This window comes from Schistocerca nitens, chromosome 6 (assembly GCF_023898315.1).
Source record: "Schistocerca nitens isolate TAMUIC-IGC-003100 chromosome 6, iqSchNite1.1, whole genome shotgun sequence".
NCBI classification, from domain to species: domain Eukaryota; kingdom Metazoa; phylum Arthropoda; class Insecta; order Orthoptera; family Acrididae; genus Schistocerca; species Schistocerca nitens.
The window spans coordinates 693,810,675-693,882,763 of NC_064619.1; positions in this window are offsets into that span (position 1 = coordinate 693,810,675).

Genomic DNA, 72,089 nt, shown 5'->3' on the forward strand with positions numbered 1-72,089 from the left:
AGGAGTTTGTGGCACAACTTGACTAGAAGAAGGGATCGGTTGGTAGGACATGTTCTGAGGCATCAAGGGATCACTAATTTGGTACTGGAGGGCAGCGTGGAGGGTAAAAATCGTAGAGGGAGACCAAGAGATGAATACACTAAGCAGATTCAGAAGGATGTAGGCTGCAGTAGGTACTGGGAGATGAAGAAGCTTACACAGGATAGAGTAGCATGGAAAGCGGCATCAAACCAGTCTCAGGACTGAAGACCACAACAACAACAATGGATGGGCGCTTATACTCGCAGCGTGACGGACAGTTGCGAGTTTCAAAGTAAATTATATGATAAACTGAGAGGGACAAGAAAGAAAAATTAGTTGTGCGTCTCTATTTCTGTGTGTCGTTACAAGCCTGGCCGCTGAGTCCTTGGTGGCGCTGCCGCCTTCACAGAGACGGAACCCTCGGCGCGCCACGCACTCGGCGCGGCTCACGGCAGAGGCGGCGCGAGCCCCCTTCGCCACCCCAGCCCCTCCCCAACCCCCACCCCTGCCGCTGCCGGCTTTTTATCGACTCGCAGCGTGACGGACAGTTGCGAGTATCGACGCCGCCCCCTCCGCCCCCGCCTCCGCCGCCGCCGCCGCCGCCGCCGCCGCCGCCCCCGCAGCGCCACCACGTGCCTCGCCCTCCCGCCGCACTTGCCCTCCCCTGCTCCTCCACCCCCCCCCGCCCAGCTTCCTGCTGCATCCGCGGTTGCCGACGCGAGCCAGACCACAAATTTGTCACTTCGTATTCTATAAGAAAGACACAATCAATTTGCTACTGTCCCCATCTTCGCGAAGTAAAGATGCATCTTCGACCTCACGAGGGTGGTTTACACTGCGTATTAAGCTGTACTTCCACACTTATTGAAAACTTACGGGACCATACCGTGACCCCCAGCTTTTTCACTCCTGACAAGCTGGTTGCGTAAATAGGCTATTATTGCATGCGAGGTGTGAATTTTTTTGGAAATTTGTGGTAAGTTCCTATGGGGTCAAACTGCTGAGGTCATCGGTCCCTAGGCTTACACACTGCTTAATCTAACTTAGCCTAGCTTACGCTAAGGGCAACACACACACCCATGCCCGAGGGAGGACTCGAACCTCGGTCGGGGAAAGCCGCGCGAACCGCGGCAAGGCGCCCTAGTCCGCGCGGTGAGAAAAGTAATGAGACAGATTTTTATCTACCATAGTTTTTTTTTTCGAACGATACTGCCCCTTCAAAGTAATTCCCTTCGGCAACTATACACCGGTGCAGTCGTTGTTCCCAGTCTTGGCAGCAGCGCTGAAAGGCTTCAACTGGCAGGGCGTTTACATGTTGATCACATTCGTTTGAATTTTCTCCAGAGTCCCAAAACGAAGCCACTGTAAGACATTTTTCAATTTCTGGAAAATAAAGCATTCACAAGGACTCAGATCAGATACATATGGGGGCTGTGGAACAGCAAGAATGCCTTTCGAGGGCAAAAATTTCGTGATGCAAGTGGCTATGAGACATGGGGCGTTGTCACGATGCACTATCCATTTCTCTGCAGTGCCCGATCTCACTCGATTCTGCCTCTTCCTGTGCCTTTCAAGGACATTTTTGTAATACATTTGGTTGACAGTTTGTCCTGGAAAGACAAATTCTTTGTGCACGATATTCCTACTGTCAAGAAAGCAAATCAGCATCGTTTCGATCTTTGATTTGCCCATTCGAGCTTTTTACGGCCACTCCTCAGTTTGCCCCTTTGTCTCAGGGTCGTACTCAGATATCCATGTTATCAAACGGCTGAACCATTCGTGGCCATTGCTAGTACTCTCGAGATGTATAACGCATACGTTCCTTCGATTATCCTTCAGCCCTGAAGCGGAACAGATAGCACACTTACAAAGAATTAAAACTCACATTCAAATAACTTTATGAGTACTAGTACGAGCCAACTCAAGAGAGCATGACCATTCTTTTAACTTTACAGTGACTGAGTGTCAAGCGTGGCACCTAGCCCAAAAACGGTTCCCCTTTCAAACAACAGAGGAGCGGAGAGAGGTCCACTGCCTCTGACCATCTACAGCACGCCAAAATACATACCGGTACATCAAAAAAAAGTTTTGTATCACCCCGGTTCCCAGAACTCCTGAAGGTATGCGTCGACTGTGGATATTTTATCACAGACACAGTCCCTTTGATTTATCAGAGATGTCACTAAACCCGCCCACAGATGTAAACAACCATGTATGAGCAGCACCTATTAGATGGAGGGGGTCCAACAGCTGATCAGTTCCAGTCATTCCACCAGGAAGGAGGTACCGGGCTCGTGTTGTCTGTAGTTCAACCAAGCCTAGACGGTCAATACCGCGGTTTGATCGCGTCCGCATTGTTACTTTGTGGTAGGAAGGGCTCTCAACAAGGGAAGTATCCAGGCATCTCGGAGTGAACCAAACTGATGTTGTTCGGACGTGGAGGAGATACAGATAGACATGAACTGTCGATGACATGCCTCTCTCAGGCTGCCCATGGGCTACTACTGCAGTGGATGACCGCTACCTACGGTTTATACTGCCCCTTCAAAATAATTCCCTTCGGCAACTATACACCGGTGCAGTCGTTGTTCCCAGTCTTGGCAGCAGCGCTGAAAAGCTTCAACAGGTAGGGCGTTTACATGTTGATCACATTCGTTTGAATTTTCTCCAGAGTCCCAAAACGAAGCCACTTTAAGACGTTTTTCAGTTTCACAAGGACTCAGATCAGATACATAGGGGGGCTGTGGAACAGCAAGAATGCCTTTCGAGGGCAAAAAGTTCGTGATGGACGTGGCTATGAGACATGGGGCGTTGTCATGATCCACCATCCACTTCTCTGTAGTGCCCGATCTCACCCGATTCTGCCTCTTCCTGTGCCTTTCAAGAACAATTTTGTAAAACATTTGGTTGACAGTTTGTCCTGGAAAGACAAATTAATTATTGGTGGAATATCATTCGAGAGAAGAAAGATTCACAATACAAGAGAAAAAAGTGATGTGCATTACAAGGCAGTGGCTCATTGTTTGTCAATTTTCTGTAATTTCTCATGTCAAATAAATGCTTCAAAGTGTATACACAAAGGTTACTGTGTTATATGTTAGATCCCATCCTCCATTAATGTGATAAACTTACAACATCATAAAGATGTGCATTTGTTTGTCGAATTTCACCTCACGTTTGCTGCACTATATCAGAAACTGAAAAGAGAAATAAAATTGCGATTACTCATTAACTATCCCTGACAGAAAAAAACGAAAAACAGTTTTCAATTCAGCACTCAAAATACAACTAGGATCACAATATTTTTATCAGAAATAGAAAAAAAGGTATTTCGTAGAACAGTGTTATTTGTGCACGATATTCCTACTGTCAAGAAAGCAAATCAGCATCTTTCCATCTTTGATTTACTCATTCGAGCTTTTTACGGCCGAGTAGATGTGTCAATGGGCCACTCCTCACTTTGACCCTTTGTCTCAGTGTCGTACACAAATATCCAGGATTTATCACCTGTGATCAAACTGCTGAACCAATCGTGGCCATTGCTAGTCCTCTCAAGATGAATAACGCACACGTTCCTTCGATCATCCTACAGCCCAGTTGTGACGCTTTTCGGAATAATTTTCGCACAAAACTCCCGCATGTGCAAAACGTCCGTCAAAATTCGATGTACGGTGAAAGTCTTTAACAGGTCATCGACCCATCGTCCTTATTGTTAAGTGTCAGTCCGATCTCACACTAGCACACACACGTTCGACGTTTTCGTCCGTTTTTGAAGCTGAGGGTCTCCCTGTTCATCTTCAGTACGTTCTTGGTCCTCCAAAAATGACTTGTGCCAGCCAAAAACCGTTTGCTCTTGATAAGAAATGTTCCCCATACGCTTGTTTCAACTTTTGGAAGGTCACATTTGCAGATTTTCCAAGTCTAACACAAAAAGTAATGGCACAACGTTGCTCTAACTTCCGCTCTTGTATTTTCGTGACACATAACAAAATCGGGGCTACACTAATGGCGCTGTTAGAAATAACGTGATGGCTGTACGGAGCTGAAACTCAGACTGAGCGGCCGGATGTGACGAACACTCCGTTCTACACAAGCAGAAGAAAACAGCGTCGCCAGATCGCTCGCAGTGCTGTCAGACTCATTACTTGTCTCACATACTCTTACATCCATGTCAGTATCGAAAACTGGCACAGATGACAATATACATCTACATCCACATCTACATATATACTTCTCAAACCAATGATAAGTGCATAACAGAGGATACTGTTATATCCTAGCCAGTAATGCCAACCGAGCCCGCTGCCAAAATGGTTGGCAGCATCAAAGTCCGGACGCCATCCGCATAAGCAGCGCCAGCGATTCAGGAAATCGCCGCAAGTCTGCGCGCGCCACCGCTGGCTTCTGGCTTCTTAAGCGCTGGAGTCGCGAGCGCTAGGACAGTTCTGGATTCGCCGCTCAGTTGTATACTCGCCACCGAATTGTGTACCTGCTAGTCAGTTGTGTGTTCATCGCAGCAGAGTTGTTGTTTGTCGTCAGCCGACGCTGACCAAGCCGCTCCGACTCGAACTAGACAGATTTCTGTAGACCATGTTCACCACTGTGTTCTGTATCGTCGTTAATAAAGATAAGTACCGACTTTCATTTAATCCGAGTGTTTGGGTTTTCATCTTTCTGTTCACTGTTCCAGCGGACCGGTCGGCCCGCTATTAAAAGTGTGGCGGTGACTTCGTAGGCCGTTTCTACAGCGAAGTGTTGTCGCTACGAAGGCCGTCACAAAACTGGCGACGAGGACTTCCGAACTCGTGTGCAGGGCTGGTTTAACTTGTTTCTTGAGATAGGATTTTGGGGGCTGGTTTAATTTGTGTTCACTATGTCTGCCGAATTACAACAGTTGATCTTGTTACAGAGTCAGCAAATACAAAGTCTGGTGGAAGCAATCGCCAAACAAGCGGCTAATCCACCACCACACAAGGAACACGCACAGGCAGCACCGCCTTTTCGTGCTTTTGAGGCATCACGAGAAGAATGGCAAGAATATTTCGCGCAGTTGCAGGCGCACATGTCAGTCTACAAAATCACAGGTAATGAGCGGCAGCTTTATTTAATTTCCACTGCAGGCGTGGAAGTCTATAGACTACTTTGTAAGTTGTTCCCGGAATCCAAGCCAGAAGCTTTAGACTATGACGTTGTTGTTACCAAGCTTGCTGAGTATTTCGAGTCGCGAGTTCATGTGGCAGCGGCCAGATTCAAGTTCTTCAGATTAAAGAAACTGCCACATCAATCTAATAAACAGTGGTTAACAGATTTACGGGGCCTCACCCGTCAGTGCCGATTTAATTGTGTGTGTGGAGCTTCCTACAGTGATGTCATGTTACGAGACGCTATTACTCAAAACATTGCAGATCCTCGTATTCGTGCTGCTATCTTAAAGTTGCCTGACCCGTCATTAGAGACTGTGATGAACATTATTGAAGCCCAAGATACTTTTGACTATGCTGAGTGTGAGTTAGATCAGCCATGTATTTCTCAAATTGCCTCTGCTAAGCAAGTTATGTCACGCCCGCGGCCCCACCGGCAGAGTCAGACTGTAAACACTAGCCGGCCGCGTCATGTTAAACACATTCGTCAGCCGCGTGTGCAAAATGATAGAGTTAAGTCTTGCCCTAAGTGTGTTCTTGCTCATCCTCGTGAACGTTGCCCGTTACGACACGCGGTTTGTCACTTTTGTCAAAGGAAAGGACACATCCAGACTGTTTGTTTGCGTAAACGCAAGAACGATTCTCGTGCTGCCCAGCCCATGGATATTCATGTTCTTCAAAGCCAGCCCGCCCAGAAGGTCACGTTTAAGGACTCTTTCACGGTTCGTGTGGGTAATAAAATTGTTCGCAATAAGCCACCCACCCAGCCCTCTGCTATGCGACCCAAGCGTAATTCAAACGCTATAAAAAGTACTGTACGGACTGCAAGTGGAGCGGGAGTTGTTGTTCCACCCGCCCAACCCACGAGTTGTCATAAGCAGCGAACACGCGCTAAACGCGCTGATTTTGTGTCTTCCGCCTCCGCTGCACCGATCCAGAGACAGTGTAATAAACTATTTGTGAAGCTACGCATCCAGGATAAGACCTTCAATTTTCAATTAGACACTGGTGCGTCTGTGACTCTCATAAATAGTGCTACGTATGCGGCTATTGGCCGCCCTAAACTTTCAGCGGCAAAACATTCTTTGGCTACTTATAGTGGAGAACAACTTCCTGTGTTAGGTGTCTGTAGCGTGCCAGCCACATTCCGTGGCAATACAAAAACAGTTTCATTCACAGTGCTCCGCGCTACAGACAGTGTAAACATTTTCGGATTAGACTGTTTTGACTTGTTTGGCCTGTCTATCCAAGACAATGTGTTGCAACTTAATTCTGTTGTTGTTCCTCAAGACAGCATAACCGATTTGTGTAAACGATACAGTGACATATTTAAAGACGAACTCGGTTGTGCTGCGAACTTTGCCGCTCATATTACGTTAAAAGATGATGCTCAGCCTCGATTTTTTCGTGCTCGTCCAGTGCCTCACGCCCTTCGGGCACCTGTAGCAGATGAACTTCGTCGTTGGCAAAACAACGGTGTTATTCAACCCGTTTCAGCGAGCCAGTGGGCTTCTCCCTTAGTTATTATAAAGAAACCGTCTGGCAAGTTACGTTTGTGTGCTGATTTTAAGTCGACAGTTAATCCTCAGACGTCATTGATTCTTTTCCTTTGCCTAGACCGGACGAGCTGATGGATAAGTTAGGGGAAGCTCGTTTCTTTTCCAAAATTGATCTCCGTGAAGCATATTTGCAATTGCCCCTCGACGAGCAATCACAACAGTATTTTGTCATAAACACGTCGTTGGGGTTGTTCCGTTTTCTGCGTTTGCCTTTTGGTTGTGCGTCAGCTCCAGCTGTTTTTCAGCGTTTTTTGTCCCAACTTTTGGCTAATGTGCCATCGTGTTGCAACTATTTAGACGATATTGTTGTGTCCGGTCGGACGCCTGCTGAACATTTCCGTAATTTGGAGTGTTTGTTTACAGTGTTGTCTCAGGCAGGCCTACGTTGCAACATCGATAAATGTTCATTTTTCCTTACGGAGTTGGAGTATCTGGGACATGTTATTAATGCTCAAGCACATTCATCCCTCCCAGTCACATTTGGCAGCTATTCGTGATTTGCCCACCCCTCGCAATCTGCATGAATTGCAAGCAGTTCTTAGCAAATTGACATATTATATTAGGTTTATACCTAATGCATCACAGATTGCTGCACCGTTGCATCGTCTCCGCCGTAAGAATGTTCCGTTTGTGTGGTCAGCTGATTGCCAATCAGCCTTTCAGCAGCTAAAAGAGGCTTTATTGAATGATCGTTGTCTGGTCCATTACGACCCTAACAAGCCTCTGGTGTTAGCTTGTGATGCTTCTTCTTTCGGTCTCGGTGCTGTGTTGTCTCACCGAGTCGGTAACACCGAACGTCCTATTGCGTTCGCATCTAAATTGTTAAACAAAGCTCAGTGTAATTATAGCCAATTGGACAAGGAAGCGTTGGCTATTGTGTTCGGTGTCACAAAATTCCATCACTACCTCTATGGTAGACCATTCTATTTAGTCACAGATCACAAGCCCCTGACGTCGCTGTTTCATCCGTCTAAACCAGTTCCTCAGCGGACAGCTCAGAGACTACAACGTTGGGCTCTTTTGTTATCACAATACCAGTATGAGATACTGTATCGCCCTACAGCTCAGCATGCAAACGCTGACGCGCTTTCTCGATTGCCGATTGCTGCGGATGAGGTCTTCGATTCCTCTGACGACTCTTGCCATCAGATTGACGCCGATGAGCATCAATCCCTCCGGGATTTTCCGATTGATTATCGTCAGGTGGCACGTGAGACAGCTACGGATCCTCATCTGAGTTTACTATTACGTTTTGTTCAACGTGGTTGGCCGTCCAAGGCAAAGGACATATCGGATCCCGTGGTTCGTCGCTATTATCCGCAACGTCATCTGTTGTCCGTTTCGCACGGAGTTTTGCTGTTACGCACCGAGAATGACCAGCTTCGTGTAGTGGTTCCCCAAGTGCTCCAATCCAAGGTCCTCGACTTGTTGCATCAAGGTCATTGGGGAGTGGTCCGCACCAAGCAGCTTGCCCGCCGTCATTGTACATGGATCGGCATTGATAAGCAGATTACGCAGATGTCTACAGATTGTTCGACGTGTGCCGAACACCAAGCTGCTCCGCCTCAACGCTATTTTGAGTGGGCACGCCCTGCCGGTCCCTGGCAGCGAGTACATATTGATTTCGCTGGTCCATATTGGCATTCTCGTTGGCTCATCGTGATAGATGCATTTAGTAATTTTCCGTTTGTTGTGCCCATGCAGTCTACAACGTCTGCACAAACTATACAGGCGTTGACTTCAATTTTTTGTATTGAGGGTCTTCCAGAAGTTTTAGTGTCTGACAATGGTCCACAATTTACCTCTGCTGAATTTGAAAGTTTTTGTTCTGCCAATGGCATTCGCCATGTTCTTACTCCGCCGTTCCACCCTCAATCGAATGGTGCAGCGGAACGTTTTGTACGCACATTCAAGGATCATATGGACCGCCTTCGTGCTACGCACTCTCGTCAGCAGGCCCTCATCACGTTCCTGTCGTCGTACCGGACCACGCCACGCGACGGCCCTTCGCCTGCGGAGCTTCTCCACGGCCGTCGTCATCGCACCCTACTACGGTTGTTGCACCCCCCGGATCGACCCGCCGCTTCTGAGCATCGCACGCGTTTTCAGCGCAACGACGCCGTTTTTTTCAGAGTTTATCACGGTCGCCGTCGTTGGGAACGTGGTACCGTGATAAGTGTCCAGGGTCGCGGTTTTTATACTGTTCAAGGTGCTACTGGGCTGCACAGGAGGCATCAGAACCAGTTGCGCCGCGCTGGCCGCCCGGATTCTGCCGCTCGTTCTTTGTCCACAGATTTGGTCCGCGGCGGGTTCCAGCCGCGCCTTCCGACTTCGCTGCCGCCCCCTGGGCAGCAGCAGCAGCCGTCGCCGCTACCACGCCGACAGCCCGTCCCGTTGATGCCTCCCGCGCAGCTTCATGCGGGAGCGCCCCGGGTGGTCGCTCCGGCGCCTGCGGTCCCTCTTCAGTCGCCACCGCCTTCGGAGCTGATGGACGTCGACCCCTCAGCCGGGCCGCCTTCCCAAGCGGTGGCTGTGCAGCCTGTCCTGCAGCCGCTTTCCTTGGGCACCCCCAAGGAGTCTGACACCGCAGCGCCTTGTCCGGCGCCCACTCAGCAGCCGTCGACGCAGCGTCAGGAGACGCTGCCTCTCTTCGTGGGTCCCGACGCCCCGTCGCGTCCAGTACCAGAAGCTGCGCCCATGGTCACAGGCGTGCACCCTGACCTCGGTTTTCAGTCGGTGTTTCCCGAGGCCCCGCGCAGCCAATGCTGGGGTGCGGACCGGGGACTGCCACCGACAACAGTCTCCGCCCCGGTCTCTTCTGCTACGCCTGCGGCCAGACCCCTCCCCCGCCGTCGACGCTCGCCACGTCATTATTCAACGACGGTGCGGCGATTTGGGGGGGAGGAGTGTTATATCCTAGCCAGTAATGCCAACCGAGCCCGCTGCCAAAAAGGTTGGCAGCATCAAAGTCCGGACGCCATCCGCATAAGCAGCGCCAGCGATTCAGGAAATCGCCGCAAGTCTGCGCGCGCCACCGCTGGCTTCTGGCTTCTTAAGCGCTGGAGTCGCGAGCGCTAGGACAGTTCTGGATTCGCCGCTCAGTTGTATACTCGCCACCGAATTGTGTACCTGCTAGTCAGTTGTGTGTTCATCGCAGCAGAGTTGTTGTTTGTCGTCAGCCGACGCTGACCAAGCCGCTCCGACTCGAACTAGACAGATTTCTGTAGACCATGCTCACCACTGTGTTCTGTATCGTCGTTAATAAAGATAAGTACCGACTTTCATTTAATCCGAGTGTTTGGGTTTTCATCTTTCTGTTCACTGTTCCAGCGGACCGGTCGGCCCGCTATTAAAAGTGTGGCGGTGACTTCGTAGGCCGTTTCTACAGCGAAGTGTTGTCGCTACGAAGGCCGTCACAAAAGATACTTCCCATTGTGCCAGTTAGTACGGCTTCTTCCCATTCCATAAATCTCTGGAGCTCGGGAAGAATGCTTGAAAGCTTCGGTGCGGGCAGTAATTAGTCTAAACATCTCGCCGCGATCAGTGCAGGAGCTGTATATTCCTATATTTATGACTTTAAACTGGTTCTTGATTTATACTAAAACGAATCAGCGTCTACTCGTCATCATCGACTTATACCAAATTTATGGAATTGGCAGAGCTTGGCCAGAAGTGAAAGTGACGGAAGTGGGAACTCCAGACAGGCAGGCGTTTAGAAAAGATTGCATTCCTGACACGGTTCGGGCTACGCGTGTGCTATTTATGTTAGCATATTTTCCAGGCAGCGGGTGGAGGTTGCCGCAGCGGGAAGAGTACACAACGGTAATCCGAAGCTCGGGGGCTGAGTCTTTATGCAGAAGACTTCTTTGTTATTTTCAGTTTTTACGGTGCCTACACTACAAATAAACCGAAATAATACTCAGTGAACTGCATTTATTAATATTTTCGTAAAAGGCTCGAACAGAAATTTTTTGATTGATGTGAAGAAGACCTACATGCAGGAAAACGAATATGTTCTGTTAATTTACTCGTGTGAAGTCAAACGGACAACTAAACGACGAGACTTAGCCAGGTGAAGAAACATTGTTCAAATGTGTGTGAATTCCTAAGGGACCAAATTGCTGAGTTCATCGGCCCCTAGACTTACACACACTACTTAAACTAACTTATGCTAAGAACAACACACACATCGAGGGAGGACTCGAACCTCTGGCGGGCGAGGAGGGTGCGGGGAGGGGGTGGGGAGGGGAGGGAGACCAACATGGCAGAAGAAGCATTGCCACCATGATGTACAGATTGAAGTGATTCCACTCAAATCATTCCGATAGCGCAATCTCGTGATTTCTATTTTTACAGCCAGAAAAATAATTCAATCAATTCCTGCTATCCCGTCGTGAGTGAATAAGAAATCACTTCCCGAGAAGACGGCATCGAAATACACTCCTGGAAATTGAAATAAGAACACCGTGAATTCATTGTCCCAGGAAGGGGAAACTTTATTGACACATTCCTGGGGTCAGGTACATCACATGATCACACTGACAGAACCACAGGCACATAGACACAGGCAACAGAGCATGCACAATGTCGGCGCTAGTACAGTGTATATCCACCTTTCGCAGCGATGCAGGCTGCTATTCTCCCATGGAGACGATCGTAGAGATGCTGGATGTAGTCCTGTGGAACGGCTTGCCATGCCATTTCCACCTGGCGCCTCAGTTGGACCAGCGTTCGTGCTGGACGTGCAGACCGCGTGAGACGACGCTTCATCCAGTCCCAAACATGCTCAATGGGGGACAGATCCGGAGATCTTGCTGGCCAGGGTAGTTGACTTACACCTTCTAGAGCACGTTGGGTGGCACGGGATACATGCGGACGTGCATTGTCCTGTTGGAACAGCAAGTTCCCTTGCCGGTCTAGGAATGGTAGAACGATGGGTTCGATGACGAATTGGATGTACCGTGCACTATTCAGTGTCCCCTCGACGATCACCAGTGGTGTACGGCCAGTGTAGGAGATCGCTCCCCACACCATGATGCCGGGTGTTGGCCCTGTGTGCCTCGGTCGTATGCAGTCCTGATTGTGGCGGTCACCTGCACGGCGCCAAACACGCATACGACCATCATTGGCACCAAGGCAGAAGCGACTCTCATCGCTGAAGACGACACGTCTCCATTCGTCCCTCCATTCACGCCTGTCGCGACACCACTGGAGGCGGGCTGCACGATGTTGGGGCGTGAGCGGAAGACGGCCTAACGGTGTGCGGGACCGTAGCCCAGCTTCATGGAGACGGTTGCGGGTTGCCAATGGTCCTCGCCGATACCCCAGGAGCAACAGTGTCCCTAATTTGCTGGGAAGTGGCGGTGCGGTCCCCTACGGCACTGCGTAGGATCCTACGGTCTTGGCGTGCATCCGTGCGTCGCTGCGGTCCGGTCCCAGGTCGACGGGCACGTGCACCTTCCGCCGACCACTGGCGACAACATCGATGTACTGTGGAGACCTCACGCCCCACGTGTTGAGCAATTCGGCGGTACGTCCACCCGGCCTCCCGCATGCCCACTATACGCCCTCGCTCAAAGTCCGTCAACTGCACATACGGTTCACGTCCACGCTGTCGCGGCATGCTACCAGTGTTAAAGACTGCGATGGAGCTCCGTATGCCACGGCAAACTGGCTGACACTGACGGCGGCGGTGCACAAATGCTGCGCAGCTAGCGCCATTCGACGGCCAACACCGCGGTTCCTGGTGTGTCCGCTGTGCCGTGCGTGTGATCATTGCTTGTACAGCCCTCTCGCAGTGTCCGGAGCAAGTATGGTGGGTCTGACACACCGGTGTCAATGTGTTCTTTTTTCCATTTCCAGGAGTGTACATTCCATTGTACATCACAGCTTATCCTCGCCAATATTTGGCGGAATGAACCGTTACGCGGGGCTTACTGCCAAACTGTGCGGTGAGAAAGAACCTTTTATGACTGTAAAAAAAGTTTCTATTTCTATAGAACCTTCAAAAGAACCAAGTAACTGTAAAAATGCCGCGTCTAGAACGTGTGCAAGACGCCGACAAAATTACTCCATTTCCTGTTTTTACGATGAATACAACTCCAGTACGTGTATATAATCAACTATGAAATAATAAAAATTTATTAATTTATATACGAATTTCCCGTTCCTCGACATTTATTTGCAATTCCAAAGTTTCCTGTGCCTTTCCTTTTCATGTCTTTCACGAAGACATTAATACATACAATGTATTGAGCATTGTTTCGGTTTATTTGTAGTGTAAATGATGTAAAAATTTGAAATGAAAGAAAGAAAAATGTATCCGCCGCTACGACCCTCGAATTACCGCTCTGTACACTTTCCGCTGCACCAAGTGCTGTCTGCAAACTACTTCATCACAAATGCCTCATATATCACCCTACTCGTGCCAAATATACTATTTTTTCTAACCCGATAGCCATCTGGAGCTCCCATTTGTGTCACTTTCACTTCTGGCCGAGTCCTTCGTTGTTGTTGTTGTGGTCTTCAGACTGGTTTGATGCAGCTCTCAATGCTACTCTATTGTGTGCGAGCCTCATCATCTCCGAGTAACTATGGCAACCTACATCCTTCTGAATCTGCTTTGTGTATTCATCTCTTGGCTTCCCTGTACGATCCTACCAACCGATCCCTTCTTCTAGTCAAGTTGTGCCCCAAATCCCTTTTCTCCCCAATTCTATTCAGCACCTCCTCATTAGTTACGTGATCTATCCATCTAATCTTCAGCATTCTTCTGTAGCACCACATTTCAAAAGCTTCTATTCTCTTCTTGTCTACACTGTTTATCATCCACGTTTCACTTCCATACATGGCTGCACTCCATACAAATACTTTCAGAAAAGGCTTCCTCACAGTAAAATCTATACTCGATGTTAACAAATTTCTCTTCTTCAGAAATGCTTGCCTTGCCCGTCTACATTTTTATATCCTCTCTACTTAGACAATCATCAGTTCTGCTGCCCAAATGGCAAAGTTCATCTACTACTTTAAGTGTCTCATTTGCTAATCTAATTCGCTCGACATCACCAGATTTAATTCGACTACATTTCATTACTATGTGTATAAGTCATAAATTGTGGATGAAATCGGTGATGGGAGTAGGCTCGGTACCCTTGAAAGTAAGATTTAACAGGACAGTTTGCAGCCGTATTCAAACATCTGCCAATACAGTTCTTTAAGCACCTCCGTGCCGCTCTCCCACGAGTCCAAAAAACGTGTGACCATTTGTGCTGTCCTTTTTATGCACATTAAATAGCCGCTCTTCATAGCCCCACACTCAGACGACGAGATCGAATTGACCGATTCCAACTGTAACTCAGTAATTTGTAGGCATAGAATGCTACGATTTTTCGTTTCGTGAGGTGCACAATTTTATATTTATGAACATGGAAAGTAAGTTTATTTGCACCACTCTGAAATGTTATCAAGATACGACTGGACATGTGTGCAGGTTCTTTTCTTTTCAAACGGTACTTGCTTATAGATAAATGAGGTTACTGCTAATTTTATCTACAAGACCATTCGTATACAACAGATGCGCCACGGGTCCCATCAGACTTCGCTGGAAAATACCTGAAATTATTTCTATGTCTATCGACAACTCTCCATCCAAGATAACGCTGGGTCCCTCCACTAAGAAATACTCATTCCTGTCACAAATTTCGCTTCATACGAGGGTGAGTCAAATGAAAACCTTAAATATTTTTAAATATTATTTACTGTGCAGAAGCGGTACAAAGCTGTATAACCTTTCAACATAATCTCCCCCACGCTCAATGCAAGTCCTCCAGCGCTTACAAAGTTCATAAATTCCTTTAGAAAAAATTTCTTTTGGTAGTCCGCGCAACCACTCATGCACCGCGTGGCGTACCTCTTTATCAGAACGGATCCTCTTTCCTCCCATTGCGTCTTTGAGTGGTCCAAACATATAGAAATCACTTGGAGCAAGGTCTGGTGAGTATGGTGGATGAGGAAGACACTGAAAATGCAGGTCAGTGATTGTTGCAACTGTTGTACGGGCAGTGTGGGGCCTTGCATTGTCACGTTGCAAAAGGACACCTGCTGACAGCAATCCACGTCGCTTTGATTTGATTGCAAGCCTCAGATGATTTTTTAGGAGATCTGTGTATGATGCACTGGCGACAGTGGTCCCTCTAGGCATGTAATGCTCCAAAATGACGCCTTTTTCGTCCCAAAAGAGAGTCAGCATAACCTTCCCTGCTGATGGTTCTGTTCGCAACTTCTTTGATTTTGGTGATGAGGAATGGCGCCATTCTTTGCTCGCTCTCTTCGTTTCCGGTTGGTGGAAGGGAACCTAGGTTTCGTCGCCAGTAACGATTCTTGCAAGGAAGCCATCGCCTTCTCGTCCAAAGCGCCGAAGAAGTTCTTCACAAGCATCAACACGTCGTTCTCTCATTTCGGGGTTCAGCTGCCATGGCACCCGTCTTGCAGACACTTTGTGAAACTGGAGCACATCATGCACAATGTGGTGTGCTGACCCATGACTAATCTGTAAACATGCTGCAATGTCATTCAGTGTCACTCGGCGGTTTTCCTTCACTATGACTTCAACTGCTGCAATGTTCTCTGGAGTCACGACTCGTTGTGCCTGACCTGGACGAGGAGCGTCTTCCACTGAAGTCACACCATTTGCGAACTTCCTACTCCATTCGTAGACCTGCTGCTGTGACAAACATGCATCACCGTAATGAACCTTCATTCGTCGACGAATTTCAATACGTTTCACACCTTCACTACGCAAAAACAGAATAACAGAACTTGTTCATCCCTGATGCAAGTCGCAAGTGGGGCGGCCATCTTTTTACTGATACTGCGACGGTATGTGTGCATCTGCACTATGCTACCACCTTCAGGCCATTCTGCACGGTGTTTGCAGCACGCTTACCAACTGACAGGATAACGGCGCGAAATTTCGATTTGTTATTGCACATTTAACGTTTTCATGACTCACCCTCGTACTCCATCCCATCCCCTTCGTACTTTCGATCAGAAGTGTTTGTGTGGTACTGAATCAAATGCTTTACGGAAGCCGAGAAATATCGAATCTGTCTTATTGCTTTGCTGGAATCCATGCTGATTTAACATGAAACAGTTGCGTATTTCATTGCCAAATGCAAACACTATTATTAAATTTCTAGTTTAGCGTTTATACCTGAGTATTTCTTTCACACTTGGCTTTGAGCAGATACGGTTGTCAGTTGAGAAGAATGCCCGCTGGTGGTTGCTCAGGGAGTGACGAATCAGTCCTTTACCCCGCTCACTTCCACGCCACTTGCTAGCAGTTCAGCGGGGGTGTCCTACCACGCTGCAGTAATACGTTGTTGCACGTCATCGGGTGTAGTTGGTATGTTCTTATAGACAGTGTTTTTCAGCTTTCTTCACGGAAAAAAGTCAACAGGCGTGAAATGCAGGGAACGGGCCGCCCAAGGTACAAGACCTCTGCATCCAATCCAGCGATTTGGAAATAATTCGTGAAGACACGCTGTAGTATTTCGTGCTCAATGGGATGTCGCCTTTGTTATAGGCCGCCCGAAAGATATTACCTCACCAGTAGACTTCATTGCCTGCTTTGTTCTGTTTTATTGGCCGCCGTTTATGGGCTGCCAGTTCCTTTTGTTTGCTATACGCTGAGGTGACGAAAGTCGTGGGGTGCCTCCTAATATCGTGCCGGACCTTCTTTTGCCAGGCGTTGTGCTTCAGTTCGACGTTGGATGGACTCATGAAGTCGTTGAAAGTCCCTTGCGGAAATATTGAACCGTACTGTCTCTATGGCCGTCCGTAACTGCGAAAGTGTTGCCGGTGCTGACCACTCGATTATGTCCTATAAATGGTCGATGGGATTCATGTCGAGCGGTCTTCATCGTTCTTTCGGAACATGAATCCATGAATGGCTGTAAATGGTCTCCAAGTAGCCGAACATAACCAGCCAACCCGGTCCATTCCATGTAAACACGGCCCACACCATCATGAAGCCACCAGCAGCTTGCACAGTGCCCTGTTGACAACTTGGGTCGATGACTTCGTGGCGCCTGCGCCACCCTCGATACCTACCATCAGGTCTTACCAACTGGAATCTGGACTCTTCTGACCAGGCCACGAGCCCAGAAGAGGTGCTGCAGGCGATTGTCGTCTGCTGCCACAGCCCATTAACGCCAAATTTCGCCTCACCTTCCTGCAGTGTTGCTTCTCTATTAGCTCTACACAAAGCCGCTGCTCACGGACCTTAAGTAAGGGCCGTCGGTCACTTTGTTGTCAGTGGTGAGAGGTAATGCTTGAAATTCGGTATTCTTGGCACACTCTTGACACTGTGGATCTCGAGATATTGAATTCCTAATGATTTACGAAATGGACTGTACCGTCCGCCTAGCTCCAACTGGGATTCCGCATTCAGAGTCAGTTAATTCCCGTCGTGAGGCCATAAGCACATCGGAAACCTTTTCGCACAAATCTCCTGAGTGTAAATTACAGCTCCTCCAATGCACTGCACTTTTATACCTTGTGCAAGCGATACTACCGCCATCGTAAATGTGCATATCGCTATCCCATGGTTTTTGTCACCTCAGTGTATGAAGTACCACAGAGAATGACTAACAAGGGAACCTCCCCATCGCACCCCCCTCAGATTTCGTTATAAGTTGGCACAGTGGATAGGCCTTGAAAAACTGAACACAGATCAATCGAGAAAACAGGAAGAAGTTGTGTGGAACTATGAAAAAATAAACAAAATATACCAACTGAGTAGACCATGCGAAGACAGCCAACATCAAGCATGATCTGATCGCAGCAGCGCCGTGGTCCCGTGGTTAGCGTGAGCAACTGCGGAACGAGAGGTCCTTGGTTCAAGTCTCCCTCGAGCGAAAAATTTTTTCTTTATTTTCGCAAAGTTATGATCTGTCCATTCGTTCATTGACGTCTCTGTTCACTGTAATAAGTTTAGTGTCTGTGTTTTTCGACCGCACCGCAAAACCGTGCGATTAGTAGACGAAAGAACGTGACTCTTCAATGAGAACCGAAAACATTTGATCGCAACGTCATAGGTCAACCGATTCCTCCACAGGAAAACACGTCTGATATATTCTATACGACACTGGTGACGGCATGTGCGTCACATGACAGGAATATGTTGTCGACCCACATAACTTGTACACTTGGCGAATGGGTAAAAACATTCTTCTACGTTGCCCGATTTAGGTTTTCTTGTGGATGTGATAATTACTCCCAAAAAAGTTTGTCACATAAACTGCAAAGTTTGTCACATAAACTGCAAAAAATGAATCCAACAGTTTCACAGTCGCTCACTTTTCCTTGTGCTCTGTTAAAACAAATGTTTTTAACGTTTTCAAATTTTTCCGTGTGTAGACCGTCAAATCCTGCATATGTTCAAGCAAATCTGAACATGTCCTAGAATTTTGGAGAGCGAAGTTGATTATGTGTGAGTGCCTGAACTTTGATAATTATCTGAAAATAAAAAATTAAAATTTTCGCTGAAAGGAACTCTCGCTCCGCAGCTGCTTACGCTAACCACGGGACCACGGCGCTGCTGGCTGGAGTCTCTCCCAGATGTTGCTTATAATTCGCATGGATTACTCAGTTTGTATATTTTGCTTAATTTTTCAGAGTTCCACACAACTTCTTCCTGTTTTCTCGATTGATCTGTGTTCAGTTTTTCAAGGCCTATCCACTGTGCCAACTTATAACTAAATCTGAGGGGGGTGCGATGGGGAGGTTCCCTTGTAAGACTGTAGCGTAATGTGTCTGATGACAGCACGCCGTAAGCAAATAGTGAACGAGAGAACCCTCTCACAGGCGACGACTTAATTAGCTTGCATCGTGACGAAAAAATGCAATTCAGTAGTGTGTACACAAATCAGTACCAGTATTAGTAAATTAATGCTATAACAGCTTCAGGCATCACGTACACAATTTGGAGAAATCGGCCGACATTATTTCGGTAATACCAGAGGACTGAAGAAGTGGGACTTTTTATATTTTTACAGATCTCGGACCTTATTAATTAAGTCACAGTTACAGTATAGGCGCATCACAATGCGCAGAATACGCGCCTGATTCGCAGGTACCTTCCTGTCGCGTCCATTCCTCTCAGCTACGAACAGAACTCCTTTCGTTGGTAGAAACAGACGTTATCACATAAAGTCAAAAGTATGTCTCTTGCAGAAAATTTCTTGGAGTTGCTTGACGTTACCAACAACAGTAAATGAACAATACACGGAATAAAAGATTTTAACTGCAGGTATCATGCGTAATAGTGATCTCTGCCCCGCTATTCGTCTCATGAATAAATACCACGTAGACACAAAATGGTAGTTTTGTACTCAAACTCGTCTAACGAAGTACAATTGGTCAAATATGCAAAAACGCGATATTACATGAGTTTTCGTCACGAAAATGTGACAGAAGCAAGCGTGTTGTCTAAGTACAACGTCAGGGTACTAACACTCTCACTGTTGACAGCTCTACATTCACAAAACACATATCACACGCCTAAACAATGACTTTTATTTTCGGTAAACGTAGCGAAAGTTACATTTGTGCATGTAAGAAAATATGGGTATCCACACGTAAAATTTAATATGTGACAACAGTTACTGAAAGCAACTTTTGCACTATCCTCACGACGAACAAGCTGATACAGGCATGCGTATTCAAATACAGAGATATGTAAACAGGCAGAATACAGTGCTGCGGTTGGCAACGCCTATATAAGGCAACAAGTGTCTGGCGCAGTTGTTACATCGGTTACTGCTGCTACAATGGCAGATTGTCAAGATTTAAGTGAGTTTGAACGTGCTGTTATAGTCGGCGCACGAGGGATGGCACACAGCATCTCCGAGGCAGCGATGAAGTGGGAATTTTCCTGTACGACCATTTCACGGAATATCAGGAATCCGTAAAACATCAAATCTCAGATATCACTGCCTCCGGAAAAAGATCCTACAAGAACGGGACCAATGAAGTCTGAAGAGCATCGTTCAATGTGGCAAAAGTGTAGCCCTCCCCAAAATTGATGCAGATTTCAATGCTGGGCCATCAACAAGTGACAGCGTGCGAACCATTCAACGAAACATCATCGATATGGGCTATTGGAGCCGAAGGCCCACTCGTGTACCTTTGATGACTGCGCGACACAAAGCTTTACGCCTCGCCTGGGCCCGTCATTGGACTGTTGATGACTGGAAACAGGTTGGCAGGTCAGACGAGTCTCGTTTCAAATTGTATCGAGCTGATGGACGGGTACGGATATGGAGACAACCTAACGAATCCATGGACCCTGCATGTCAGCAGGGGACTGTTCAGGCTGGTAGAGGCTCTGTAATAGTTTGGGACGTGTGCAGTTGGTGTGACATGGGACTTCTGATACGTCTAGATACGACTCTGACAGGTGACACGTACGTTAGCATCCTGTCTGATCACCTGCATCCATTCACGTCCATTGTGCATTCCGACGGACTCGGGCAATTCCAGCAGGAGAATGCGACGCCCCACACGTCCAGAATTGCTACAGAGTAGCTCCAGGACCACTCTTCTGATTTTAAACACTTCCTCTGTCCACCAAACTCCCGACACATGAAAGTTATTGAGCATGTCTGGGACGCCTTGCAACGTCCTGTTCAGAAGAGATCTCCACCCCCTCGTACTCTTACGGATTTATGGACAGCCCGGGGGGTTCACGATGCAGTTCCCTCCAGCACTACCTAAAACATTAGTCGAGTCCTTGCCACGTCGTGTTGCGGCACGTTTGAATGTCTGCGGGGGCCCTACACGATATTAGGCAGGTGTACCAGTCTCTTTGGCTCTTCAGTGTAGAAGCAAAAACGTTCCATTAAACATTTCCCTTAAACGAGCTGTTTGGAAAGTAAATTAGAGTATGTGTTTGTGGGATACCACTGAATTCAGTATGAAATATTGCTCTAGTTAGTACAAATTAGAGGTCAGAAACGAGCTGTGTGTGCTCACTTGAAACTCACTTGCTTGTCCTATGACGTCATCTCAGAACTCGCCGTCTCTGTATGCCCGAGACTTCCCCCGCCAGCCTCCGCCGCTGCTCATATAACAAAAGACTCATTGCTTGAGTCTGTTTTGGGTACAAGTAGGCAATACCGGTCTAAAAAGGAGAACAAGTACGTGACTTCCCAATTATAATCGACATGACCTAGAACTTGCTCCGCGTACACTGCGGAAATGGGAAGTGCTATTGATGTCCAGTTTTCTCAGAATGGATTGGTACTCAGGGGCTCGTACTGTTGACCAACAAACACGCTGTAATAATGCTTGGAAAATGTATGTTTTGTGCAAACATACACTTTTTAAAATGGAACAGTGCCTATTGACATTAACAAAGTAAAAGTAGGGTAAATTAGAACGTCAGTGGCGTTTGTAGCAAGTCTCCAGCAGGAATCGTTTATGAGATATCGTATTGTAAAAGTTTCCACGCCGATGCTTGTTTGTACCCTTCAAGCTAGGTACAATGTTATGTTTGCTCACAGTGTGTTTGTGTGTTCTTTGAGTGCATTGCGACTTGCTGGTCAGTTAGTGTGTATCAGTCCAAGCAGTAGGTCGTGAGTGGACGATGTGATTTACCAATGCAGAAAAGCCGACATTCTCATGGTATATGAAGACTGTAGGAAGAATGCAGTTTCTTCTTGTACGGTGTATGCGGCAAGATATCCCAACAGACGTCAACCACCTCGGCAATTATTTATCAATCTCTTCAACCAGGTACGTGAAAGTGGTAGCGTAACACCTAGACAAAGTAACAGAAGAAAATAAGTGACGACAGACGAGGGGGAAATTAATGTTCTCGCTGCTATTCCAGTTGATCCGCATGTTAGTCGCGCGCAATCGCATGAGGCAGTGGCACGAGTCAGGCTAGTGTCCTACAAGTTCTCCATCGACGTAGGTTCCACCCCCATCACACCTCTTTCCATCAAGAGCTCCACTGAAACGATTATGAGAACCTTGTTAACTTCTGTGCGTAAGCATTAAGACAGAATATTCCATATGCACAGTATATATTGTTTAGTAATGAAGCCTCCTTTACCAATCATGGCGAAAGCAAAGAGAGCTTCACTCCAAGTTTAAACGCAGCCAAAACCTCTCAGACAAACAGAAGCTAAGCGATGTCAAAGTTAGCGTAAGGAGGGCTATGCGAGAAGCGTTCAGTGAATTCGAAAGTAAAATTCTATGTACCGACTTGACAGAAAATCCTAGGAAGTTCTGGTCTTACGTTAAATCAGTAAGTGGCTCGAAACAGCATATCCAGACACTCCGGGATGATGATGGCATTGAAACAGAGGATGACACGCGTAAAGCTGAAATACTAAACACCTTTTTCCAAAGCAGTTTCACAGAGGAAGACCGCACTGCAGTTCCTTCTCTAAATCCTCGCACAAACGAAAAAATGGCTGACATCGAAATAAGTGTCCAAGGAATAGAAAAGCAACTGGAATCACTCAACAGAGGAAAGTCCACTGGACCTGACGGGATACCAATTCGATTCTACACAGAGTACGCGAAAGAACTTGCCCCCCTTCTAACAGCCGTGTACCGCAAGTCTCTAGAGGAACGGAGGGTTCCAAATGATTGGAAAAGAGCACAGGTAGTCCCAGTCTTCAAGAAGGGTCGTCGAGCAGATGCGCAAAACTATAGACCTATATCTCTGACGTCGATCTGTTGTAGAATTTTAGAACATGTTTTTTGCTCGAGTATCATGTCGTTTTTGGAAACCCAGAATCTACTATGTAGGAATCAACATGGATTCCGGAAACAGCGATCGTGTGAGACCCAACTCGCGTTATTTGTTCATGAGACCCAGAAAATATTAGATACAGGCTCCCAGGTAGATGCTATTTTTCTTGACTTCCGGAAGGCGTTCGATACAGTTCCGCACTCTCGCCTGATAAACAAAGTAAGAGCCTACGGAATATCAGACCAGCTGTGTGGCTGGATTGAAGATTTTTTAGCAAACAGAACACAGCATGTTGTTATCAATGGAGAGACGTCTACAGACGTTAAGGTAACCTCTGGCGTGCCACAGGGGAGTGTTATGGGACCATTGCTTTTCACAATATATATAAATGACCTAGTAGATAGTGTCGGAAGTTCCATGCGGCTTTTCGCGGATGATGCTGTAGTATACAGAGAAGTTGCAGCATTAGAAAATTGTAGCGAAATGCAGGAAGATCTGCAGCGGATAGGCACTTGGTGCAGGGAGTGGCAACTGTCCCTTAAAATAGACAAATGTAATGTATTGCGAATACATAGAAAGAAGGATCCTTTACTGTATGATTATATGATAGCGGAACAAACACTGGTAGCCGTTACTTATGTAAAATATCTGGGAGTATGCGTGCGGAACAATTTGAAGTGGAATGATCATATAAAATTAATTGTTGGTAAGGCGGGTACCAGGTTGAGATTCATTGGGAGAGTGCTTAGAAAATGTAGTCCAGCAACAAAGGAGGTGGCTTACAAAACACTCGTTCGACCTATACTTGAGTATTGCTCATCAGTGTGGGATCCGTACCAGATCGGGTTGACGGAGGAGATAGAGAAGATCCAAAGAAGAGCGGCGCGTTTCGTCACAGGGTTATTTGGTAACCGTGATAGCGTTACGGAGATGTTTAATAAACTCAAGTGGCAGACTCTGCAAGAGAGGCGCTCTGCATCGCGGTGTAGCTTGCTCGCCAGGTTTCGAGAGGATGCGTTTCTGGATGAGGTATCGAGTATATTGCTTCCCCCTACTTATACCTCCCGAGGAGATCACGAATGTAAAATGAGAGAGATTAGAGCGCGCACGGAGGCTTTCAGACAGTCGTTCTTCCCGCGAACCATACGCGACTGGAACAGGAAAGGGAGGTAGTTACAGTGGCACGTAAAGTGCCCTCCGCCACATACCGTTGGGTGGCTTGCGGAGTATGAATGTAGATGTAGATGTAGATAATCCACTGAAACATGCACTATTGGTGCGAGGACAATCTCCATTGGCTTTGTCAGGTGGAACGTCGGCGTCCATGGAGTGTAAACGTGTGGTGTGGGATAGTGAACCATCAGCTCATAGGCCTGTTTTTCGTAGACGGAACACTGAATACTTATAAGTACCGCAGCCTCTTAACAGACCATCTTTCACGGATGCTAGAAGTATTTCCTCTGCAGACTATAAGGAACCCGTGGAACCAGCATGGTGGCTACCATCCCATTGAGCACGAAATACTACAGCGTGTCTTCACGAATTATTTCCAAATCGCTGGATTGGATGCAGAGGTCTTGTACCTTGGGCGGCCCGTTCCCTGCATTTCACGCCTGTTGACTTTTTTCTGCGAGGAAAGCTGAAAAACACGGTCTATAAGAACATACCAACTACACCCGATGACATGCAACAACGTATTACTGCAGCGTGGTACGACATCCCCGCTGAACTGCTAGCAAGTCGTTGCATACCAGTCTGGAAGCGACTATTGCCGCTGCCGATGGTCATTTTAAAAATTATCTGTGATGGGCAATTGTCTCGCTACTGGTAATAATCCGCATATCTAGTGTATGCACTTATATTGTTCTTTAGTGTGCGCTACTGCAGGTGTGGGAAATTTTCAAAATACGATATCTCGTGAACCCCACGCACTAGATTCCTGCAACAAACACAACTGACATTCTAATTTACCCTCCTTTTAGTTTTTTGATGCCAATAGGCACTGCACCATTTAAAAAAGTCTATGTTTGCACAAAAAATACACTTTCTAAGTACTATTAGAATTTGTTGATTGGCTAACAATACGAACCTCTCACTATTAATCCATTCTCTGAAAACCGCACATTAGTAGCACTCTCCATTTCCGAAATATTTGCGATGGAAATTTTAGGTGAATCACCATATACACTACGTGATCAAAAGTATCCGGACACACCCCCAAAAACATAAGTTTTTCATATTAGGTGCATTTTGCTGCCACATACTGCCAAGTACTCCATATCAGTGACCTCAGTAGTCATTAGACATCGTGAGAGAGCGGAATGGAGGGCTCTGCGGAACTCGCGGACTCCGAACGTGGTCAGATGATTGGGCGTCACTTGTGTCACACATCTGTACGAGAGATTTCCACACTCTAAAACATCCCTAGGTCCACTGTTTCCAATATGATAACGAAGCGGAAACGTGAAGGGACACGTACATCATACAAGCTTACAGGCCGACCTTGTCTGTTGACTGACAGAGATCGCCGACAGTTGAAGAGGGTCGTAATGTGTAATAGGCAGACATCTATCCAGACCATCACACAGCAATTCCAAACAGGATCAAAATGGCTCTGAGCACTATGGGACTTAACATCTATGGTCATCAGTCCCCTAGAACTTAGAACTACTTAAATCTAACTAACCTAAGGACACCACACAACACCCAGTCATCACGAGACAGAGAAAATCCCTGACCCCGCCGGGAAGCGAACCCGGGCGTGGGAAGCGAGAACGCTACCGCACGACCACGAGCTGCGGACTCCAAACAGGATCCACAGCAACTACTATGAAAGTTAGGCGGCAAGAGAGAAAACTTGGATTTCACGGTCGAGCGGTTGCTCATAAGCCACACATCACGCCGGTAAATGCCAAACGACGCCTCGCTTGGTGTAAGGAGCGTAAACATTGGACGATTGAACAGTGGAAAAACGTTTTGTGGAGTGACGAATCACGGTACACAATGTGGCGACCCGATTGCAGGCTGTGGGTATGGGGAATGCCCGGTGAACGTCATCTGCCAGCGTGTGTAGTGCCAACGGTAAAATTCGGAGGCGGTGATGTTTTGGTGTGGTCGTGTTTTTCATGGAGGGGGCTTGTATCCCTTGTTGTTTTGCGTGGCACTATCACAGCACAGATCTACACTGATGTTTTAAGCACCTTCTTGCTTCCCACTATTGAAGAGAAATTCGGGGATGGCGATTGCGTCTTTCAGCACGTCTGAGCACCTGTTCATAATGCACGGCCTGTGGCGGAGTGGTTACACGACAATAACTTCCCTGTAATGTACTGGCCTGCACAGAGTCCTGACTTGAATCCTATAGAACACCTTTGGGATGTTTTGGATCGCCGACTTCGTACCAGGCCTCAGCGACCGACATCGATACCTCTCCTCACTGCAGCACTCCGTGAAGAATGGGCTGCCATTCCCCAACAAACCTTCCAGCACCTGACTGAACGTATGCCTGCGAGTGTGGAAGCTGTCGTCAAGGCCAAGGGTGGGCTTACACGATACTGAATTCCAGCATTGTGGATGGAGGGCACCACGAACTTCTAAATTATTTTCAGCCAGGTGTCCGGATACTTTTGATACCGTGCCCCAGTTGCGCCAAATTTCTATGGGAGGTGGGGCACATCATAAGGATTGATAACTGCAAAGCAAACGATCACCAGAAACGTCAGGGGTAAGTGGCAGAGGAGATCGAAGAGCGAAAAGGAGACAAGAGTGATTCACTTAAAACATTTACTGGGCACGATGAGTACACATAGTGCACGACATGAATACAGCTTTAATGTTTCACCAAATGCTAGAAGTCTGCACTATCACACGTCACCCATGCCTGACAGTGACGGAACATTGACTGCCAGACACGCTCGAACACACTGAGGGTTCTTTGATTGCTGAGCAAACGATTCTCGAGAGGATATTATGCCTCGCTTAAGTAGCCCCCGAGCGAGACGTGTTTCTCCTCGAGCTAGTACACCACAAGGAAGTTGCTTCTCATCGTGACCTGCGAGTTCTCCAGGAGCAGATGGCTGTAGTACCTGGCTCGCAAATGACACAGTTCGTTTACGAAGATGGACAGACGTAAAATTCTTACATTAGCTCTATTAAAACGCACATTTGCTCCCTTGACCATATGTTAGTTGAAGTATATCGAACTTTAAACACTTCTACAGGAAACACACGAGCATGTAGTTCGTCCTCTATATTTACGAACACAATGCAGTCATCGCAAATGGTCTTCGCTGGCCGTCAAGAGAAACAAGTACCAAACTTCATAACTCTTTCCTAACAGGGAAATAAATTCACAACTAAACGCAAGTGCTCTGAACAACGAAAGGAGGTCTTTCAAGGTCAGGATTCGTTCGCTACTAGTTGACTACCAAATGTTAAATCCTCGCTCTCCTCGAACGGAGCACATTGGAACCGATTAACACTTAAGTTTTGGTCTATAAGAGTCCATAGTTTCTACAGTCTTGCCAAGTGAATCTGTCAGAATACCAACAGGTCCGCGACTGGTCCCGAGGTCCCTTGGCGGCGACGGCGGCGTGTGGTCGGCGATACTCGATCCATAGCAGACTTCCTCTCTTGGTTCGCTGCGTCGTAACTGCCGTTCAAAATAACGACACGGTGGAGGTACACTTCTTGCTGATTGGCTGCCCACGTTATAGGCGGATGCAGCAAAAGGCTGGTGGTACGAGAGACCGCTCTTGCTGGTTTACACGCCTTCTGTACAGGTCGCACTGCAAATGACGGAGTCAGAACGTCGTGTAGTTGCAGGGGCTGTGCTGGCAACCAGCCCGACGGCTGTGCGTTGCCGTGAGGCGTCGGGCTTGACTGCTCCTGTGACACGCCATTATTCATGTTGTTCTCTCTATATTTTACGTAAATAAGAACTTCAATATCCAAGATTACATGCTACAAGGGAAAAAAGGAAGTTCCATGTCCAGCCAGTAAGAACATGTGATTCCAAGAGTTTCATTACAAATAGTGTGATACAAATTTATTATAGCCTTCCACATAAGAAAAAAATTATTTCACCATTCTCACTTTTTAGCAAAACCCTAAGGTCGTTCTTAATACAAGGGAAAATGAGGCATATGGAAAAAGTAAGTATGCTGCCTATTATTTCAAAAGTAATTGACATAACTGTTAACACAAGACGATCAGTGCGTTCATAGACAAATGCTTGCGGTTGCCTACGGAATCATGATTGTACCTAGACAGGTACCTCTTCATCCGAAGTGAATCGACTACCACGAATGTCTTCAGGGCTCCAAAAATGTTGAGATCGCAAGTGGAGACATCAAGACTCTACAGATAATGTGTAAGGGGCTCCCACAGAAACTACTGCAGCCTAGTCGAAACGACCATGGCAACGTGTGGCCCCGGCCAAATCCTCCATATCGTCCCAATCTCTCCCCATGCGACTTCTATGTTTTTGGAGCCCTGAAGAAAGGTATTCGTGTCCGTCGATTTGCTTCCGACGGAGAGGAACAGCCTGGGTACGATCGTGGTTCCGTAGGTAATTACAGGTATTTTTCCATTAAGGTACTGACCATCCTGTCTCACAGCGGAATAAATGTACTAACATTTACGGTGATTACCTTTGAAATAATAAACGGTTTAGTTAATTTTTTCCATCTGTCTCGTTTTCATTTGGCTGTCTCTTATACAACGTTGTAGACAGTGAATAAATAAATATTGAACTGACATCAGATCAGGTAGTGACACCGATCTTGCAGTTCGTTGGTCCATGTTTCCTGGTATGTTCACAAGCCTGAGCAGACTCATTCCGCAGAAAGCGTTCTTGCGTTCCAATCATCTGATGACCTCACACTCGCGGTTGTGTTTGCCGGCCATCGGAGCCGCGCCGGGTGGTCGAATGGGTCCCTTGTCTCCCTGATAAAGTCTGCGAATGCAACAATGGCAAGACCGAATTATTCCGTTCCACAACGAGTGTTTATTTACCATTCGTATGTGCATTCCGAGTACGCTCGTATTTTCCGGAGATTGTTTAAACTGAAGTTTCCAGGTGATCAGATTCCAAGTCGTGATGCAGTTCACAAATTGGTGAATAAATTTCGCGAAACGAGACGTGTTCATGACAAGAAACGTGAACGATGACGCCAACTGATTACAGAAGGTCATCTCGATGACATTCAATGCCGCCTCGAAAAATCCCCTAAAATGTCTCTTGGTCGTCTTTCTCAGCATACGGGAATTTTTTCACCTCTGTACAAAGAATTGCTCCTCGGGCTAATGTCCTATAAAGTGACAGTAGTGAAAGAACTTAAACCTGGTTATCATGTGCACAGTGTTAGTTTTAGCGAATGCGTTCTGAAACAAATGCATGACGGTGAAACAGATCCTTACCTCATTCTGTTCTCAGGCGTGGCTTGGTTCCATTTGTATGCGCATGTTAATTTCCAAGACGTCGACACTAGAGCACCAATAGACCTATCCTGCTTGTTGTGTACATAGTTCCGCGTAGTCAGCACGTACACAACTTTCCCACTAGAGCACGCCCCACTAAGCACAACAGCGCAGGAGCAGCACTCGTCCGTCTCCGTACTACGAGATGGCGCTGCCATAGAGACGGACCAAATTCTGCTTCTGCCGACCCGCGTATTAATATGTAACGCAGTCAATGAGATTGCTGCTTACGTAGAACCTTTTCTCCTCGCGGATCACACTCGCGCAGTGATACATGAACGCGCGAGGTATTATAACAAGTGTACAGACCTCCGATATGTCAGTCTGCATTTGTCTGCACCAGTCTGTACCAGTCTGTATTAGTCTGTACCAGTATGTACGAGTTCTACATTTGTCTGTGCCAGTCTATAGTCAAGTTTCAGTATGCGCCTAATAAGATTACCATATTCCTGTAAATAGCCATGAAGATAAATGTATAGACACTTTTGTCAAGTATCAGAGATATATGTGAGAATAAGATTAATGTACCAATACCAAAAGAGACCGGTTGAGAGCCAGCCTACACACAACCTGTCTGTGTGCTAGGCGCACTGGACCTACACCTAGGGTTCTGTTCTGGGGTCCGATTCCATGTGACGCATCGTGACTGAAAATTTGTACGTCAGTGTGGTGATTGGACACGCTGTGCTGTCGTTCACGAACAGTATTCCAGGTGGCGTTTTGCAACAGGCTAACGCTCGTCCACATACCGCTGTTGTAACCCAACATGCTCTACGGAGTGACCTGTTCCATCACCACATCTGTTTCCAGTCGAGTACATGTGGGACATCATCGCACGAAAAACGACACAATGCATGCACATTTGCGTGCTTGCTTTCTGGCGGCTAAACCGGCTATTAATGTACCAGCATTTCACATCTGCAATGGCTCATCTCGTACTTATATTAATCTGTGAACTTGCATATTACACACTTAAATATGTTAATTGTACAAATGTATTCGCAAAATTTCATTGTTCTACATTAACTATTTTTTGGCGCTAACATTTTTCTCCGTCGTTTATATCAACAGTACATAGGTTATATTACAAAAGCCACCAAATATGGGTCTCAATTGAAGACGACGAAATCAAATATGGAGTTTCCCAAGTCCTGCTTGCGACTTAGAACATGAACTTACATCCCATTGGCCACGTTCCTCTCCGTGACGCTGCAGTGTGACCTGTCTAATTCAGTCTATTATGCACAAGTATGCGCTGGATCGTGAAATTCCATGTTGTCACAAAACTCGACCAGCTCCACGTCCGCAAACACTTCCACGTCCTGTGTGAGGACACCTTATTTTAGACGAGCCGGCGCTGCGTGCTGAACAGGTGGCGCGCGCTGGCGCCAGTATTTCACGCGCGGGACATATCGTCCGCATCTACGGCCGCCCGCAGACGCTGCCGACTGCCGGGGTACCGCCAGTTAAATTTTCACGCTACGGTAGGCAGTTTGGCGGGTTGCCTGACGCAGAGCGGGGCTGGGCGGGCCAGGCCACGGAACACGCGGTGCCAGCTGCCCGGCGACAAAAGGCTGGGTCAGGCCTCGCCACTATCAGCCTGGCAGCTCGGAATAATTTTTCTTCCCTTATTATTATTATGTGGTATTCTGCCTAGTGGCAGGTCCATGTCTTCGTACAGAGAATTTCTGATTCCACTCTTCCCTGTCTTCAGCTTCTTCCTTCAGTCTCTTGTATCTCCTTCCATCTTTCACGTCCTCCAGATGTTGAATTCTTCTTGTTCCTCGTCCTGCGTTTCCTCTGAGTTTCCCTTCGATGACATCATGTATGAGTCCCTCGTGGCTAAGCACATGTCCAATCCAGTTGGGGTCCGCAGCTCGTGGTCGTGCGGTAGCGTTCTCGCTTCCCACGCCCGGGTTCCCGGGTTCGATTCCCGGCGGGGTCAGGGATTTTCTCTGCCTCGTGATGCCTGGGTGTTGTGTGATGTCCTTAGGTTAGTTAGGTTTAAGTAGTTCTTAGTTCTAGGGGACTGATGACCATAGATGTTAAGTCCCATAGTGCTCAGAGCCATTTTTGAATCCAGTTGGGCTTCTTCTGAAGAATTGTACGCAGAATACTTCTCTTCTCTCCTACTTTTCGCAGTACATCGTCATTTTTTTATGCGATCTGTCCACTTGATCTTTTCCATTCCCCTCCAGCACCACACCAGCACCACATTTCAAAGCTCTCTAAGTATTTTTCTCCTTCTTTCTCATGGTCCATGTCTCTGCTCCATACAGTGGAATGCTCCAAATGTAGCACTTTATCAGTTTTTTCCTTAATGCCAAACTCAACTTGCTGGTCAGCAGAGTCCTCTTCTTGTTGAAAGCAGCTTTGGCCATGGCGATTCTTGCTCTAATTTCGTTGGTGCATTGGGCATCCTTTGTGATAAAACTTCCCAGGTATTTGAACTGATTCACATTTTCCAGTTCCCGATTGTCAACAGTTATCTTCAAGTGTTTCTTACGTTTTGATATGCCCATCACTTTTGATTTTTCGATGTTGATTTCCATGCCGTATTTTCTTCCCTTTTCCACCAAGTTGTTCATCATGTATTGCAGCTATCTCTGACTTTCGGGGAGTACTACCGGGTCGTCTGCATACTTGATGGTGTTGATGAGACGTCCTCCTACTTTGAAGTTTCCGCATCCTTTCAGCGCTTCTCTCGCCAGCATTTCTCCATACAGGTTGAAGAGACTTGGCGACAGACAACATCCTTGTCTCACTCCACTTCCTATTTCCACACTGTTCGTTTCTCCATAGTTCAGTCATACCTTTACCCTTTGTCCCAGGTACAAGTTCCTTACAAGTCTCCGATCTCTCCAGTCGATTCCTATTTCCTTAAGTAAATTCCAATTGACCCTGTCGAAGGCCTTCTGCCAGTCTATAACACAAGTGCAAAGTTCTTCGTTAACCAGCAGAGTTCTTCCCTTAGCATTCAAATAGCACCAGATACTCGTTGCCGTACGAAATTGTCAACGCAATGTACACTGCATGGCAGAAGAAAATGAACCACATAGAAGACACGGTCGGATGTCAATGCAAACACAACGTCAGTTGGTATGTAAATAATGAGAGTTGCATTTCTGTGTGAGAGAACAGCCACCTGAGTGCATTACTGTTGTTGGTATTTTGTGTTGTTATCAGGCCTGTTGTGCTACAAGGGACGATCTAAAAGTTTCTGTTCAAAGGCGATACAGTCCAGAATCGGTATGAAAATCGGGAAAAATCACTGTGAGCATTGGGGCGAACATCCCGCCAATGCACCACATTGACGATATCCATTTAGTAAAACACCATGTCCTTCTGCGTGAAGAAGTCCATAACTGTCTGCTGCACTTCCTCATCTGACAGAAATCTCGACCCTTAAAGGCCTTCGGAAAGTAAGGTCCGATGGGGTGCGAAGTGGAAACTACAGTGAAAATCCGATGAAGCTTTGCACAGACGCGTTGGGCAGTGTCTCTACAATGCACTTCGATCGCGTCACGTCGTTCTTTTCAGTTCTGAGCGCACAGTGAGCACGTAAAGATGCCTAGAACAACAGAGTCTCCTGCCAAGTATGAGGGCCTGGTGTGAGATTTCGCCTGAAGTCATGCAGCTCACATAACGGTCATACGCTTCCTTCTGCATGACAGTTCTCGGCCGCACTCTGAAGGGGCAATGAAGATGCTACTGCAGCGTTTTCGATTGGCAATGTCTGATCACCCACAGTAGAGCCCGTAATTGACTCTCCCTGAGTTTCATATCTGCTCACACGAACCGCTAGCTATGAAGACAACGTTCTGGCAAAGACAACGAGCTGTAGACCAGAGTAGAGAATTGGCAGGGACGACAGGCGGCTTCCTTCTATGACGACGGGATTGGAAAGTTGGTACAATGCTACGACAAATGTCTAAATCGGTGCGGCGACTATGTAGAGAAGTAACTGGAAGGTGTAGCTAACTGTTGCAAATAATACGTTTTTGGCTTTCACAGTGGTTTCCATTTTGCGACCGATCGGACCTTACTTTACGAGTAGGCCTCGTAAGGGGCCGAAGGCGAGATAACCACCTGGGCTGAGATCACGATATAGTGCGGGTGCTCGAGTGTCTCCCACGTGAGTTGGTGTCATTTCCACATTACAACATTTGTGGTATGGGGACTTCCGTCGTCATGACGCTGCAGCGCACATTGTCGCGCACCATTCTGCAATGGTGGTTTCTGACAGACATGTAGATCCATGTTCTTGTTGTTGCGGTCTTCAGTCCAGAGACTGGTTTGATGCAGCTCTCCATGCTACTCTATCCTGTGCAAGCTCCTCCATCTCCCAGTAACTACTGCAACCTACATCCTTCTGAATTTGCTTAGTGTATTCATCTCTTGGTCTCCCTCTACGATTTTTACCCTCCACGCTGCCGTCCAATACTAAATTCGTGATTCCTCTATGTCTCAGAACATGTCCTGCCAACCGATCCCTTCTTCTAGTCAAGGTGTGCCACAAATTTCTCTTCTCCCTAATTCTATTCAATACCTACTCATTAGTTATGTGATCTACCCATCTAATCTTCAGCATTCTTCTGTAGCACCACATTTCGAAAGCTTCTATTCTCTTCTTGTCCAAACTAGTTATCGTCCACGTTTCACTTCCATACATGGCCGCACTCCATACAAATACTTTCAGAAACGACTTCCTGACACATAAATCTATACTCGACGTTAACAAATTTCTCTTCTTCAGAAACGCTTTCCTTTCCATTGCCAGTCTAAATTTTATATCCTCTCTACTTCGACCATCATCAGTTATTTTGCTCCCCAAATAGTAAAACTCATTTAACAATTTAAGTGTCTCATTTCCTAATCTAAGACCCTCAGCATCACCCGATTTAATTCGACTACATTCTATTATCCTCGTTTTGCTTTTGTTGACGTTCATCTTATATCCTCCTTTCAAGACACTGTCCATTCCGTTCAGCTGCTCTTCCAGGTCCTTTGCTGTCTTTGACGGAATTACAATGTCATTGGCGAACCTCGAAGTTTTAATTTCTTCTCCATGGATTTTAATTCCTACTCCGAATTTTTCTTTTGTTTCCTTTACTGCTTGCTCAGTATATAGATTGAATAACATCGGGAATAGGCTACAACGCTGTCTCACTCCCTTCCAAACCACTGCTTCCCTTTCATGCCCCTCGACTCTTATAACTGCCATCTGGTTTCTGTACGAATTGTAAATAGCCTTTCGCTCCCTGTATATTACCCCTGCCACCTTCAAAATTTGAAAGAGAGTATTCCAGTCAACATTGTCAAAAGCTTTCTCTAAGTCTACAAATGCTAGAAACATAGGTTTCTCTTTCCTTAATCTATCTTCTAAGATAAGTCGTAGGGTCAGTGTTGCCTCACGTGTTCCAACATTTCTATAGAATCCAAAATGATCTTCCCCGAGGTCAGCTTCTACCAGTTTTTCCATTCGTGTGTAAAGAATTCGTGCTAGTATTTTGCAGCCGTGGTTTATTAAACTGATAGTTCGGTAATTTTCACATCTGTCAACACCTGCTTTCTTTGGGATTGGAATTATTACATTCTTCTTGAAGTCTGAGGGTATTTTGCCTGATCCATACACATTCTTAATTCTGCGATGGGGATCTACCATCGGTAGCGGAGAAAAGAATAACAGCACACTGGTCTTGTTTTGGCACATTTGGTAGTAACGTCACCAGAGTTCACCTTTCCACATTTGTCGCATGCGCATCAGAAAGATAAGGATGCCCAACTAATCCCTTGTCTACGTGTCAGTGCTTTTGTACCCGCATCTGAGTGGCGCTACTTTGTATATACGCTCCAGCAACGTCTTCGGACGGAAATAGTTTACTCACACCTGATTCAGGGCGATTCAGCCACCCCTACCGCTGTCGCTTTATGCAACACGCGATGTTATAGCTAGTCTTCGTAAACCACACAAGATTTTCATATTCTCTCGATCGCTACACGCAAACTCTTAATCCTGCAGAAAAAATGAACAGGAAATTTAAGGCAGCTAAATTTTATACTGAGCTACGTTTTCGCTAGAGGCTGTAATTTTCGAGTTATTCAAGAAAAACATCGAAAAGTGCTCTAAAAATGCAAGCCCACTACCACACTGTGCCCTGACCCCACCGATTAGGATTTATAGTATGTTGCTCATGGCAGTCCTTTCTACCACTATACAAACACTTGCAACTGCACAAATTATTTCCCATATTGGACCTTTTTTCGTCTTCCTTGACTCTTTTTATTATGCCACCGGCTTAGTTGAGCACTTATAGATTCTAAAACTGACGTTTCTGTAAATATTACCTAAAATTTCCTGAATTTTAACAATATAAAATAAGCAGTTACATCGTTTTATTCGCCAGGATTTCTGACTATGAAATTACTGTGCTTTTAAGAGTTATGTTTGGATCGAATTGTCAACAAAATCAGTTTTAGAGTATGGTTTACAAAAGTTGTTTTTCGTTCATTACCCTCTCAGGCACGTTTAAATTAATAATGTTAACGAAGTAGCCGGGCAGGCTGCTGTCGTAATAGGCCAATCAACAGACTCAAAACAGGTCGAATATCGGGGATGGGAATAGAATAACATACTATAAATCGTGACCGGTGGGGGCTGAGTGTGAGAACGAGGATCCGTTTGAAGGTCACTTTGCTACGTTTTTCTCGAATAACTCGAAAATTACGGCCACTAGGGAAAACGTATCCCAGTACAAAATTTTATTACATAAAATTTCCTACAAAAAGGTCCTGCTCACTTTTTTTCTGTAGGACTGATAGTTTGCACTTAGCGAGCGGGAGAATACGTAAATCTCGCGTGTGGTTTATGAAGGCCAGCTAGAGCATTACAGGTTGCATGAAATGATAACGGAAGGGGCATCTCAATCATCCTGTATGGTGTGGTCTTCAGTCCAGAGGCTGGTTTGATGCAGCTCTCCATGCTACTCTATCCTGTGCAAGCCTCTTCATCTCCCAGTACCTACCGCAGCCTACATCCTTCTGAATCTGTTTAGTGTATTCATCTCTTGGTCTCCCTCTGCGATTTTTACCCTCCACGCTGCCCTCCAATACTAAATTGGTGATCCCTTGATGCCACAGAACATGTGCTACCAACCGATCCCTTCTTCTAGTCAAGTTGTGCCACAAACTTCTCCCCAATCCTATTCAACACCTCCCCATTAGTTATGTGATCTACCCATCTAATCTTCAGCATTCTTCAGTAGCACCACGTTTCGAAAGCTTCTATTCTCTTTTTGTCTAAACTATTTATCGTCTACGTTTCACTTCTGTACATGGGTACACTCCATACAAATACTTTCAGAAAAGACTTCCTGACACTTAAATCTATACTCGATGTTAGCAAATTTCTCTTCTTCAGAAACGCTTTCCTTGCCATTGCCAGTCTACATTTTATATCCTCTCTACTTCGACCATCATCAGTTATTTTGCTCCCCAAATAGCAAAACTCATTTAACACTTTAAGCGTCTCATTTCCTAATCTAATACCCTCAGCATCACCCGATTTAATTTCACTCCATTCCATTATCCTGTATGTAAGGAGCGTAAACAGAGTCATGAGTTCCCTGATCACTGTAAAGAATAAGGGGATGCCATGTACTCGTCTGGAACAGTGGTATCAGCGCCTGACAGAGTTTGAAAAGGGACCTCATTGTGGGTCTCCATTTGGTCAGCTGGTCGAATAGTGCAGTATTCAGATTTGTGGGACATTTTTGGACGTGTGAGTGACACGATATTGGATGCCACACGAATGTGGAGAAAGGCATACCTGTTGTGTTCCATATCGACCACATGTGCCCACCACAAGGGAGGTTTCCTGTATTGTGCACCAAACACATCGTAACTCCACATTTGTGCCTGCCCTCTGAGAGCAAGTAACGGACTCCTTGGATCAGACCACGTCATCCTGCACCACTGATCGAAAACTAACATCAGTCAAATTAGGCAAGTTCCTTCCCATGCACAGGCTGCCATTACCACAACAATACACATGGCTGCTTCTGGAATGGTGCCATGACCATGAAGCATGGACAGTTGATGAATGGCATCGCATTTTGTTCAGGGATGAATCATGGTTCCTCAATACCCCAAACGTCCATCATCACTGAGTATGGTGACGACGTGGGAGACATTCCATTCTCCCAGTTTTTTGGAGAGGCCCTTCTGGCGACACGGTGTGTCATACACTCCTGGAAATTTCCAGGAGTGTATAAACCGTAGTAGCGATCATCCACTGCAGTAGTAGCCCATGGGCAGCCTGAGAGAGGCATGTCATCGACAGTTCATGTCTCTCTGTATCTCCTCCATGTCCGAACAACATAGCTTTGCTTCACTCCGAGACGCCTGGACAATTCCCTTGTTGAGAGTCCTTCCTGGCACAAAGTAACAATGCGGACGCGATGGAACCGCGGTATTGACCGTCTACGCGTGGTTGAACTACAGGCAACACGAACTGTGTACCTCCTTCCTGGTGGACTGGCTGGAACTGATGGCCTGTCGGACTCCCTCCGTCTAACAGGCGCTGCTCATGCAAGTTTGTTTACATCTTTGGGCGGGTTTAGTGACATCTCTGAACAATCAGTGGAACTGTGTCTGTGATAAAATATCCATAGTCAACACCTATCTTCAGGAGTTCTGGGAACCGGGGTGATGCAAAACTTTTTCTGGTGTACCAGTATGTATTTTGTCGTGCTGTGGACGGTCAGAGGCAGTGGACCTATCTCCCCTCCTCTGCCGTTTGAAAGGGGAACCGTTTTTGGGCTAGGTGCCACGCTTGACACTCAGTCACTGTAAAGGTTAATGAATGGTCATGCTCTCTTGAGTTGGCTCGCACTAATGCTAATACAGTTATTTGAATATGAGTTTTAATTGTTTGTAAGTGTGCAATCTGTTCCGCTTTAGTGTTAGGTGTGTTAGAGAAACGTTTTGATATTCCATATGATGCTCATTTTAATTAATTTTGTACAGGAGAGAAGTTTGGTAGCCTCAGGTTTGTGTGAACTCGAACCATCATACTGCATGTGCAGAATCGTGAGCCTTAACCATTGTAAGCTCGATTTCTTGTTAAATTTGTTTTTTAATACGGCAGTTTTGTGTAGGGAATTGTTCGTGAGACGTGTCGTTTTTAAATGACCATTCTTTGTTTTTAACATCATGGCATTTGTCTGCCACGACGCCACGTGTTTGTGTTCTCATAACTTAATAATGCTCACACGGTTTTTGTAGTGTATGAAATTCTGTAATGAACGAACCCCAACATCCGTAGTTAATTATTGCCACTGAGCTTGTTTTTTTATTTTATTTTTAACCAAATGATTGAAATTTCACACACTTCCAGTAATGGCGACTACTGACCTCTACTGTCGTTCTCTGCTTGTTTTTAATAGTAATTGGGGTAAAATAATTCGTTCCCCACGGTGCGAGTGTGCATGTGTTATGTGTTCTTTGTGGTGATTCAGTTTAGAATACTAGCCTTTGTGGTGCGAATCTAAAACCAAACCACGTTCCCTACACCCTTGTATTCCATTCAAAATAATGATTTGAGGGACCTGCGAGTAATAACCATTATAATCTATTCAAAATAATACTTTGAGGGACCTCCGAGTAATAATCATTCGTAATTATGTGCTCTTACTTACCATTCGCACTTTTTAGTGTGATTTTTAATGCTGTTGGTGACGATGTCACATTTCTGCTATATTTCTATAAATAAATATTGCCTGTGCATTAAAAGGATTCACTGTGTTTCCGTAACAGATTTGTTTTAACCTAATCCTCTCGTGTTCTTCCACATGTGCTTGCTTACTTGTGAGAAATACATAAACCCTATGAGGACTAATCTACAGTTACAGAAATGAATGTAACAGAAAGTGGGGGGATCCAATATAGACCAATGTACTCTCCAGTGGATTTCATTTCCTGACATGCTAGCTTGTATTTGTAATTATTGTGTTAAATAATTAACAGCCGATCTTGTCGGGCCAGATCTGTTGCATTATCAGTAAATGATCCAGGCATGCTAGGCGGTGAATGTAGCGCACTGGAACTGCACGTAGCCATTTACAAACGAGAAATTAGTTCCTCCAATCACGGCGCAGACGAATTACAAGGAAAGAAAAAGTAACTAGCGTATATTAATACCCCCTACTTTTCGATTTACACACTGTTTCACTATAAAGGTTGTCATAAAGCCATTGTATCTTGTACGTAGGTAAGCTGGGTCACAGTACCGCAACATTACAAAGAGACGTGCTACTTGTGAACAACATTGTCCTGTTGAGAAACGACACATCTCATATGAAATGTAACACATGAGAATGCAGGATGTCGAAGACCTACCGTCATGTGATTGTAATTGCCTGAATCACTACAGCCGTGACCTGAAGTTACACTCCTGGAAATTGAAATAAGAACACCGTGAATTCATTGTCCCAGGAAGGGGAAACTTTATTGACACATTCCTGGGGTCAGATACATCACATGATCACACTGACAGAACCACAGGCACATAGACACAGGCAACAGAGCATGCACAATGTCGGCACTAGTACAGTGTATATCCACCTTTCGCAGCAATGCAGGCTGCTATTCTCCCATGGAGACGATCGTAGAGATGCTGGATGTAGTCCTGTGGAACGGCTTGCCATGCCATTTCCACCTGGCGCCTCAGTTGGACCAGCGTTCGTGCTGGACGTGCAGACCGCGTGAGACGACGCTTCATCCAGTCCCAAACATGCTCAATGGGGGACAGATCCGGAGATCTTGCTGGCCAGGGTAGTTGACTTACACCTTCTAGAGCACGTTGGGTGGCACGGGATACATGCGGACGTGCATTGTCCTGTTGGAACAGCAAGTTCCCTTGCCGGTCTAGGAATGGTAGAACGATGGGTTCGATGACGGTTTGGATGTACCGTGCACTATTCAGTGTCCCCTCGACGATCACCAGTGGTGTACGGCCAGTGTAGGAGATCGCTCCCCACACCATGATGCCGGGTGTTGGCCCTGTGTGCCTCGGTCGTATGCAGTCCTGATTGTGGCGCTCACCTGCACGGCGCCAAACACGCATACGACCATCATTGGCACCAACGCAGAAGCGACTCTCATCGCTGAAGACGACACGTCTCCATTCGTCCCTCCATTCACGCCTGTCGCGACACCACTGGAGGCGGGCTGCACGATGTTGGGGCGTGAGCGGAAGACGGCCTAACGGTGTGCGGGACCGTAGCCCAGCTTCATGGAGACGGTTGCGAATGGTCCTCGCCGATACCCCAGGAGCAACAGTGTCCCTAATTTGCTGGGAAGTGGCGGTGCGGTCCCCTACGGCACTGCGTAGGATCCTACGGTCTTGGCGTGCATCCGTGCGTCGCTGCGGTCCGGTCCCAGGTCGACGGGCACGTGCACCTTCCGCCGACCACTGGCGACAACATCGATGTACTGTGGAGACCTCACGCCCCACGTGTTGAGCAATTCGGCGGTACGTCCACCCGGCCTCCCGCATGCCCACTATACGCCCTCGCTCAAAGTCCGTCAACTGCACATACGGTTCACGTCCACGCTGTCGCGGCATGCTACCAGTGTTAAAGACTGCGATGGAGCTCCGTATGCCACGGCAAACTGGCTGACACTGACGGCGGCGGTGCACAAATGCTGCGCAGCTAGCGCCATTCGGCGGCCAACACCGCGGTTCCTGGTGTGTCCGCTGTGCCGTGCGTGTGATCATTGCTTGTACAGCCCTCTCGCAGTGTCCGGAGCAAGTATGGTGGGTCTGACACACCGGTGTCAATGTGTTCTTTTTTCCATTTCCAGGAGTGTAGTTCAGAGGAACTCTGGCAGCAACACCACCATGTTAAATAATGCTTTTCGTGCAGCCACAGGGCGTCGTGTTATGACTCAAACTGTGCACAATAGGTGGCATGATGCGCAACTTCACTCCTGACCTCCATGGCGAGATCCATCTTTGCAACCACAACACCACGCAGCGCGCTAAAGATGGGCACAACAACATGCCGAATGGACCGCTCAGGATTGACATCACGTTCTCTTCACCGATAAGTGTCGCATATGCCTTCAACCGGACAATCGTCGGAGTCGGTCTGGAGGCAACCCAGTCAGGCTGAACGCCTTAGGCACACTGTCCAGCGAGTGCAGCAAGGTGGAAGTTCCCTGCCGTTTTGGGGTGTCATTATGTGGGGCTGACGTACGCCGCTGGTAATCATGGAAGGCGCCATAATGGCTGTACCACACGTGAATCCCATCCTCCGGTCGATAATGCAAATATATCGGCAGCATATTGGCGAGGCATTCGTCTTCGTGTATGACTATTCGCGCCCCCATCGTGCATATCTTGTGAAAGATTTCCTTCAGGATAACAACATTGCTCGACTAGTGTGGCCAACATGTTCTCCAGATATAAGCCATACCGAACATGCCTGGGATAGATTGAAAAGAGTTGTTTATGGACGACGTGGCCCACCAACCACTCTGAGGCATCTATGCTGAGTCGCAGTTAAGGAGTGGGACGATCTGGACCAACAGTGCCTTGATGAACTTGGGGATAGTATGCCACGACAAATACAGGCATGCATCAATACAAGAAGATGTGCTACTGGGTATTAAAAGGTATCAGTGTGTACAGCAATCTGGACCACCACCTCTGAAGGTCTCGCTGTATAGTGGCACAACGTACAATGTGTGGTTTTCATGAGCAATAAAAATGGCGGAAATGATGTTTATGTTGATCTCTATTCCAATTTTCTGTACAGGTTCCGAAGCTCTCGGAACCAAGGAGATGCAAAACTTTTTTTGAAGTGTGTATGATTTAATCCACTGATTTTGCACACCTCTTACACCATACCGTTCAAGCTTCCTCAGGAGCACAGAATGATCAATCAAAAGCCTTTGTTAGGTCCAAGAATAAACCTGAGATATTTCTGTGGTTGTCCACTGCATTTAAGACATGGTTTATCAGATTGAAAGTGGCTGTTTCAGTTGATTGCTGTAATCTGAAACCATGTTGACATCCAAGAGTAATATTATTCTTGTCGGAGAATATAGTTAGTTGTGAAACAAGCACTTTTTCAATAATTTTAGAAAACCCTGACAGTAGAGACAGAGGCCTATAGTTACCCATACATTGCTGAACACCTTTTTATGTATAGGGGTGTTACTTTTGTCATTATCAGTTGTTGTGGGAAGACACCACATGATAAGGAAGAATTGCATATGTCTAATAAAGGAGAGAATATTTGTCTTGCTGTTATTTTTATAATATAATCTGAAAAATCATCAATACTAGTTGAATAATTACACTTCGGCGAATTAATGGTATTTAGGAGCTGTGTTGGGCGTATTGGACTAAGGAACATGGATATATTATTTATTTCAATAGATTAAAGTTCTTTCCATATTAGATGGATTACCCAATTTTTCCTTCATTAATTTTCCAGCAACATTTGCATAATAATAACTGAAGCTGTTCGAACTGCCCTAGGGTCAGTAACATTCTTGCTAACATGTGATATCACAATATTTTTATAAGTAGTCTTCTTCCCAGTAATTTCCTGCACAGCTTTCCACATGTACTCAGTTTCGATGATTTCATAATATATTTGTCATTTTCCTTAATGTTTGTCTCTTTTATGACGCGTTTCAAAACTAGCTTGTGTTTTTTGAAATAACTAAGAAATTCTGTACTGCTGTCAGTTTTTGACTGCAGAAAAAGTTCCAGCTTTCTTTTACAAGATACTCTAATGCCTGATATAATCCAGTTTTTGAATCTATCTGTGCTTCTGGGAATCACTTTCCTTTGTGGAAAAGTTATGTCAAAGCTGTGCTTGAAAATGTTCAAAACATTTTCCATCTTTTCGTTGGTAATAGAGGTACCATTTACCTCTCTACAAGATTGTTTGCTGATTAGATACTGGAAATATTCAATATTTTTCTGACTATAAATCCTTATATGGATAATAGTTTGTACACTGTTCGAAATTTGATTTACAGGTATGATTAGTAATTGCGAAAGGTGGTCACTATAGCCGGTATCAAAGTTTTCTGATGTACATTTGTCCATGTTTACACATATCTGATCAAGGAGAGTGACACTAGGTTTTGTTACGTGTGTTGGGGAGCTAACAGTCAGACAAAGATTGTAGGCTTTTATAATATTTAAGAACTTTTCACTGTGAGGGCTACGGTTCAAAAAGTCAATATTAAAATCTCCACACAGTACCACTGTTTACCCAGTTGTCTTGAGTTTGCCTAAAGCAAGGTCCAGTTTTTTGAAAAAAAAACACTTATGTTGCTAATGGGAGAGCTATACACACATAAAATGAGTTGACGTGACGGAAAGTGCGGTGGGACCCGAGGAGCGGCCCGCGAACAACACAAACGGGAGAAGATGGACACGGCCAACGAAGGACCTTACGACAACAGCAAGAACGAAACAACAGTCACAAGAAAACCTAACTAGAAAACTACGTCCACTCGTAAACAGAACACGAAAGTAAATACACTGTCTAAGGCGTGGCGATATGTCCAGAGACGTACGCAAGATTAGACTGACTGGCTGAGCGAAAGGCAAGCGCTTAAATCCATGATCGAGGGCGCCGCTATTGGCCGCTGGGACCAGGTGTTCCACTGTGGCGCCCCCACATTAAATGCATGCCAGGATACTCGCGCCGGCACGGCTTATGGCACGATGGTGTAGAGACCTCTAAGGGTCTTCGACGTCCATATCGTCTGGCGCGGATTCAAATTCCGCGATGGGCGGTACCAGAATAATAGTTTTTTCAGACATTAACTCAACAGCTGAGATTTCAAAGTCTCTTTCACAACCAAGTTTCCAGTTCTCTTCAAATGCAAACTGGTACGCAAACAAAATGGACAACATGATTTGAAGCGCTCTCTCCACAATAATTAGGAATCAATATCAAGTGCCGAAATGAAAGTCAGCCGCTCAGAAACAGAGCACAGGTGTCTGTCTTCAACCGCACATGCTCTGATGTGGCGTTATCCTTGCTGGCACTGGGCGTGTTGCATTGCTGATTGCTCACAGCAGCTTTGAGCACTGCGTGTAAGTATTGTGCAGATACAGCGTATGACGGATTTTAGAGGAACAATTGTTTTAATGGCACTGTGACAGAGTGGTTTAGTGCACAGACTGGCAAGTCGTTGGCACGTTTTCGAATCCCCCTGCTGCCAATATTGCTTTTCCTTTCATTTTAGTTTAGTCCTCTCAGTGTTAAATTATTAATCATAAAATTCGACCATTTGGTTCCTACAGGCAAGCTCTCTACATTCTTTGTTGTCACTATACTGCATGCCTAATGCTCCTACCTACCTATCAGATGGATGGCCTTTTGACCGCTGTGAAACACTTATTATCCAAGTTTAAGAAAACTATTTGGTGAAAAAATTTGAGTTTTTCACATTTTGTAGTTTGATATCTTTGCTTGATGAATGACTGAATTTCTTTCTTTTATCCATCATAGTTACTTGGCTGCCTCAAATTAAGTAAAGCATAGAACAAAATTTTAAAGAGTTTACAGAATAAAAACGCATTGCATAAACTTTGTGTAGGTTGATTTTAGTCCAAACATTTAAAGATACAAATGCAAATGCAAATGCAAATGGTAGCACGCAAAGCAGAATGTACATTTTATGACAAATACTTGAAAGTTCTTTACTCGCCGAGGTATGGAAGTTATTCGTCTGCAGCAGTGAGAGAGTTGGTAGAACAGGATGCACAAACACGCCAATGCCACTTAAATGGTTCTAGCCGTCTTTGCCTCTCCTAACCGCCTTCACATGGGCCCACTGATTTCGCCAAGTGGATGACCGCACCAGTGGCTTGGGGGCATTACCAGCCCTCCCTTGCATTATATTATACCCTTTTATAGCTGGGGCAGCAATAAAGAGAACAGGGGCATTGGCCCTCCCACTGAAGGTGCCAACCCAGCTATCTCAGTATCTGCCCAGCCAACCGGCCCTGCTGAGGGCCTTGGATGAGCCACAACAAATACCTAACCGGAGTGCAACTGCACCTTTGCTACCAAGCCTGGCTTCGGGTTTCACCACCACTGACACACCGAGCTCTTCCACGGGAGGGACAGTCAGTTCTTTCTCACCAACCAGGAGCTCCTCGGTGTCTTTCCTGACAGGACACTCGACTCCACCAACATCCAGAGACACAAGCCTGTGCACAGACAGCATGTGCACGAGTTTCTGGCCATGCCGCAGGAGAGGAATGAGGAGAGACTGGGTTCCAGCCTGGGGCCGGCAAGGTCACCGCAGTTGAACACCACCATCAGATGCCAGTGTCAATGCAGCCATCTGGGAGCACCTCGTGGGGCTTCTCGCATCTGGACAGCGCTTCTCGGCCCTGGCCACATCATCGGTTTGGTGCCGGGGACACAGCCTGCCACCATCTTAGGCATGCTCCTGGATGCCCTCGCATTTGTCAGCTCTAAAGAGGGGGAGGTTCGCAAGATGATGCCGCACCCATCACATAAGTGGCAGCACCGGTGGGAGTTTGCCTGTGCCCAGGGACCTTCAGGTGGTCCTGCACGCATTGTGTAAGGGGTCTCCTGGATGGCACCCTGCTGCACCCACCACCTCACATCCCTGGCCTGCACGACCTCTGGGCCGACCTCTTCCAGCACCAGTCACTATCCACCATTGGTGACATCACTGACTGCCACCTGCTGCACTCGCAGCCTGTGCACTTCGAGTGCCTGTGGAGGCCTGTCACAGCTGAAGAGTTCACTTCTTCCCCGCCATTCCGAGTGAATTTGCTGACTACATTGAGGACTGCTACAGAGGCAGCACGACGCTGATAACAAGCGGCAGTGGCACGAGTGCAACCGCGCAGTCATCGAGGGCTGTCCGTCAAGGGGACCCTCTTTGCTGCCTCCTCTTCAACATGGCCATAGACATGATGCTTGATTGTTTGCCTTCCCACATAGAAGCCCAGATTTTAGGTCGCAGAGTGAATGCTGTGACCTTTGCTGATGATGTTCTGCTGTTCACATCAATGAAGAGGGGCCTACAGTCCCTCATCGATGCAGCCCTCACCCATCTGGGGCTGCATATCGAAGTGCGAAGTGTTTCACCCTCAGCTTAGTGTCCTCGGGCCACAAGAAGAAGTTGAAGGTGGATGACAAGTGCTGCTGCCAGGCCTGTATCATGGGCTGGCACGCAGCCACACTCAGATCAGTGCCCTGAACAGTGCAGATACCACGGTGCAAGCAGCCGCCAGTAGATGGTTCTGCCTCCCGGGAGACAACCCCTTGGGCTACTTCCACACTCCTGTGACCCATGGGGGACTCTGCATTCCATCTGCCCGCTGGATGGGTCCTACCCTCTGGTGATGTCGCCTCCTGACACTGCAGAAGATGAGGCCAGCTGTAGACGATGCAGTCCAGGATGAGGAGCAGCTCTCAACCGGCACTTGATGTGGGAAGGCCACCTCCTCAAGATGTCAGAGCAGGTTGGGGATATGAGGGCACCTCGCCTACACATCATCTTCAATGCAGCGGCCCTCTCAGAGTCTGCCGCCATCCATAAGCAGCACTAGTGGGTCACTGACACCAGTCAACTCCTGTCTGGGCACAACTACAACACCATCTGCGCCCACATAAATGCCTTGCTATCCAAGGTAAGGTGTAGTCGGGGGTGGATGGCCGACACCCTAGTGTTGTGCAGACTGCAAAGCCATCAAGACTTCCAACCATGTTATCCAGGCTTGCGGACAAATGCGTGGGTCCGTGTGAAATGTCAAGATGATGTCATGAAGTATCTCGCACATGAACTCACACAAAGGAGCTTTGCTGTGTCAGTGGAGCTCCACCTTCATACACCAGAAGGGTTTCATAAGCCTGACATCACTATGGTCAAAGACTGCCAAGCCTGCATAGTCAATGCCCAGATAGTCAGCAACCACCTTCGGCTTGACTGCTGCTACAAGGAGAAGGCAACCGTCTATCAGGCATGCCATCCTTGACCTGCATCATGGATATCAACTTCAGATTGGCCACACTGCACACTGAATTGGGGGCGAGGGGACATGGTCACCACAGCATGCAAATGAAGCTGGGCCTCAAGGTGCAGAGTTCCCCATCATCTCCTCCCGGGTACTTTCTTCGTGTTGTGGATTGTTCAAGATCTTCAAGAGGATGACGGTACAGTGCGCAATGCCCAGGGTCAGCATTCTTCCTTCACCACCTGGGGACACTATTGCAGGAGCAATACTTTTCTTATTCTCTAAACATATGGTATGAGGCGTTTTCGAAGAGCAACACCTATATTATTCCTGCAGGCTGCTGGTTAAGTGCATGGAATATCAATTCATCGATTAGTGTTTGATTCCCAATCCTGCCACCATCCTTCTCATTTTTCCTTCAATTTATTTTATTCCTCGTGATGTTTAATGAGTAATTATAAAATTTAAACATATTTAAACAGTTCGGTTTATATGTGTAAAATTAATATATTTGGTCTAGTTTCAATTACTATCCTTGTACGTCAAAAGGCTATAGGCCACCACATTTCTGCACACTGGTAAAATTTTGCATGAGCAAACACTGTTAAAATACCAGCTTCACATAGGTTCATGCTGTAGTGTCACGTTCCTCATTATGGCTGGAATTGTAGTTTTCATCAAATGTTATCTTGATCTGCTACATTACAGTATCGCACATAACAATTATGGATGAAACTTCACTATGGTACGCATGCACCAGAATAGGGGATAAGTTATACAAAATTACTGAGGTGTCAGTATCTGTCTGTTGAACAAAGTAGTAACAAACTATATTCTATTACTCTTATTACAAACATACATAAAGAATAGTTTTAATATATGTACATATTGTTACATAGATTAATTACAAATATTTCTCTCACATAAATGTCTTTTGCATATCCTTTTTTCTACTCCATGAATTCACAAGTACAATCAAAGACTTGTATTTGAAGTGTCATCATACAGTGTCCCACTTCCCCCAAATTTCATTCACATCCTTTGCCTTCTCTAAAACAACACACAGTCTCCATTACTAACAGTTCAGTCAGAGCAGAAAATATATAAAGTTCTAAATGATTGATGCATGATTAGCTTTACATTTCCTAAGACTACATAATTCAAACATAAATGTCTCTGGTAATTATAGTATTAAATAGTACAAGTACGTAGTTTAATTATTCACGTTTGAAGTAGCAAAACTCAACCATATATGTTTTGTTCTAGCATTGGGGATGCATGTAGTGCATGTGGAGCCAAAGTTTGGAAGATAAAATGCTAATTAATTCATTAATTAGCATTCATAGCATAATATCACAGGTAAATCACTTCAAAATGTAAATGCTATTTGTGTATGACATTTATTTCATATAAATGGCACAGCAACACTTTACCCATACAAGCCATCAGCAGGAAAATCACGTATTTAAAATTCCAATAAGTCATCTTGTTATCCAGAAATTATGAGAAATGTAGTTATTCCTGATAAAATTGCAAACAGTTTCACTGTAATCAGTTAGTCATATAAGAGTTAGCTTAAAATCAGTGCATATTCTGCATGACTCCAATTTCTGTAGCTTGTAGAACAATAGTTTTGTGCTGTATAATTCATTGGATAGTATGACATTACTTTCAACAAGCATAGCTAGTAAAGGTTGTCACTCCTTTGTAATAATTTCCTCCCACTTTTTGTATAATTAGACACTTATGATAAAAACCATTTCATGAGTGTGGTCAAACATATTTACAAGTAATTTTGTGTACAAATCAATTCAAGATGAATATTTTCATTTCATATGATAAGTTTGACAATACAAATTAATTTGTATTAGTGTACTTTTATAATCATCTAGCCAGTGTACTTTGTGAGATAAATGTGGTAATAGAGAGTCTGCCAGAAAAATGTATACACTCTTTGTCAGACTCTATCGAGATATAGATATTGTCGTATGATTTGAGTTACAAGTGTGTTGTAGTTTGGCTCAACAGATGTTAGTACTTTCATCTCAGTATTGAGAAAACAAGATGACTGGAGTATGCTTGACATTCGACCAATGAAAATGTATTGGGAAGTTGTTTTTCAAGTTTGATAATGCCGTTGAAGTTCAACATCAGTGGAGTTTGAAACAGAACTGCCAACCCCCCTAACAATTAAACTCATCATTGACAAGTTTGAATTGCAGGGAATGATTTGTGATATTCACAAAGAATATCAGGAAGACAGCCTATTGCTACAAATCTTGCTTCATTGGCTCTTGTGTTGAAAACATTTGTTAATTTTCCACAGAAGTCTGCGACACAATGTGCTCCTGAAATGGGTGTTAGCAGTACCGGTGTACGAAGAATTCTGAAAGCTGCAAAGTGGCAAGTTTACATTCCATGATTACTGCATGTGATTAATGATGATGATCCTGATTGCCAAATGCAATTTTGTGAATGGTATCAGCAAATGGTAACTGATCACAAACAATTTGCGACGAAGGTAGTGTGGAGTGATGACACACAATTTAAACTTCATGGAACTGTGAATCAACATAACAGTGTGTACTGGGCACTGGAAAATCCACATGTTTATGTGGATGAAGTGGTCAATCTACCAGGGGTTCATATGTGGTTTGGACTATCATCTAGGGGGTTCAGTAGGACCCTTTTTCTTTGATGCTGCTGTTACTGGAGAAGTGTACTTGGAAATGTTATGCACATCAATTTTGCCAGGTATATGTGCGCTTTATGGAGCTGATGAAGAGGTCTTGTACCAATATGATAGGGTGCCACCACACTACCACCTAGCCATACGAGCATTCCTGGATGACAATTTTCCGGGGCATTGGATTGGATGAAGAGGGCCCATTGAGTTCCCTCTACAGTCACCAGATCTAACACCTATGGACTTTTACTTGTGGGGAACTGTTAACGGTAATGTCTATTGATGTAAGCCATCAACTCTGGAGGAACTTCGCCAGGAGATTACAGCAACATGTGCAGTGATCTCCACTGTATCAATGACTGACGTGGTTGCGGCGACTACTTGTGCTTCTGTTATGTGAATAGCCGCCAACGGTGAACATTTTGAACATTTAAAGTAACCATGTGCTAAAATGAAGGTTGTACAACATGTGTGATCAATTATTAAATGTAAAATAAACACATAAGTAATACTTTTCGTTCCTTAAAGTGTGTACACATTTTTCTGGTGGACTCTGTATTTCATTCTAATAGTGTATCAAGCGCCCCCCCCCCCCTTGCAAAATAAAGAAATAAATGATACATCTGTTTAGAAATTATCCATTATTTTACATTTGGTCTGAGTAACATTTATTTCATGCATAATTGATATCCTTCAAATGATTCCTACAGAAAATTCAGTTAGACAAGACGTACATATGAACACATTTATACATAAAGACAACACAGAAGTTAATCATGATTACACACATTCTGTCTTAATACATGTGATCACATTTATACAATTTACTATACATGTTTGCTGTTTTATGTTTCTCAGATAAGTGTAGTATTTACTATGACTGGTAATTTTACTCTGGAGTAGGATGCTGTGTTATGTTTCATTTGCTGAGAAATTCATTAACAGTAGGACACTTTCCTGACAGGCAGATGTTCTGACATGAAAGGTATGAATATTATAGCAATTTCTTGTTTCATGATTATGTACAGAGCTATTTTGTTTATAACCATGGAAGTTGTTAAACATTCTCCTGTGAAGACTATTGCTCCAGGTATATGTACGTACAGAACAATGAGGATTTTTAACAATTGGAAAAAGAGAATGACATGAATCTTGTCTACTTTGTTGCAGATGATTCTAACAGCTCGTTTTTGTGTTTTGAATACAGCTTGGATACATGTTGAATTTTCTCAGAATATGATTCCATATCTGATTGCAGATTGTAAATGTGCATCATATGCCTGCAGTACTGTTTCTATATTACAGCTCAAGTTCAGCATCCACAGCATATAGCAAGTAGATTATAGTTTACCTGTTAAAGACTGAATATGTGTGTTCCATTTGTGATTATCCTGAAGACGTACTCCCAAAAAATTTACATCATCAGTTGATTTAATATTTTGTTGTTTACTCTCATTGAGCAGAGCACATTGGAACAGATTAACACTTAAATTATGGTCTGCACAAGTTCACGGTTTCTACAGTCTTGCCAAGTGAGTCTGATGGAACACCACCATGCCCACAAGCCAGTTCTGAGGTCCCTAAGGCAGTGTTGGATGCAGAGCAGACTTCCTCTCTCAGCTGGCTGTGTTGTAACTGCCATGATCATCATGGGTGCAGTCCTAAGTACCCTCACAGTAGAGGTACACTTCTTGCTGATTGGCTGCCCATGGCAATGGCAGATGTAGCAAAAGATTCATGGTATGAGCGACCTCTCTTGCTGACTTACATGTCCCATGTACTGTGGTCTGGTGTATGCGAAGGCCCTCTGCAGGTCGCGCTGCAAATGACAGAGCCAGAACATCACATAGTTGCAGGGGCTGAGCTGGGAACCAACCCAACGGCAGTGGGTTTCTATGTGGTGTCAGCATAGCTTTTGCGACTCACTGATCATTCTGTTGCTTTTTATGGGATATGTGAAAGTTCACGGCTACAGTTTTGTGAGTGTTTATAATGAGCTTATTTCTTTCACACCAGTCTGACAGTTGCATCAATGTTCTATCTGCTGATGACTGAAGGTCTTTTTTATTTGATCCCGTAATCGAAATGCTCACATCATCTGCACACAGAGCTTCCTCTTTGGCATGAACAGAGTCACTCAGATCATCTATGCATAGAAAGAAGAGGATTAGACCTAATATGGGCCCTCACAGCACACCATATTTGTTGAAAGTTTTCCCTGATGAGTATGTTGTTGTTCTTATGATATTTCCAGTTTATATGTCATGTTTAAAAATAATTTCTTTTTAGCAGTTTCTAAGGTATGATTTGATTCATTCATGTGGAATACCTTCGATACCCTTAATTTCTATTTTTTGTAGTAGGATAGCATGATCTATAATGCCTAAGACTTTAGGTAAGACCAGAACTATTCTAGTGGACATTTCCTTTTTGTCTAAGGCTTTCAATATTACATTTACATGCTGTGATTGTGGATCTAGTTTCCAGAAGCCAAGATGATAGTTTGATAATAATGAGTATTTGTTTAAATTCTAGTAGTCTATTTAAAAGAGCTTCTCAGAGATCTTTAAGAAGCCACTAAGCTGTGCTGCAGCATATGATTGGTAATATTGTCTGTGGCTCCCTCTCTGTGCAACACTGTGACCTGGAGATTTGGAAATGAACCAGCTGAAAAGGAGTGATAATAATAATAAATTTCAGAGAATCAACAATATAGTTCCCTGTTTGTTTTATAATGCAGCCTGGAATATCATCAATATCATATAAAAGTTTCATTAGTGAGCTCATCATGAGTATGAGCTCATCTTGTATGACCTGTCTGAGAAATATAGATACTTTGAGAGGTCTTTCACTGTCAGAGCAGTGTGTATTTCTAGTTTGAAACTTTTTTGTGTAAGGTCACTTGCCTTTCTTTCCATCAGTCTTCTGAGTGGTTTGATGCAGCCCACCACAAATTCCTCTCCTGTGCTAACCTCTTCATCTCGGAGTAGCATTTGCAACCTACACCCTCAATTATTTTCTGGGTGTATCCCAATCTCTGTCTTCCTCTACAGTTTTTCACCCTACAGCTCTCTCTAATACCATGGAAGTCATTCCCTCATGTCCTGTCATCCTGTCCATTCTCCTTATCGGTGTTTTCCACATATTCCTTTTCTCTCTGGTTCTAGCAGAACCTTCTCATTCCTTACCTTATCAGGCCAGCTAATTTTCAACTTTCATCTGCAGCACCACATCTCAAATACTTCGATTCTCTTCTATTCCAGTTTTCCCACAGTCCATGTTTCACTGTGCTGTACTCCAGATGTACATTCTCAGAAATTTCTTCCTCAGATTAACACCGATATTTTATATTAGTAGACTTCTCTTGGCCAGGAATGCCTTTTTTGCCATAGCGAGTCTGCTTTTGATGTCCTCCTTGCTCCATCCATCATTGGTTATTTTACTGCCTAGGTAGCAGAATTCCCTAACTTCATCTACTTCATGACCATCAGTCCTGATGATAAGTTTCTCATTGTTCTCATTTCTACTACTTCTCATTACCTTTGTCTTTCTTCAATTTACTCTCAGCCCATACTCTGTACTCATTAGACTGTTCATTCCATTCAGTAGATCATTTAATTCTTCTTCACTTTCACTCAGGATAGCAATGTCACCAGTGAATGGTATCATTGATATCCTTTCACCTTGAATTTTAGTTCCACTCCTGAATTTTTCTTTTATTTCCATCATTGCTTCCCCGGTGTACAGATTGAACAGTAGGGGTGAAAGGCTACAACCTTGTCTTACACCTTTTTTAATACAAGCACTTTGTTCTTGGTCGTCCACTCTTATTATTCCCGTTTGGCTGTTGTACATATTGTATATGACCCATCTACCCCTATAGCTTACCCCTACTTTTTTCAGAATTTCGAACATCTTGAACAAATTTACATTGTTGAACACTTTTTACAGGTCGACAAATCCTATGAACGTGTCTTTATTTATCTTTATTCTTGCTTGCATTATTAACTGCAACATGAGAATTGTCTCTCTCATGCATTTACCTTTCCTAAAGCGAAACTGATTGTCATCTAGTGCATCATCAATCCTTTTTTCCATTCTTCTGTATATTATTCTTGTAAGCAACTTGGATGCGTAAGCTGTTAAGCTGATTGTGCGATAATTCTCGCACTTGTCAGCACTTGCCATCTTCGGAATTGTGTGGGTGATGCTTTTCTGAAAGTCAGATGGTATGTCACCAGACTCATACATTCTACACACCAATGTGAATAGTCGTTTTGTTGCCACTTCCCCCAATGATTTTAGAAATTCTGATGGAATGTAACCTATCCCTTGTGTCTTATTTGATCTTAAGTTCTCCAAAGCTCTTTTAAATTCTGATTCTAATACTGGATCCCCTATCTCTTCTAAATCGACTCCTGTTTCTTCTTCTATCACATCAGACAAATCTTCCCCCTCATAGAGGTTTTAATGTGTTATTTGCAGCTATCTGCTCACTCCTCTGCATTTAACAGTGGAATTCCCATTGCACTCTTAATGTTACCACCCTTGCTTTTAATGTCACTGAAGGTTGTTTTGACTTTCCTGTATGCCGAGTCTGTCCTTCCGACAATCATTTCTTTTCCAATGTCTTCACATTTTTTCTGCAGCCATTTCATCTTAGCTTACCTGCACTCTCCTTTCATCGATCAATTGAAGTGTTTCTTCTGTTACCCGTGGTTTCTTCACAGTTACCCTCTTTGTACCTATCTTTTCTTTCCCAACTTCTATGATGGCCCTTGTTTTAGATGTTCACACCTCTTCAACTGTACTGCCTACTGAGCTATTCCTTATTGCTGTATCTATAGCCTTAGAGAACTTCAACCATATCTCGTCATTCCTTAGTACTTCCACATCCCACTTCTTTGCGTATTGATTCTTCCTGACTAATGTCTTCAACTTCAGCCTACTCTTCATCACTACTATATTGTGATCTGAGTCTATATCTGTTCCTGGGTGCACCTTACAATCCAATATCTGATTTCGGAATATCTGTCTGACAATGATGTAATCTAACTGAAATCTTCCCATATCACCTGGCCTTTTCCAAGTATACCTCCTTCTCTTGTGATTCTTGAACAGAGTATTCACTATTACTAGCTGAAACTTGTTACAGAACTCAATTAGTCTTTCTCCTCTTTCATTCCTTGTCCCAAGCACATATTCTCCTGTAACCTCTTCTGCTACTCCTTCCCCTACAACTGCATTCCAGTCCCCCATGACTATTAGATTTTCATCCCTTTTTACATACTGCATTACCCTTAGAATATCCTCATACACTTTCTCTGTCTCTTCATCTTCAGCTTGCGATGTTGGCACGTATAACTGAACTATCGTTGTCAGTGTTGGTTTGCTGTTGATTCTGATAAGAACAACTGTGTCACTGAACTGTTCACAGTAACATACCCTCTGCCCTATCTCCCTATTCATTACGAATCCTACTCCCATTACACCATATTCTGCTGTTGTTGATATTACCCTATACTCACTGACCAGAAATCCTTGTCTTCTTTCCACTTCACTTCACTGACCCCTGTTACATCTAGATTGAGCCTTTGCATTTCCCTTTTCAGATTTTCTAGTTTCCCTACCACATTCAACCTCCTGACATTCCATGCCCCGACTCACAGAATGTTATCTTTTCTCATGGTAACCTCCCCCTTGTCAGATACTATGAGGCATGGTAGGACTCCAATAAACTTAGGTCCAGAAATGCATACTTTCTGCGATAAACACACATTTATGGGAGGTGTTAAATGTGGCACCCCTCTGGCTTAAGGAATGTTGCACCCTCTGAAGTATACTGGTCTCTTGTTGTTGTACCTGCTGGTATTCATTGAAGAAATGACCCCGTTGTGTCTGTACTTTATTGATTGACGTGGTGTAGACCAATTACTTCAAGTGTCCCCATAACCAAAAATGTAGGGGATTGAGGGCAGGGGAACAAACAGGTCAAGGTGTGTCCGCCTCCCCCAACCATTCAAGTGGTCCTGATATGTCTGCATTTGATTTCACACACATTGTGACAAAAGCGCGCTGATGCGCAATCATCCATGAACCACATTTGTATTCATTGCTGCAATGGCACATTCTCCAGTAAGGTTAGCAATATGTTAATGAGAAAGTCCAGATAATATGCCCCAGTTAACCTTTGTGGTAGCACGTGTGGCCCTATTAATCTATCGCCAAGTACACCTGCCCATACATTGATTGAGAATCAGTGTTGATGCCCTCTTTCCTGGATTGCTTGGTATTTACATCTGCCAATATCCGCTGGTTATGGAAATTCACAGTGCGATCTCTTATGAATCCTGCCTCATTGGTAAATAAAACCCTGAATGTGAACAGTGGCTTTGCAGCACACTTCTGCAATAACCACTAACAGAAGTGCCATCTGCCATGATGATCCTGTGACCTCAGGGCCTGAACATGCTGTAGATAATACGGGTACAGCAAATGTTCATGATGTAGCCCCCCCTCCCCAGATAAGGGAGTGAGACATGCCTTCTGCTGCTGCTAATCATCACACACTGGTCCCAAGGATTTCTTCCATTGAACATAGCATATGCTCCTCCATGTTAGGCGTGTGTACTGTACAGGACTTTCCACTGTCAGTCTTTTGAGCTGTTAGGGTACCTACGACCCTCAGGTGCTGGAAGAGTCTGCCAAACAGCTTATCAGAGGACACTGTGTTGTGGACATTTTTCGAAATAGAGGGCACAGGCTCACAGGCTGTATCCATTTGCTAAACCATAGCACAATATTATATCCACCATTTAACTTGTCTTGTAGTAGGCTTCCATTGCTACCAAGTGGTGAAAGAGAGAAAATGCAGATGTACTACACCATTTCTACATACAAACAGCAGAATAATAGTAAACACATAACTGAATCGGTGTTTGGAAGAAGGTAAAATGTCACGATATGTACCCAGGGCTGACAGAAGTGCACAATAATACACACAAACATAATGAAAACTAACGTAGTCTACAAGAGGACTCAAACTACACAACTGACCACACACCACCTAATGGTAGGTAGCGTATTGTGAGTAAGACATCATAATACCCTGCCAACACATTTAACAGAGCGCCAATGCAACAACTGTGCTAATATCCATAAACAAGCATCACGCAGCCCTTCCTATAAACAAGCGTTTATCTCAGAAAGTATGCATTTCCGAACCCTTCTTTATTGGACTTATGTTTCTTGCTCCTATGAGTACTATCACCTCTCAAAGTACTCAACACGCTTGTTTGAACACCTTGTGTGTACCATGAAAATTACTAAACATATTATTTGTACCTGTCTCATTGTTCACTTCATGTTGTGTTTCTTGGCTTAGTAAGTATCTGAAGTGTGTAATGTTACTATTCCTGAAGTCCCTACACTCATTTATTTTGATAGGTGGCCTTTTTGCTGAAAATAGCTCCAGTGATGGAGTCAATCCGGGTAATTCTGTAACATTTACAACTTTTGTTTCAAAGGGCTGCTGTTCTACCTACTTGCATTATTTTGTAGTAAATGTAACAGTTTTATTAACTCTGTGATTTCTAATTAGTATTTCAGTTGTCTTTCCAACTTCTTACAAGCTCTTAGGCTTGTGATTATCCTTTAATTGCATTGGCTGTGAGAAGAGCTTATGGTGACAGTGATTTAAGTAGAATAATACCAGGTCGATATAAATATCTTGGTATTTCAAATTAAACCTGAAGTACTGAATTAACACTTTCTTTTCCTCTCTCTCTCTCTCTCTCTCTCTCTCTCTCTCTCTCTCTCTCTCTCTCTCTCAAAGCATGATTTCGTCTGGCATGCTCTAAATTTACCCACAGCATTAGATATAGGAAAAAATTTCTTTGTTTTTCAAGACTGGTCTAAAGTCATACTGAATGGCAGTGTAATGTTACTCTAATAGGGCATAATAGGTATACATTTCCACATTTACAAGCACTAGGGAGCTATAGATGTAAAATATTAGTGTCTGCTGTGATGTGTAATTTATTTTGTGTCCAGTATTTCCAAAAAATGGCAAAAAGTGACTTAAAGTTACCCCAATTGACTGGAACAAAGGAGCCTCATGATCACTGTACCTATATTTATTACTTCAGTGTTATATGGGTAATTCTTGGTGAACATTTGGCCTAGGGTACCTTCATTGTTTAAAGAGATTCTTGTTGGTGTATTTACAGTGGGGATTAGATTGCAACTCTTTGTCAGGTACAGTAGTTCACCTCTGTGACTTGATTGTTTCAAAACGTCAGTGTTGAAGTCACTGTACATGATCTTATTTGTGTCAATTCTCGAGTATTTAAGAACATTTCTATGTTACGCAGGAAATCTTTGAAATTTCTGTTGGGAATCTGTATACAGTACGAGTAACTAGGTTCACATCAGAAAATTGAATGATTGCTATTTGAAGACCTTTTCCTTTTATCAAGTCAGGGTGTGTTTAGATCGCTCTACATCTTAAATTCTGCTTTACAAATACGGCTGTTTCTCCATGTTTGTGAAAATATCTGAAGAATGAATTGCCTAGGAGGAAACCACAAATATGTACAGTATCTATGAGGGTGGTTTGAAAAGTTTTCGGAATCACCATGAGAGGTCAGCGCTAGCACAACGAGTTGTTCATGTAATATTCATTAGACTGTTGCCTGTAAACATGTCAGTGATCTTGGAAGAGAGCTGTGACGGTATTGTGGCTCTGTTGTTGTTCCCGCGTTGTGATTTGCAAAGATGGAAAAAATTGAGGTTTGAGCAGTGATTAAGTACTTCGTAAAGAAAGGTGTGAAAGCAAAGAACATTCACAGCCAATTTCCAGAATACACTGGGGGACTCTGCTCCTTCATATTCAACTGTTGCCAAGAAGATAAATGAATTTAAATTTGGTCGGGAGATCTTAGATGACGATCTGTCCAGTGGTCGGCCAAGATGTGTCACTGCTCCAAAAATCATTGCAAAAGTGCACAAAATTGTCATGATGGATCGCCGATTGAAACTGCACAAAATTGCTCATGCTTGCTAGATGTCATCTGAAAGGCTGTATCACATTTTAACTGAAGAATTAGAAATGAAAAAAATTATCTGCAAAATCTGTGCTGCAACTCTTGACACTGGATCAAAAACGTGCCATCCCCATGGCAAAATTACATGAACTAAGGTATGAATTGTTGCCACACCCACCTTATTCACCTGATACGGCTCCATCAGACTTCCATCTCCTCCAAAAACTGAAAATTTTTCTTTGTGAATGAAGATTCACTTCAAACGAAGAATTGATGGCCGGAGCTGACAACTATTTTGCAAGCCTGGAGGAAACACATTTTCGAGATGGTATCAAGGCACTGGAACATCTTTGGACCAAGTGCATTAACACATTTGCTGCAGGCACCAGTGCAGGCCACTAGCACTCTAAGTGGATGCTTGTAAGTGCACGTGAGCTGAGAGCTGAAATCATACTCCTGTGAAACCTAGAAGTTCATGTTGTGCACGTACGTAATATTGACAGCGAATATAACGTCTGCACAAGAGGTGGTGCTAGATATAGAAGTATAAGTATGCTTTAGGTGCATGACAATCGTGATAAATGCTGCATGCAGTCTGACACTTATAAGCATCATATGCATTTATTGCAAACAATTCTAACAACGCCTCTGATTTATTGATTTTATTGCAAACTGGAAAAAAAATGCAATTCAAACAAGCAATAAATCCACCCCATTGAGAAAGAATTAGCGTCTGAAAACATCAAAAGATTTATCAAACAGAGAAAAAGAAACAGGACTTAAATGCATTGTGGTGTTATGGAAACCCAATCTCATATAACAAATAAGTTTGCAAGGCATTGAGGTGATGTTTTTATAGCAAACCACAATAAGTCCACATACTGTATAGTAACCTCATGTTCTGAGCAATCAATGTAACAACATTTTATTTGGCTATCAAATAAAACAAATACAAACACTTTACAAATCAAACACAATCAGATCTTCCTCTGAAGATATGACATTCCATTACATTACAGATGTGTAATTTTGCAGCAGTTCAAACAGAATCCAGGTTTGTTTGGACACGTTATGCACATGTATGGTGTATCTGTATGCTTGCCCCATTCTGCACACGTACATTGCTTCCTCATAACTTGCTTCCTCCCTTCAGTTGCGTCCCACTTTTTCACAACGTGTGTGTCTTTACGATATTTGTTATGCAGACCTTTTGTAATATCCATTGGTGGAAGTACTCCCCCTAATATTTGTATTCTATAATCATACAATGTCATTTTATGCTCTGAGTATTATTATATAATGTGAATTGAACATTAGCATGTCAACTACATGGAAGAATAGTTTCTTTGGCCAGCGGATAGTCTTTCGTTCACGTAAATAATACGACAACATCTGGTCCTGCCTATTGGTCCCAGACGTACAACTATTATGTTTGATAATTGGCAGTGGTTTTGAGACTATTTGCTGGTGTGCATTCAGCACATATCCCATTGTATTAAATAGTGTCTCCTTTCCCCAGTTTTGCGCATACCACGTCTTCAGGGGTATTTCTCCTATTTACCCTTACTGTCCTGGTGCAATGTGTTTTTGCATTCAACAGGGTTTTAGCTAAAGCAAAGCTGTTGTAAAAATTGCCCATGTAAACATGATGACCAACATGCAGCTTCTCTTCCAACAAATGTAATACTATCTTTTCAGCACGCCCTTTTCCCCCCATATCACCACGCATCCCCTTGTACACAGCATATTTATTTACAAAACCGTCTGGATTATTTAACATGTACAGTTTGATGTCATATTTATTCCTTTTGTTCTTTATATATTGTCTAAATGACAATCGTCCCCTCCAAAGAAAAGAAAGATCCCTACCTGGATAATACACCTGACACATTCAGTCTGGGGCGTACCTTATATAGTCAGTCATCTGGTTTTGGGACTCCTGACTCTGGATTTTTAGCAAAATGCAGTGAGTGTAAGATAAGTAAATATCTTTCTCTGCCATACTCATCGCTATTCCTCTATTTTCGAACAGCAGGTCTTTCTTTCATGAGTCTTGTAATCAGGCATATTTGACATTACCCATATGTAATGAAATACCCAGAAGACTAGTATTTTTCCTATCCTTACAGGTTTTTGATTACTAATCCTAGAGCCCTCTTTTGTATTTTCGCTCACAAATATATTGCGTGTGTTACTGTTCATTTCATCAGCTCCGAGCTGCAGTATGTCATCTATAACCAGGAGCCTAAAGAAACCCATTGGCGTATTGCCAGCAGGATTAATCTGCAAATATTCTGCTTTTGCAAACGGATGATACTGCATCCCATGTGGTTCTTCATGCCAAGTCGCACTTGGTTTGCTTACTTCTGTGAGTGGGGTTTCTTTAACATCAGCGATTTCCTCATCATCTTCATCCATATCGTCCAATTCTGAACTGTTGAGACACATATTCAACAGTTGTGCTTCCACACTGTCATCACTATGGTATGTTTCCGAAGTCTCTAAATTCCAGCTGCCCTCCTCTGGTTCATCCCCTCTAAACTCAACATCAATATCTTCTAACACATTCAATAACTCATGGTCAGTATATTGTTCACTCTTCCTACTCTTTTTCAGGTTAGAAGGCCCCAATGTCAGTTGATTCGCCGCCATTGCAAACAATGCACATCACAGATGACTAAAGACGAAAACACAGAACCGCAGGCAGGAAAACTTTCTGTGATATTTCGTTGGTTGCTTGTACTAACATGAGTGCACAGCTGAACAAACTAAACTGAGTACTCAGCTAGCGAATTCGCCACTTATAAGCATTACCCACACTGGCTTGTTGATCACAGAAACGATTATAAACATCAGCTGCACTGGCGTGTTGATCATGGAAATGCTTATAAGCACCAGCCACAGCAAACGTGTTAATCTACAAGGAGGCTACACTGAAAAATAAAAAAAGTTTCAGTGATGTAAGTAATTTTTTTCTATTCTGTTCTGAGAACTTTTCAAACCACCCTTGTATTTGCTGTTTTCCAAGCCAGTGTTCAATTATGCAGATTCCAGTATTGCTTCTAGTTCTTGTAACTTGTTTGTTAAGGACTGGACAGTGTTGTACAGTACATTAAAAGGGGGAGAGCTGATTTTGTTTTCTTTATTATTGTTATTTTTTTAATTTATTTCTTATGAATCACTTACCTTAGATAAGTTCATATATCTGTTTATCTAGTGGGCTTCCTCCTCTTTCTGGTTTTCACTAAAAAATCATTTAGATGGGATGGAAATACTGATTTCTGTCTGCTATCTGAAATTCTTTTTATTGACAGTGCTGATTCTACTAATGTTGGAGTTTTTTTGCTGCTGTTATGAATGACTTTGCTGCTGTTACAGATGGTTCTGTCATTAGTAATGATAGTTCTGCTGTTGCTACATATGGTTCTGTTGCTATCGCTGTTGATTTTGCTGGTGGTATTAGAGATGGCTCTGCAGTTGGTGGAGCTGTTACTGCATTTGTTGTTGTCTTAGTTGTTGCTCTTGATGCTTTTACTACTTTTGATGAAGATATTGTTGCAGGAGTTGGTTCTGCTACCGTTAAAGATGGTTCTGATGCTACTGCTACTGCTATCAGAGCTGGTTCTGCTGTTGATTGAGCTGCTGCTGCTGCTTTTGTTATTGTTGCTTAACTGTTTCTGGTGCTTTTACTACTATTGGTGAAAAACTGCTGCAGGTGTTTGTTTTAAAGCTAATGGCAGCAGGCTGTTCATCACAGTTTAACGTTCTTTGTATAGGATTTCTAGCTATGCTTGTAGTGTTTCTTGTATTTGCTGAGTGTTTATGCTTGGAAGAACAGACTGGAGTTGTTGGTAATGACACGTTTTCATTATGTTTGTTGCGTCTCTTCAAAATTTCACTGATTTTGCCACACGAAAGTTTCTTCCCCCTTTTATTCAGATGCATCCCATGTTTAGTGTAGCAGTCTCTCTTAAGAAAATCTGTACAAAGAAAGCTAGAATTTGGATACATTTTGCAAGTTTTCTGGAACTGTGAATTGGCTTCCCTAATTTCAGAGTTTACACACACATTGGGGATGAGGTGATGTTTATATGGAATGCTAGTAACAATCATGTTCTGCTTCTTAGTATTGTCCATAACTTTAAGCTATGCACAGCATTCACTAACTCTTTCTTGTAAACGTTGTTGGAACCTCCAATTAATATGATATGATGATTTTTTTCCAACATCTTTTATCTTTTCCTGCATTGGAGCACCTTATTTCACTTACCCACAGGCTTTTAAATCGTGATGATTATTCTGCAAGACCACGTCCACAGCTATCAGAATCGATATTTAGGCCTGTGTGTGCTGGTGGCAGTTTACAATGTTTTTAGCATACATACTGATGTTTCAGCAGGATCAGTAAAAAGCTGAACCATGTTCTCTATGGTCTTAATGTACTTTCCAGCTGCTTTTAACTCTTTGTGTATTCATTTTTTTATATTTAGTTAGAGTTCAGCATTACACATCTCTATGGCAGCTTCTTGACCATTACATGGATGAATACAGTCACATGAAAATACATTAGTGGGATTTACTTTTGCATAACAGCTTGAATGATACCATATATGTTTTGTTGGACATGTTCTAACACCAGTTTTCACTTTTTCATCACACGAATGACACTTCACTGATGATAAAAACTTGAAGCTTAAGGAGCAGTTTTCTACAACTTGTAGATATACATGCTGCAAGTTAATCAGGCAGTAGCCACCCCAAGGCAGAGCAGCGACAGGGAAGTAACTGATTCTGTGACACTCTATGAGATCCTAACTATAAAGAATTATGTAGTCTCATCTGTCTGCTTTGGTAGTTTAGTTTTTCAATTTCTGAGCGTTTACTTAATGTTTAATAGTCACAGTTCTACTGTTTTCGTTTCTGTCAGTATATAAACTGATTTTGTAACATTTGATAAGTTCCTAACCAGGAGTGACTTATTTAGTTTCTCCTGTGTGCTATGGTAGTTTAGTTTTTGAACCTCTGCATGTTAATCCAATTTATTAGACACAGTTCTTACATTTTTATCATTGTTCCACTGTGCATCTCAACAGTCCTTTGTTTGTCTGTGAAGTGCAGTTTTTCACGGTCTTTATTATGGACAGGGACTGTGGTTGCTGTGTATGGATGTGAGCCAAATTGGTGACACTTTACTCTCAACTCCAGGCAGTGTTGGCTTCCATTACACAGTTTGGGGCAGTTGGGGCAGCAGTGGATGAGCAACACTGTTGTGGGCCAACCATGTGGATCCAACAGACATCCAGTGTGACCCACAACTCAACTGATCAGTCCACACCGGTGGCCAGCACAGTTACTGCCCACATTAAGGTTGACTCCTCCCCCCCCCAACTGTTGTCGAGTGGGAGGTCGCCGCAAGTGGCTGAATGTAAGGCCACCCCAGTTAGTCGACACACAGGTTCCAGCTGTTAACTGTGGCTGACACTGTCCCTCAGCCAGATGCAGTCGCTTGTCCTGTTTCAATGGAAGCCTCCCAGCCTGCAAGGTCTGGGCATTAAAAAAGTGGGGGATTATTGGTAGTTGGGAGCAACAATGTTAGGCACATTATGTGTCCCCTTAGGGACATGGTTGCCAGGGAGACAAAGATAGCGAGTGTGCACTACACGTGCATACTGGGTGGAACCACTAAAAACATGGAACACGTTCCTCCTGATGTCATGAAAAGCACTGAGTGCAGCCAACTGCAGGTGGTGGCTCACATCAGTACCAATGATGTATGTCGCTTAGAATTGGGAGAGATTCTCTTTGGTTTCATGCAGTTATCAGAAGTAAAGGCTACCAGTCTTGTTTGCAAGATGAAAGCAGAGCTCACCATTTGCGGCACAGTCAACAGGGCCAAGTTAAGGACTTGAATCAGAGGCTCAGATGGTTCTGTGACCATGCAGGCTGCAGATTCCTTGACTTGTGCCACAGGGTGGTGAGGTTTCAGGTTCTGCTAAATAGTTCAGGAGTCCCTTACATGCAGCAGTTGGTTATACGGGTAGCAAGGGCTGTGTGGCATGAACTGCATAGTTTTTTAGGTTAGAGGGTATTGGAGAAACATAGAAAGGGCTTCAGCCTCAAAGGGTGCATGTTGAACATAGGAAGAACATAGATCTAGGAATCATCAGTATTACAGTTGTGAGTTGTCATAGCTTTGTTTGGAAAGTACGAGAGCTCCAAGCACTAATAGAAACCAGTGATGCTCAAATCGTTACAGGCACTGAAAGCTAGCTAAAACTCAAGTTCATCCAAAATTTTTGCAAAGAAACTAACAATGTTCAGAAAGGATAGGCTAAATACAGTTGATGGTGGCAGGTTTGCTGCTGTTAGAAGTAGTTTATCTGGTTGCGAGATTAAAGTAGACAGTTCCTGTGAGTTAGTATAGATAGAGGCCATTCTTGCCAACCAGAATAAAATAATAACTGGATCCTTATAGCAACCTCCCAACTCAGATGATATAATTGCTGAAAGGTTCAAAGAAAACTTGAGTCTAATTTCAAACACCTGCCCAATTCATACAATTATAGTTGACAGTGACTTCAATTTACCCTCGATATGTCTGCAAAACTACATGTTTAAATCCAGAGGTACACATAAAACATCAGCCAAAATTGTGGTAAATGCATTCTCTGGGAAGTACAGGGTGTATCAAAAAGAATCATGTGATTTTAAAAAATCATAACCATTATGTTATTTGAGATATGTGCATGGACAACATACCGTTGGAAAGAGCAAACTCTCGAGTTTTACATGGTACCTGCTATGCAGCAGCACTGTTCACCCACTTCAGCTCTAGTAAATATGGTGTCAGGACAACAGAAAGCCTTTTCTGTTTGATGTTTTGCGCAGTGCAGGTCAGTAATAACCACTCAGTGTGACTTTCGTACTAGGTATGGTGTGGATCCTCCTACAGCATAGAGCATTAGACAATGGCATGAACAATTCTGAGAAACAAGTTGTTTGTGTAAAGGCAAATTGCCGGGCCATCCCAGAGTGTCTGACATAGACGTCAAATGCATCCGCCATAGTTTCACAAGGAGTCTGCAGAAATCCATTCGCCGCCCAGCTCGGCAGCTCAACATGCCCCCAATGTTCGTCTGATGTGTGTTGCATCAACATTTACACCCGAAACCATACAAAATTCAGCTACTGCAAGCTCTTCATGAAGGTGGCAAACAACAACATGTGGAATTCTATAATTTAGTTCTTGGCAAGATGGAGGATGACAGTTTTCTTCTGTGCTTAGTGTTTAGTGAGGAGGCAACATTTCATTTAAATGGAAAGGTGAACTGTCATAATGTGATAATGTAGGATACGGAACAACCACATAAAGTTGTACAACATGAGTGGGACTCTCCAAAATTTACCGTGTTTTGTGGAGTTTCACAGGAGAAGGTGTACGGTCCATTTTTCTTTGCCAAGAACACTGCTACAGGAAGCACATATCTCGGTATGCTTGAGATTCCCCCCCCCCCCCCCCCCCCCCAGCTGGAGACTGATTTGAACGACTTCATTTACCAACAGGATGAGGTTCCAAGGTACCACACACTGGCTTCTGAAAGTGTAGGAATATTTTAAATCAAAAGATTACTGAACGATGGATCATTCACACTGGACCAAATGATTCAGTCTTACATTTCTGGCCTCCAAGGATGTTCCTCCATTACCAACAACTATGAATACACTGAGACATCGAATAAGAGCAGCTGTGGAAGCTGTAACTCAAGACATGCTCACTGCAGTGTGGGAACAATTTGAATACCACATAGACATATTCCAGGTATCTCAAGGGACACATATTGAACACTTATGAAAATGCATGAAAAAAAACTTTTTGAGATTCCTGTTCACTGAAAAACAAAATTCAGAAACACACCGAAAAACGAAATTCAGAAACACAGATGTGCCAAATTGGATGATTCTTTTTGATACACCCTGTATTTTGAGCAATTAGTCCATGAGCCCACTCAACTAGTAAACATTTGTGAAGACACACATTATCTCTTAGCAACAAATATAAGACTGAATATCCTAATTCCCAAATCCTCAAAAAAATAAATAAATAAATAAATGAGTAAATATCTATTGAAAATCACCATATAGCAGAGATGCTGAGTCACGATAGGCACAATAAAAAGATTCACACAATTAAAGCTTTCGGCCATTAAGGCCTTTGTCAGCAGTAGACACACACACACACACACACACACACACACACACACACACACATCTGCACTCTCAGAAAGCTGACACCACATTTGTTATTGTGCCTATCATGACTCAGCATCTCCGCTATATTTTGAGTAGCAACTTCATTTATACCAAATAAATTAACAAATGATGGAGATGATCCTCCTTGGTACACAAAACACGTCAGAACACTGTTGTAGAGCAATGAGAAAAGCATGCCAAATTTAAATGAATGCAAAATCCTCAACATCGGTGATCGTTTGCAGAAGTTTGAAATTTAGCATGGATTTCAATGCAAGCTTTGTCTTGAAACCCGCCAGAAAATCTAAAGACATTCTGGTCACACGTTAAGTATGCTAGTGGGAAGACACAATCAGTGCCTTCTCTGCATGATAGCAATGGATATCAATGGCACTGTCTCTACAGCAGAGTTACTAAACACAGTCTTCTAAAATTCCTTCGCCAAAGGAGTTGATGTTAATATTACAGAATTCAAATAAAGAACAGCTGCCAACATGAGTAACTTAGAATAGATATCCTTGGAGTAGTGGGGAAATTTAAATCACTAAACAAAATCAAGTCTTCCAATCCATGCTGCATACTAGTTAGGTTCCTCTAAAGAGTATGCTGATGCAATAGCTTCATACTTAACAATCATGTAAAACAACTCACTCGATGGAAGAGCCATATTCAAAGATTGGAAAATTGCACAAGTCACACCACTATACAAGAAAGACTATAGGAGTAATCCACTGAATTACAGGCCCATATCATTAACATTGATTGCAGCAGGATATTGAAACATATATTGTGTTTGAGCATTATGAATTCCTTTCAAGAGAACTGTCTATTGACACACAGTCAACACAGATTTAGAAAACATTATCCTTGTGGAACTCAATAAGCTCTTTACTCACACAAGGGACTTCAAATTATTCCATATTTATAAATTTTCAGAAGGCTGTTGACACCATACCTCACAAGCAGCTTGTAACCAAATTGTATGCTGATGGAATATCAGCTCAGTTATGCAACTGGATTCGTGATTTCCTGTCAGAGAGGTCACAGTTTGTAGTAATCAATGGAGAGTCATCGAGTAAGACTATAAGAGATTTCTGGCATTCCACAAGGTAGTGTTATAGGCCCTCTGCTGCTCCTTATCTATATTTTGTGAGTGTCGACCATGACAAAGCATAATTGCTGATTTTGTATGCCTATGCAGGCTTTTTTGACTTATCCATCTTCTCAGACATTTTTTGCACCACACTTTAAAAATTTTGTGTTCTCATGTTGAATAAATCTACTTAAATCATTATGTGGTTGACTATTACTAGTGTAGTCTACTTCACTATACACATGGCAGTGTGGTTTCAGTTGCCTGAGACTGCAGTCATGTTTGTGAGTTGTGTGTGTGTGTGTGTGTGTGTGTGTGTGTGTGTGTGTGTGCGACGAAGGCCAAAATCTATAATTGTGAGAGTCTTTTTGTTGTGCTTGTGCTTATCTGCGACTCAGCATCTCCACTGTGTGGTGAGTAACAATTTTCCTTATCATAATATTGTCAGTATACACACTGATGACCCCAGACTGTGTACATAATTCGTTCCATCTCGGTGAAAATTTTTCGATTGGCAGTGTTGTTTACTACGCACAACAAAACTTTTGCCATTACCGACACACTTCCAAGTGCTTCCACAAGGTATTTCACATCAAGAGAGTGAGAAACCAGTGCAAATAACCATTAAAGTGGAACATGTATATGTGTCAGTCATTTTGCCATATCCACAAGGCCTAACCTATAAGACTTCACAACAGCATGGTTTTGGTATGTCACAGTCTGCATCTCTGCCTGGACTGGATTCATGTGTACCTGCTCAAATGCCTCAACCTTCACATCTTGTGTGTTTTGGACCTGACCTTACCACACAGTATGGCTCAAGTATGTGTTTCTACCCAGAATAGACATTTTTTGGCCAGGATCCTACAAACTGTTATGCATAAAATACTTAAACTCCACAACTGCATTCCGTTACCATCTCATTTGCCACAGCTGTGCCTGCCATGCCAGGTGAATGCACCATCCCCGCAACTCTGCGGCCTTGGCATCGTATCACATACCACATTCAACACTCTCAATGCTTTCACCCAACTTGCACCTAGGGACACTGATCACCTCAGCCACACTGATCGACTGCACCAGTTCTGCCCCTGTTCCATGGCCTGCATGTTGTTATCACCAAACCAAGGCCACGGGCGAGGGGCAAACTGCCGAAATTGCCTCCACTCTCAATGGACAACCCATGTTCTTGGTTACTCTCATCAAGAACTCATTCAACTTGCATGGTATATTGGATGATGATTCTCACTTTGTGTGCCTGATCACCCATCACCATGACTACCGGACCTAATCAGTGACTTAGTGCTTTGTCCCCATTCTCGTCATAAATACTCTGTCATAAAGAGCACAATTATCGAGTGCCTATTCTGTGCTCTGTTGGAAGTGCTTCACCAAATTATACATGAAGACTCTCTGATGGATAGGACTCCTTCAGAGCTGTGGCACTGTCTTTTTGCCCTCATTTATTTATTTATCTATTTATATCCCATAAATCCAATACTGCAAGGCATTCGCATGGATGTAGGACATGTCAAAATTATTACAAATAATACAAAAGGAATACATAAAAGTACCTCTTGCAAGAGGATATCTGGTATAAGACAAAATACACATTAATAGGTATAGAAAAAAATTACATTAAAAATATGGTAGATCTTAATAGCTAAATATAAGACACAGTAATGTTAACAGTGATTGTGAGTATCGTAATGCACAATAGCACATCAAATTAGTAAATGAAAAAATCAATTACAATTAACTCTACTGAAATATTCTTCTACCAAATAGAAGGGATTATCTAATAAATACTGTTTGAACTGTTGTTTAAATTTGGGAAGCTCGTGGATAAGTAATTTCAGTGATGGTGAGAGAACATTGAACAACTTGCATCTCATGTTTTGGTTATCACATTTAGCATTCAACCGCGATTTTTATATATATTTTAACAACGCGTTTCGAGAGACAATGCTCTCATCATCAGGTTGTAAAATCTATGTCGCGAAATTAAACGTACTAAAAAGACAAAATACCATCACCAATAGTGATGCATCTCATGTAATGGACTCCTTTTTGTACAATAGTAAGGTTTTTTGATTCATAATGGAGGCCCATCTTCCTCCTGGTATTGTGGGTATGGTATGAATCATTGGTTTTGTACAATTGTCCATTTTTACCAATGAAACATAACAGGGAGTAGATATATTGGCATGCGGTTGTCAGTATCCCTAATTTTCTGAAAAGGTTCCTACAAGAATGTCTAGGTTGGACTCCGCTCATTATCCTAATAACTCTCTTTTGGGCAATGAATATTTCTTTGGATGGTGGCTGATTACCCCAGAAAACTATACCATACAGAAATAATGCATGGAAATAACTAAAATAAGCAGTTTTTGTGGTGTCTCGGTCACATACAGTGGAAATAATATGAACAGCAAATGTTGCTGAGCTGAGTTTTTTGTGGAGGTGCAAAATATGTTCAGACCATTTTAGACAGTTGTCAATGGGTACACCCAGAAACTTGGTTGACACAACTTGTAGTAACTCACTACCATTCAATGTAATACTTAATTGATCCTCAACTTTTTTGCTTATTTGGAAATGCAAAAGCTGGGTCTTATTAACATTTAGTGACAACCCATTATTTAAAAACCAATTACATACTTCACTAAAGACAATATTGGCCGATTCCTCAAGATTGAGGTTGGGAGTTTTGTTGATGAGGATAGAGGTGTCATCAACAAAAAGAGTAAAGTGAGTTTTAAAGCTATTATGCAAGGGAAGGTCATTGATAAAGACGAGGAAGAGAAGGGGGCCAAGTACAGAGCCCTGAGGAACACTACAGCCAATAGAGCCCCAGCTAGATGACATAGAGTACCCCTCAGAGTCATTCAGCATGACCTTCTGCTTTCTTCCACCTATGTAGGATTTAATCCATGAGCCAGTTGAGCCACTTATACCATAATATTCAGCCTTTGCTAAGAGGATTTCATGATTAACACTATCAAAGGCCTTAGAAAGGGCACAGAAGATACCAACAGGAGATAATTTATTATTAAAAGACTCTAAGATTTGATGGGTGAAGCAAAAAAATAGCTTGTTTTGTTGATACACCCTGTTGAAATCCAAACTGGCTACTGTTTAATACCTTATAATGCATGAGGTGTTCAATAAGTCTTTTCTGAAACAATTTCTCAAGAATTTTAGAAAAGGTTGTTTAAAGGGAGATAGGCCAATAGTTGGTAACGTCAGCTTTATTGCCTTTTTTTAAAGAGAGGTTTGACAATAGCATACTTTAGTCTCTCAGGAACAATCCCATGCTGGATGGATTCATTGTATATGTGGCACAGTATTTCGCTTATCAGCTTACAGCACTCCTTCAGTAATCTTGAAGAGAAACCATCTATGCCAACAGAATTCTTGCTCTTCATCTCTCTAATTATATTCTCAATTTCATGTACTGTGACAGGAGACATTTTAATCTGCTTGGTTTTTTTTTTTTTTTGTTTTTTTTTTAAAAAAAAAAGCTTTTTGAAGGGATAACATGGCTTCATTAACAGAACATGTTTTTCCAGTTTGTACTGTTGATGCCAGAAAGTGGTTGTTAAAAATGTCAGTCATTATTTCAACATTGTCATGAATTGTATAATTTGTTTTAATTTCTATTGTGTTTTCTGCAGCGGGGATTTTACCTGTTTCCCTTTTTATTATGCCCCATGTGGTTTTAATTTTTTTATTAGAGACATCAATTTCTGATTTTATAGAAATACTCTTTGCCCTTCTTAGAACTTTTTTAAGGATAGAGTAGTATAGTTTGTAATGTTTTTCCTTTTCTACACTATAACTGGATGTGGGTGAAGCATACAGATTCCGTTTCCTTCAGCAAGACGTTTTAATGCCCAGAGTTAGCCAGTTTTTATTAGAGTAGGTCTCGCATTTGGATTTTACAGTCTTTTTAGGAAAGGCTGCTTCAAACAGGCAGATAAATTCATTTAGAAAAGCGTTGTACTTGTCG